A 70767-nucleotide genomic window follows, 5' to 3' on the forward strand; every position below is an offset into this window, starting at 1 on the left:
AGGGCTCAGGGACATTGGACAGTGGTGCCCCCAGGGTCAGAGGGAGAGACTCCCTCAGGACTGGGGGCCTGGGGTCAGAGATGCCAACTGGGGGTCATGCTCCCTGAAGGGGTTCACAGGGGCACACCCTAGAGGTCAGGGGTCAGAGATGCCAATGGGAGTTCATTGGGTGGAAGGGATCTGGGGTCAGAGGTTGGAGGTCAGAGCCCCCCTCCACCCCTAGAGCCAGCCTAATGCTCTGCCCCCTTGTCCTGGCAGAAGATGGACGACAGCTGCACCAGCCTGGCGGGGAAGAGCGTCTCCGACATGAGTAGCTTCAAGAGCCTGGCAGCTGCCCCCGACAACACCAACATGGCTGTCGCTGAGGTAACCTTCTCCCAGATCCCCGGCACCGCCTCTCCAGTGCCCTCTCCCTATGTGCTGGCTCTAGGACACAGACCCCCCCCACCGGGCAAATACCCCCTGGATGCTTTCCCCAGGTCACAGACCCCCCACCGGGTAAATATCCCCTGGGCACTGCCCCCAGGGCACAGACCCCCCCACCGGGTAAATATCCCCTGGGCACTGCCCCTGTGTGCCCTCACCAGGTCAATACTCCCTGAGCACTTCCCCCAGGTGTCCCCACCAGGTAAATACCCCTTGGGGACTGCCCCCTGGGTGCCCCTACCAGGTAAATACCCCCAGGCATTGTCCCTCACTGGGTAAATACCCCAGGACACCCAGGTAAATACCCCTTCCTGGGTAAATACCCCCTGGGTAAGTATCCGCCTGGGCTTCACTCCCTCCATGCCTCTTGGGGATGGCTCTGCCCACTGCCCCTGGCCATGCAAGCCCCTCTGGCACATCTGTGCTTCCCACCCCCCAGCTGCCATCCTCCCAGTGCATCTCCACTGCCTCCCAGTGCCCTGCTGGCATGCGAACTCTCCCCCCAGTGCCAGCCTCCCCGTCCTTTACCCAGCCCAACGGGATCCCCCTGTGACAATGCAGTTCTGGCGGAACCCAACTGAGAGTGCCAACTCAGGACAAATTGCTCAAATAGGGCAGTTACAGCCCAAGGCTGGGGTTTTTTCCACCTCTAAGGCAAACCAAACCAGCCAGACTAAGAGGACTTCAGTCTCACCCCACTGGCTAACTGCAAGTCTCGCAAGCAATCTCCTTAGACACTCCAGTGTCCCAGTATTACCACCAGTACCACTCGTTATGGGGACAAATGGTTATGAAAACCAATACCCCAGTAAAAGAAAAAGGTTCTCCTGATCCCAAAGGACCAAGCCCCAGACCCAGGTCAATATACAAATCAGATCTTACCCACAAATCACGCTGCTGCCAATCCTTTAGAATCTAAAATCTAAAGGTTTATTCATAAAAGGAAAAAGATAGAGATGAGAGTTAGAATTGGTTAAATGGAATCAATTACATACAGTAATGGCAAAGTTCTTGGTTCAGGCTTGCAGCAGCGATGGAATAAACTGCAGGTTCAAATCAAGTCTCTGGAATACATCCCCCGCTGGGATGGGTCCTCAGTCCTTTGTTCAAAGCTTCAGCTTGTAGCAAAGTTCCTCCAGAGGTAAGAAGCAGGATTGAAGACCAGATGGAGATCAGGCATCAGCCTTATATAGTCTTTTCCAGGTGTAAGAAAACCTCTTTGTTCTTACTGTGGAAAATTACAGCAACATGGAGTCTGGAGTCACATGGGCCAGTCCCTGCATACTTTGCTGAGGTACAAGGCGTATCTGCCTTCTCTCAATGGGTCCATTGTATAGCTGATGGTCCTTAATGGGCCATCAAGCAGGCTAGGCAGAGCTAATCTCAGCTTGTCTGGGATGTCACCCAGAAGCATAGCATAAGTTTGCCATACAGACAGTATAGAGCCAATATTCATAACTTCGACTACAAAACTGATACACACATATAGACAGCATAATCATAACCAGTAAACCATAACCTTGTCCTAGACACCCCATTTGACCCCCTTTATACAAGATTTGGGTGCCACTACAGGACCTTGGTTGCAACAATGATCTATATGGTCCCAGTTTATGTCAATAACGTCACACCCCCAACGCAAAATTGATGCAGGAAGGGATGACACAAACATCACTGACTGCATCCCAAGAGCTCCCCATCCTGGGTTCTGTCTCACTACAGCTAGTATTGGGTTAGAAGCCGTACCAGTGTATAACAGAAATGGTTTATCAAAATCATGTTCAACCACATGATTGAACCTCTTTACAAACTCAAGGTAACACTTAGTTAGAACAATAGTGGATTGGATCTGCTCTGGCAGCATGGTTCCTGTGTGTGCCATGTGATCTTGCCAAGAGCTAAAGAAAACTGCTACTTTATCCATACAAGCTTGGGCAAATGTTTGGAACCCAATTAACATCGAATAAATGCAGATATTAATGTTCTTCATAGTCCAGGAATCTTGGCATTTAGCCATGAAAGCAATATGGTAGTGTGCCTCAGTCTTCCTTTTCATACAGCACATTAGGTCTGGAATGTCTTTTCCCCTGTGAAAAGTTCCCATATTGTTTATATGCATTGCCTGTGAAACCCCAGTGTAACAAGGCCTTTTAACATAACGTGTGTTTTCATGTATTCCTTTTAACATGTTCAAGGAATTCTCCAAAAGATTAGGCACATTGTATATTTTTACAGTTTGTGGCAATAGCAACACATTAATTACAAAATTTAGCAATAACAACAAGTTCATTGCAAGTGTCCATCTACGGTCATGTTTGTCATGCCACCCCTTTGGCTCAATACCATTGGAGTTTGGGCATTTTAGGGTTAACCTGTGGCTTCCCTTTGCAAAATTCAGTTTTCTCTTTCCTCCTTGTCCTGCAGGATCAAACCCAGATTTCTCTTGCTTAACAGAATTCACTGGCTGATGGGGTGGGCCCTCTCTGCTAACAGCTATTAGCAAGTCCTTCCTTTCCCAGCCAGGCAAGTAATTTGCACTACCCCAGACCAGAGCCAGTCCACCAGTTTTCATATTCGTAACTGCTATCATCTCCAAGGCTGGACTCTGTCTTAAAGAGATACCACACAAATCCAAAGAGTCTGCGGGTGAGAGTTTGCTTCCTCTCCCCCGCATCCTCAAGCATTTAGCCATAAAACTGCTCTGCTCTGACACATCAGTAACCAAATCTGTCCTCAAACCCTGAAGCACAAACTGCTCATTTAAAGAATCAGAAAGGAGACATTCCTGTTCCAACACCATTGTCTCCCCAACAAGTTGGCCCCACACAGCCACTTGGTTATAGGGATGCCTCAATTCCTTAACAACTTTTACTTCCTCTGAGACCTTCTCAAAGCTACCCACACTGGATCTTTTACAAGGAAAGTTAATGGATCCCTTCACAACAGACAATTTTTTGCTGCTAGGAACTGAAACTTCCTTGATTAAATCACTCTCACACCCTTCAATTGCAGGGAACTGCTTGCACCGAGTACCATGAGGATTCCTTTCTCCAGGAGCTTTTCTAAGCAGCAATTCACCCCTCACAGAAATTCTGCCCTTACCCTCTTCACCTAGGGCTTGCTCTAAAGGCACACTTTCCTGAGCAACAACAGACTCTGTCTGGGTCTTACTTACATTCAGGATCACCTTTGGCCCATCAGGCAGATCTCTACACAATCCCCTTTCAGGCGAACCCATAGACTTCCCAGATAAAAGGTTAGAAATACTTCCCTTCTCTTTGCCACACACAAGCTTAGGAATTTTTTCCTTTTTGCTACAAGTTGTTAAACTGTCCGTAGGTAACACAACCAAATTACCTTTCTGCTCTCCTTGTGCCCTGGCTAGGGTATCACCCTGATCAGACAGAGTTGTTACCCCCTTCTCCAACCACACATGAGCAACAGGCAAAATACAAGCACCAGAATTGTTTGGTCTCTGGGATTTTGCTAAGCCACTAACTGGATGCAACCTAGTTACGGGGCCATTCTCCCCAGCAGATGCAAACTTAGGACCATTCCCTTCCTGGGCTTTAGTTGAATCCAGAACCAACTCTGAGACAACTAAATTACTCTCAACCATCACAGGCCGAAAGGCACCTTCTGTCTGCTCCACAGACAAAAAAGAGTTGGAGACGCATTTTCCTTTACTAGACATATAATTTGGGATTTCATTTCCCTTGTCCCAGCACACCGGGCTGTTCACAGACAACTGCTTGGAGACTGGGGTAGCTTCCTCCATAGGCAAGTCAATACCCCTGACAGACACAGGCACATTTCCTTCACTGTCACTATTCTTCGCACAGGAAACAGATAAGGATAGGGACACTCATCTTCCACTCTCCTTGCCTTCCCAAACTGCTGACTAGATAAAGCCATCAGCTCACAAGACTGCCTAGGCTCATCCAAAATCTCCTTGTTCTCCTCTCCCTTCGCTTGATCTAATTCCAGATTTACTTCTGAGACATTAGATAGACATTCAGAAACTTCATTCACAGCCAAACAGCTACTTTCCAAAGACAAACTTTTGGAGAAACCCTCCATAGGCACAACCTTAGGATCAATCCTCTCTTGTGCCTGGTTTGTATTAACTTGACTGACCATAGCTTTAATATCATTTCCAATCATAATATCCTTAGGGATTATGTCTTTTACTCCCACAACCATGGTGCCCTCCAATCCCTTCCATTTCAGGTGGATTTTAGCCAAAGGCACCCTGACAAAATACTTAGATAAGGCTACAACAGTTACATCTTCACCTGGCAAATAATCTTCCTTCCTGACAAGACTTGCTTTAACCAGAGTAATATCTGCTGCGGTGTCCCTCCATGCCATACACCTCACTCCATTGACTTCTGCACTGCTAATAAACTCTGCATTATTTCCCCCATATTTAGCTTTAATGTGAGTTTTAAGGTCAAATCCTTCAGAGACAACAGAAACAGCATTTGCACACAGGGCACCAATGCTGGGCTCTGTGTGGCTTGCCTGTGAGTTTACAACAACAGGGTTAGCATTGGCCGTGGCATTTGGGGTTGCTGGTTTTGGGCTGCCCTTCAGTGTCGGGCAGTCTGGTCTCATGTGGCCCAGCATACCACAGCGATAGCATGTAACCTGCTGGGGATGTGAGTTCCTACCCTCCGGGCCCCCTTGAACTCCTTTAGAAGAGTCAGGTTTAGCAAGACAGGGTGCTGGAGTCCTGAGCTGGCAGGGAAAACAGGAGCAGGGGTAGTCTTTGCACATCGGGTGGCGGCTCCCAAGGGGGTTTCTGTGATCCAACCCGTCACAGTGACGGGTTGGATCACAGAAACCCCCTTGGGAGCCGCCACCCGATGTGCAAAGACTACCCCTGCTCCTGTTTTCCCTGCCAGCTCAGGACTCCAGCACCCTGTCTTGCTGAACCTGACACTCCTGTCTGGCTCCAGACACAGACCCAGGGTCTGAATCACTTGTCCCAAAGCTGCAAGCTTACCCGAAAACAGCTCGCAGTAGTGCGCTTGTCTTTAGCACTCAGATGCTCAACTCCCAATGGGGTCTAAACCCAGATAAATCCGTTTTACCCTACATAAAGCTTATGCAGGGCAAACTCATAAATTGTTCGCCCTCTATAACACTGATAGAGAGATATGCACAGTTGTTTGCTCCCCCAGGTATTAATACATACTCTGAGTAAATCACTAAATAAAAAGTGATTTTATTAAATACAGACAGTAGGATTTAAGTGGTTCAAAGTAGTAACAGACAGAACAAAGTAAGTCACCAAGCAAAATAAAATAAAATGCGCAAATCTATGCCTAATCAAACTAAATACAGATAATCTCACCCTCAGAGATGTTTCAGTAAGTCTTTCTCAGACTGGACACCTTCCAGGCCTGGGCACAATTCTTTCCCCTGGTACAGCTCTTGTTGCAGCTCAGGTGGTAGCTAGGGGATTCTTCATGATGGCTTCCCTTGAGACCATCACTTGATGAGCTGGGATACCACAGAGAACACCCTCCTGCCAGAACAGGCACCCCTTCACTCCTGTCTTGCTAAATTAGACACCCCAGTCAGCTTCAGCACAGACAGAGGTTGGGCCACACCCATCTGCAGTTCACTGAAACTGAGATGCACTCAGCTCAGGGGCTTCTTAGTTAACAGAGACATTCCCAGCGCCCATTGTTCAGTCTTTCTGGGCAATTTGCAACTTGTGTAGTTTTAACTTCTTTTGATCTTCATTCTTACTTATTTTGCTTCTTTTTCTGTCCCTACTTCCCTTTCCCGAAATAAGCAAACAGAAAATAACAAACCAGTAACCACTTTGTCTGTTCTCCAGCCACCACACTTAAAACTCACTTAAAATCACTATCAGTATCTCAAAGCAATCAGCTGTGCACAGATCCTGCCGACTACGCCACTGTGACAATGCGGTTCTGGCGGAACCCAACTGAGAGTGCCAACTCAGGACAAATTGCTCAAATAGGGCAGTTACAGCCCAAGGCTGGGGTTTTTTCCACCTCTAAGGCAAACCAAACCAGCCAGACTAAGAGGACTTCAGTCTCACCCCACTGGCTAACTGCAAGTCTCGCAAGCAATCTCCTTAGACACTCCAGTGTCCCAGTATTACCACCAGTACCACTCGTTATGGGGACAAATGGTTATGAAAACCAATACCCCAGTAAAAGAAAAAGGTTCTCCTGATCCCAAAGGACCAAGCCCCAGACCCAGGTCAATATACAAATCAGATCTTACCCACAAATCACGCTGCTGCCAATCCTTTAGAATCTAAAATCTAAAGGTTTATTCATAAAAGGAAAAAGATAGAGATGAGAGTTAGAATTGGTTAAATGGAATCAATTACATACAGTAATGGCAAAGTTCTTGGTTCAGGCTTGCAGCAGCGATGGAATAAACTGCAGGTTCAAATCAAGTCTCTGGAATACATCCCCCGCTGGGATGGGTCCTCAGTCCTTTGTTCAAAGCTTCAGCTTGTAGCAAAGTTCCTCCAGAGGTAAGAAGCAGGATTGAAGACCAGATGGAGATCAGGCATCAGCCTTATATAGTCTTTTCCAGGTGTAAGAAAACCTCTTTGTTCTTACTGTGGAAAATTACAGCAACATGGAGTCTGGAGTCACATGGGCCAGTCCCTGCATACTTTGCTGAGGTACAAGGCGTATCTGCCTTCTCTCAATGGGTCCATTGTATAGCTGATGGTCCTTAATGGGCCATCAAGCAGGCTAGGCAGAGCTAATCTCAGCTTGTCTGGGATGTCACCCAGAAGCATAGCATAAGTTTGCCATACAGACAGTATAGAGCCAATATTCATAACTTCGACTACAAAACTGATACACACATATAGACAGCATAATCATAACCAGTAAACCATAACCTTGTCCTAGACACCCCATTTGACCCCCTTTATACAAGATTTGGGTGCCACTACAGGACCTTGGTTGCAACAATGATCTATATGGTCCCAGTTTATGTCAATAACGTCACACCCCCCTTGCTCCTCCACCTCCACCCCCTTCCCCTGCCCCACCAGCATTCAGGGCACCCACTGCCCGTGCTTCTCTCTCCCCCCCCCACCCTGCCAGGCACGTGATTGACAGCTGCTTCCTGCCATCCCTAGGGAGATGAGAAGCAAAAATGCAACAGCCACGTCCCCTTCCTCCTCCTTTTGTTTAAAAACCAAGAGCTAGTGGCAGCCGTGCAAGTAAGTGGCCAAAGGCTCCAGGTGCTGCCTTTGGGCTCCCGCGTCCTCCCCCTTGGCTTCTTCCCTTCCTACCCCCAGCTTTTGCTCCTTTCCCAAGGACAGGAGGGAAAGCAGCGTCTATGGCACCCGTTAGCCGCCCCCCATTCCCCACCGCCTGGAGTTGAGTCGGTAATGCCACCACTGGGCCTGGGTCCAATTCCCTCATTGGCCGCATTGCCTGCCCATTGGATCCACCTGTCACGGGCGGGGGGGACTCCCCCTTCCCAGGGGAGTGTGTATTGATTTTTTTTAATGGCGCAAAAAGCGAGAATTTCTCCCCGCGATGCACACAGCACGCAGTAGAGGACACCATGGGGAAGGGGGAGTGTTTCTTACTATTGGTGTTACGGGGCCAGTTACTGCTCACCGGGGTCCTGTCATGCTGGGCGTTGCCCAGACCCCAATTGAGGTCCGGGCCCTGTCGTGCCAGGTGCTGCCCGGACCCAGACCCAGATCCGGGCCCTGTCATGCCAGGCGCTGCCTGGATCCTGACCAAGATCTGGGTCCATCATGCCAGGCGCTGCCTGGACCCAGACCCAGATCAGGGCCCTGTTGGGCCAGGCGGTGCCCGGATCCCAACCGAGATCTGGGCTGTGATCCTCCCATAATGATCTCCACTTCAGGAGCTCAGGCCACCAGCATTGCAACCCTCATGAGCCCACATTCAGCAGCTATTGACCCATCCGCCAGTGGGGTCTCCTTAATGCTGATTCAATTTCCTCTCGCTAGGCAGCAGGGTTTGGGCAGGGAGTGACAATGTGGAGTTTCTCCTCCCCGCACCTCCAGGAGCTGAACTTTTAGCCTCCGGCAAATCTCTCAGAGATTTCCCAGCTCCGAGGTGGGAATAGTGGGATTCCCAGCCACAATTCCCCATGGGGGACTCTCTGAACACTGGGGGTGACTCCTTGCTTCCCACTAGTGGCCAGTCCGGTGATGGCAATGGGTGAATTTCTGACTGCCGCTGTCCAAATTGCCCTGCTCCTTCTATGCCAAGTGCCAGGTTTTTATATCTATTCTTTGACTGGAAGTCTCAAATCAACCCCATGTGGTATTCTTGGCAGAAAAACCCCGTGGGAAGAGGACACCCCATCCTGTTTTGCAGCTCCAGGAGAAAGTTCCCAGGGTTGGAGGCTAGATGTGTTCGACTGCCTGCATGTGACACAATTTCTCCCTGTGCTGAGCCCAACGACCCATTACTTAGCCATAAAGAATGGAAGGGTTTGGAAACCCTGCAATGACACACACCCCCCCCACTGGGGCCCATGATCCTTGAACCCTGGCTCTAACATTTTGGGCTTTCTTACCATTGGCATCGAAGTTTGGCACCATCGGCCATTTGAATTTTTTTATGTTTGAATAGGGGGTATGTTGTGTGCTTGTGCTTTGATACAGTTGTTTGTTTGTTTAGAGAAAAAGGTTGAAAGAATGGAGTGAGAGAACTTAAAGTTTAAAAAAAGAATCAACTTTTTTTTTCAAAATGGCCGACGGCGCCAAACTTCGACACAGGGGACAGAAGGCAGGATATAAGCCCTAAATGGGACGTGGAAACCTGTCAGAAATACATGGTGATGAATGCTATTGAGCGATATACTACTGACCACCCTCCCCTCCCCCCGCCTCTGAAAGCAGCTCTGGTCTTTTGGGTCCTGAGTCCCTGATCCTATCAATGGATCTGCCCCACGCAGGATTGGTGTTTTCTGCTCCGATTCTGGCCACACTTCCATCGGAGTGGGACTTTCAAAGCTGAGTCCATGCCAAAGTGCTCTGGTGAATCAGGGAGTTTTGAATTGAGCTGGTTAGAAATTGATTTTCTGTCTTGCAATTTTACTTTTTTGAGACTTTTTTTGGGGGGGAAAATCCAACACAATTTATTTTTGGGGAGGGGGGATATTTTGAACCTTCAAAATTTCAGAATTTCAGGGTCTTTTTGTGCGAAACCCAATTCTGAAATAGATTTTGCTTCCGCTGGAAGTCTCTTATCGCAAAGAATTCCAACATTTTGTTCAGCTCAATCTGAATTTTTCCATGGTTGATTTGACTTCTCTTTGACTATCGAGTAATGAAAAGTCATTTCACAATGGAAAAAACCCACTCAAACGTTGCACTCCCAAATCGGACGTTTTTCACCCTTTTGGAACTCCAATCCCCCCCTCGCCCCTTCCCCAAATTTTTGAACGAAATTTTGTCGGAATTCATGCCAAAAATTTTGGTGTGGCCCAAACGGTGTCTGCCAATGGGAAACTTTTTTGATGAGAATTTTCCTACCGCCTCTACTTGGGGGAGATCAACAAAGGCCTGTGAAATGAGGGGATGTGAGAGGGAAACCTTAGCCTGGTGCAAACCTTGCCCCCCCCATGAATCATAACCCCTGTAGCAACTGGTGGGACGGTGCCATAGCTGGCTGAGTGGCTGCCCGCTCACACCGGGTTTGTTCTCTTTCTGGCTGGGGTGGGAAATCGTGGGCCTGGCTTTCCCCAGCCAAGGCTGAAGGCATGAGGCCACAGCTGCAGGATACAGCGATTTTGATGGTGGATCTTAGCCAGCTGGGAGGGGCAACTAGCAACTCAACCCCCTTCTGCCATCCCCATCTCCAGCCCAAGCCCCCCGGGTCAGGTGCCATCTCTGCTCGGGGGTGGAGGGGATGGGGGTGAAAAAAGAGGATGCATTTTTTAAAGCTTTGGCACTAACCAATGAGTAGCCTTGTGCCTGGTGGTTAGAAGGGGAATGGCTGGGAGTTATGACTCCTGGGTTCCCTCCCCGGCTCTGGGAGGGGAGTGGGGTCTGGTGGGTTAGAGTGGGGGAAGCTGGGAGCCAGGACTCCTAGGTTCTCTCCCCGGCTCTGGGAGGGGAGTGGGGTCTGGTGGTTAGAATGGGGGGCCCAGAGCCTGATGCAGTGAGGGATAAAGAACCAAAGACCTGGTGCTGAAAATGCAGTGGGCAGCTCCCCTTCCCACCCCCATGCTTGCAGCATCTCTGCTGTCTTCTCCCCACCATTGGGAAGACCAGCTTTCCCTGCCCTACCACTGGATGCCCCTGGAGGCCATGCTGGTGCCAGCCGGGTGGTGTGAGCTGGGGTGCAGTGTTGCTGGCTTCTAAACCTGCTATTGTTTGTCACAAATCTGGCTGGTTCTGATCCCTGCCCTGGTGTGGCTGGCTGCGGGAATCCGCCACTCGCCTGGCTCTGGGGTTACCGGACTGCCCTTCTGTCTCATCCCCTAGGGCGACTGGGTTTGGCTGAAGAAGTTCCCGGGGGAAAAGCACACAGAGATCAAGCCGACCACCAAAACCAGCTTCTGCAAGGTGAGTGAGAACGGCAGTGAGCATGTCACTGTAATGGCAGCTCTGAGACACAGGGAGCATTCCCCTGCCTGGCCACTGGGTGTCACTGCTGCTCCGGGGGGCTGCGATAGACCCTGTGCATTCCCCTCCCTGGCCATTGGCTTTCCCTGTCTCCCCTGCCTCCAGCTCCGGGACCTCAGGCATGAGAACGTGAACCTGTTCCTGGGGTTCTTCTATGACTGCGGGGTGTTTGCCATTGTCTCGGAGCACTGCTCCCGCGGCAGCCTGGAGGACCTCATCGGCAATGAGGACATGAAGCTCGACTGGATGTTCAAGTCCTCCCTGCTCATCGACCTCATCAAGGTACAGCCAGGAGGAAGGGGGCGGGACAGGGCTGGGATCCTGCCTTGGGGTCTGGGGCAGGAGGCGGGAATCAGGCCTGGTGGGGGAGGATACCGGAGTATCCACTGGTGAGTGAATTTAAGGACATGGGGTATCAGCTAGGAGAGATGCTCAAACGGGGGTGGGGGAAATAGATCCACTTTCAGAGATCACCACCCAGAGGGGATCCTGTTCAGATGACAGATCTGCAGAGAGGCCTGGGAGATCCACTTTCAGGGATCACCAAGCTGGCCAGGATCCACTGATACGTGGCAGATCTGATGGGGTGGGCAGGGGAATCCAGTTGCATGAATTGCTGGCCAGGATCTGCTGTTCATTGGGCATGGGGGAGATTCACTTGCAAGATGGCTAGCCAGTGGGGATCCTGTGATGCCAAGTATCTGCTGGGAGCTCAGGGTTCCACTGCCGGAGATCAGCTGCCAAAGTGGATCCCGTCACACAGGGAAGGTCTGCTGGTAGGGTGGGGTCCAGCTGTGTTTGGAGGGGATCTATTTTCAGGTGACGCTGGCTGGAAGGTTTCAGGGAGATCCATTTGAAGAGTGAGCCTGCTTCCACTTCAGGAAGGGATCCCTCTCGCACACAGTGCGAAGCAGAGGGGATCTGCTGGGATCTTGCAGGATCCTGGCAGAGGGGATCCATTCACATTCAGCCCTGGCTTCAGGAAGGGATCCTGATGCCCAAAGCACCAGGTGGAGGAGATCTGCTGGGAGGTCCATGGGAATCCATTCACAGAAGGGGAAGGGGATATACTCCAGGGCTGGGAGGCTGGATAGGATCCACTTCCAGACTGTGCTTGTTGGAAGGGCTGGGGGATCGACTGGGCTAACCAACCACCGGCCAGAGAGGTCTACTCAGCGAGAGGACCAAAGGGATCCAGTGGATCGATCTTCTGGCTGGGGATCCACTGGTACAACACACTGACTGGGCAAGGATTCCAATGGATAGTTGAACTGATTGGAGTGGAGGAATCCACTGGATCAAAACTGGGTTAATCTGTGATCCACTGGCACAACACACTGGGAAAGATGTTAATTGGATAGATCAATTGGCATGGCCAGAGTGATCCACTGAATCATTCATGCAGCTGATTAGGGAAACCATTGGGATCTATTGGTTAGACACACTCAGGGAACCCAGTCAGTAGATCTAGTGATGACAAGGATCTACTGGATCAGCCAGGTGCTGGTCAGGGACCCACTGGGATACACTGGCCAAAAAAACTGGTCAGGGGATCCACTGGATAGATCAACTGGCTGGGGCAGATGGATTTATCGGACCAATCTGGGGGCTGATTGGGCATCCAGTTGACCTACTGGTTCAATGCATCGATCAGAGAGGAAACCCACTGGACTAATTAATCGATCGAGCTGGTGGATCCACTGGATCACTTAGGCACCAGAGCCCAGTCACCCACAAAGAACATAAGATCCATTCAATCCTGGGTCAGCCAGAGGGATCCACTCACTTGACCTGGCATCAGGACCAGAGATTCCCTGGGATCTACTGATACAAATAAACTGAGGAGCAAACTCCCTGGTTTGGTTGGAGGGATCCACTGGATCTCCCACATGGTCAATCAGGGCTGTCACTCAATCAGAACGGACCCCAGTGCTGTCGGCATCTCTGGGGACCAGCCAGGGGTGGGGAAAGTTGTACTCATCCCCGTCTCTCTCCCTCCTCCCCCCTGCAGGGGATGAAGTATCTCCATCACCGGGACGTGGTCCATGGACGGCTGAAATCACGGAAATGCGTGGTGGATGGGCGCTTTGTGCTGAAGGTGATGGACCACGGCTACAATGAGCTCCTGGAGGCCCAGAAGATCCCACATGACCCACCCAGGCCTGAAGGTGATGCCCCGGGGGAGTGTCTGGGCAGGGGAAGGGGACAGAGCTGGGGCCCATGTGGGTGGAGGGGGGCCAGGCTGGAGGGGTCGTCGTGTCCAGGGGAGGGGGGGCTATAGGCGACTGAGCCAGCCCTTTTTGTTGTTGTCCCCAGAGCGGTTCTGGACGGCGCCGGAGCTGCTGCGGGACCCGATGCTAGAGCGCAAGGGCACCTTCCGTGGGGATGTCTACAGTATCTCCATCATCATGCAGGAGGTGATCTGCCGCAGTGCCCCCTACTGCATGCTGGACATGCCGGCTGATGGTACGGGGGGAGGGACTGTGCCCCCGTCTCCTCCAGCTCCTGCCTCCCTGCTCTGCCGGTGCCCCTCCCTCCCAACCTGCAGTCCCCTGCCAGCATAGCCCTGCAATCCCCAGCTCTGCCAGTGCCCCTCACTCCTGACCCGCAACCCCTGCTAGCCCAGCCCTGCCCCCCAGCTCTGCCGGTTCCCCTCATTCCCGACCTGCATCCCCCTGCTATCCAAGCTCCGGGCTGCCCCCGAGCTCCAGGTGGGCAGTAGGTGGAGGCAGAGCAGGGCGGCAGGCGCCTGTGGTGACCATGGGTCTCCTCTCATGGGCAGAGATCATCCGGAAGGTGGAGAAGTCGCCCCTGCTGTGCCGTCCCTTGGTCTCGGTGGACCAGGCCCCGCTGGAGTGCATCCAGCTGATGAAGCAGTGCTGGAGCGAGCACCCTGAGCGGCGGCCGACCATTGACCAGATCTTTGACCAGGTAGCGGGGTGGGTGGCCTGGTCCCATGGGGGATGGGGCACAGGGGATGAGCCAGCCCAGTAGGTTAGGGGCAGAAAGGAGGGTACCGGAGCTGGCCTTGCCCACCAGAAGCAGAACTGATTGGGGCGGGGGGGAGCGTAGATACTTGAGCCAACAGGGAGCTAGGACACTGGAAACGGGTGACATTTGGGTGCCAGCAATGTTGGAGCCAGTACCCAGGGGAGCAGGGATGCTGGAACCAGAGTTGATAGGGAATGGGGATGCTGGAGCAGGTGCCCAGAGAGGGAGCAGAGATGCTTGAGCCAATGGGAGGTGCCGGAGCCAGCAGTGATGGGGGAGCAGGGGCACTGGTGCCAGGTGGGAGCCGTCCCTCTCATGTCTCCCCCCCCCCCCCGCAGTTCAAGAACATCAACAAAGGCCGGAAGACCAACATCATCGACTCCATGCTGCGCATGCTGGAGCAGTACTCCAGCAACCTGGAGGACCTGATCCGGGAGCGGACGGAGGAGCTGGAGATCGAGAAGCAGAAGACGGACAAGCTGCTCACCCAGATGTTGCCACCGTGAGTCCCAGCTTGGAGGGAAGGGAGCGTGGAGCCAGCCAGGCAGAGGGGTGGGGAACCCAGAGCCATACAGGACAGACTCATGAGGCCAATGCAGCCATGCTTGCAGGGCCTGTACACCAGCCAGCCCCCCAAGTCCTCCCAGAGGCTGGCCCGCACCCAACTGGACACTCCCTGAATCCCCAGGCTGGTGGTACCCAGAGAAACAATGCATGACACGGCCACCAGGTTCTACCTGAGACTGGGGGCTGGGTGCACAGGCTCTGGGGAGGTGGTGGGTGACCAGTGGGGGGGGGTCCATCCCAGCCCCACTGATGCCCCTTGGTGATGCAGGTCGGTGGCACAGGCACTGAAGATGGGGACTCCGGTGGAGCCTGAGTACTTCGAGGAGGTGACACTCTACTTCAGTGACATCGTGGGCTTCACCACCATCTCTGCCATGAGGGAGCCCATCGAGGTGGTGGACCTGCTCAATGACCTCTACACCCTCTTCGATGCCATCATCGGCTCCCACGATGTCTACAAGGTGCCCCCCCGGCCTGTGGGGCAGGGCCTGGCCTGAGGGGGAGGCAGGGAATTGACACCGGAAGATCTTGACATAGGGGAATGGGGGCCCGTGAGATGGGGGGGCAGTGGTTGGGGAGGCAGGGGCCCTGACTTGGGGGTGGCCAAGATGGGGGGGCAGTCTGAGGGAGGTGGAGGTTGTGGGGGAGCAGGGATCCAGAGTCCAGTCATAGAAGGGGAGATCAGGGGGCCCCAGCATGGGGGTGGTAATTGGAGGAACCAGGGATTGGGGGGCCCCCAAAATGGGGAGCAGTGGCTGGCAGCACAGGGGAGCAGGATCAGAGGGGCAAGGATGGGGGGCCCAACCAGGGGCAGGTGGAGGTTGGGAGTGGGTTTTGGGGAGCCCAATACTGGGGGGGGTGGGAGCAGAGATTTGGGGGACAGGGACAGGGGAGTTCGGGTGCTCCAGCGTGGAGTGCCCCACAGGGTGAGGACAGGGCTCCCCCTCTGACCTCACCCCCCAGCAGGTGGAGACCATCGGAGATGCCTACATGGTGGCCTCAGGGCTGCCCCATCGGAACGGGAACCGGCACGCGGGCGAAATTGCCAACATGTCGCTGGACATCCTGAGCGCCGTCGGCTCCTTCCGCATGCGCCACATGCCCGACGTGCCCGTCCGCATCCGCATCGGCCTGAACTCCGGTATGGCACGGGCAGGAGAGACACAGTGCCATGGCCATGCCCCCTCCCTGTGCCCCCTGAGCCTTGGCTTCGTCCCCTCCTCCATGGCCACACCCCATCCTCCATGGACCTGCCCTATCTGCGTGCCTCCTCCCCAAGCCATGGCCACACCCCCTCTGTCTGCCTCCACCACTTCATGATGGCTGTGCCCCTTATTTCTCTGCCCCCCCCGTGCCCCAGCTTGCCCCCATCTGTAGTTGTAGCATAATGGGGCCCTTCATTCCCACCCAGGAACCCCTCCCTACCCCCACCCATGGAGAGGTTCTGGTGTTAGCAGTGGGATCCCAGTACTTCCTCCGGGGTTTACTTGACTGAGTGGTGGTGGGGAATCAGGGCTGCAGAGCTGCGGTGCCCCCCACAACCTCCCTGTTGGATTGGGACTGGCTGGGCCCCCCTAGAGCAATGGGGTTCAGAGATAACTCCCCACTGAGATGCAGGGGGCATCTCCCCTCATCAGAGCAATGGGTTCAGGCTCTCTGCAATCTCAGGCAGCATCGCTGGGTCAGTCACGCCCAGGCCAGCACCCTGTAGCCTGTCCATCCGTCCATCCCACCGTAACCCATCTCCCGGCCTGTCTCCCCCAGGGCCCTGCGTGCCTGGTGTGGTAGGGCTCACCATGCCCCGGTACTGCCTCTTCGGGGACACCGTCAACACCGCCTCCCGCATGGAGTCCACCGGCCTGCGTGAGTCCCCCCCTCGTCCTCTGGCAGGGCCCGGGGCAGTGCTAGGGAGGGTGGGAGAGAATCTCCTGGGGTGGCATCCAAGGGTGTTTGTACGAGGGGGGCAGGGGATGTGTGGACAGAGCAGAGGGTGGGGATTTTGTTTGGGGATCAGGGATGCTCACCACACATGTCCCGGGTGCTTCCCCCAGCTTACCGGATCCACGTGAACATCCGCACGGTCACCATCCTGCATTCACTGAAGGAGGGATTCAAACTGGATGTTCGGGGCAAGACGGAGCTCAAGGTAACGGTGCCCCTCATTCCTGATCTGCAGCCCCTGCTAGCCCAGCCCTGGGCTCCCCCCAGCTCTGCCGGTGCCCCTCACTCCTGACCCGCAGCCCAACCCTGCCCTCCACCAGCTCTGCCAATGCCCCACACTCCCAACCCACAATCCCTGCTAGCCCAGCCCTGTGCCCCCCAGCTCTGTCAGTACCCCACACTCCCGACTCACAGCCCCTGCCACTCCAGCTCTGGGTTCGCAGTCTCTCTCTCTTTGCTTTGCCGTAGGGCAAAGGCATAGAAGACACATACTGGCTGGTGGGACGAGATGGATTCAACAAACCCATCCCCACGCCCCCCGACCTGCAGCCGGGGTAAGAGCCTCATGGGCCTGGAGCCCCCTCTGACCTCCACGGGGGGATGGGAAGGGCAGGATGGGGTGGGTGGCCACCATCCATGCCCAGACCTGAGGCCACCCTGAGAGGGGACCTGAGGGAGAGGAGTGGGGCAGCCAGAGTCTTGAGGGAGATGGGAGGGGATGGCTGGAAAGAAATGAAGTGAGAGGGGGCTGGGAGCCAGGACTCCTGGGTTCTCTCCCTGGCTCTGGGAGGGGAGTGGGGGCTGGTGGGTTAGAATGGGGGGGGGCTGGGACCCAGGACTCCTGGGTTCTCTCCCCGGCTCTGGGAGGGGAGTGGTGGCTAGTAGTTAGAGCAGGGGGGGCTGGGAGCCAGGACTCACTCTGCCCCCCTCCTTCAGGGCAAGTAACCATGGTATCAGCCTGGATGAGATCCCCGCAGACCATCGGAAGAAGCTGGAGAAAGCCCGGCAGAACAAGTAGTGAGGGAGGCCAGCGAATGGGAGGCCGGGCTGGGCGGAGGTAAGGCCAGGGCTGGGGAACAGGGGAGCTGCAATAAGGCTCTGAACTGCCCCGCCCATGGATAAAGTCACCCCCAGAAGCACCTCGGCAAGGCCAAGCCATGCTGGGAGCCAGAGGCACCTGCCATGCGCCTCCTGGCCCCACCTCCGGGAAGATGGGGCTACCCTGGGCTCCTCCCCCTTAGACACTCCATCTGTGGCAGCCGGCAGCTCTTAGCATCTCCTCTTTCCCCAGAAGCAAATCCCTAACCCCCGACCCCCATCTCAGCCAGGTCTGGAAACCACAGGCCTATGCAAATGAGCACTGCACTCATTTACATATTGATTAATATTCACCAGATTATTTACATAACACCACCATATTGTTCCCCTTCACGTTCCCTCCGAATTCCCCCACCCCGCCCTTATCACAGAGCCCCCACCGGGAGTGTGGTTCTGTTCCCCCATCCCATGGATCATAGAGACGGGGTTAGAATGCCTGAGACGGTAGCACGGCTCTCTCCATGAGCTGCTCTGCTTTATGGTTGTGGGTGGCCTACAGGTTGCCCCCACCGAGGTCACCCCAATGCTCTATTCCAGTTAGAGTCCTCCTACTCTCCTTAACCATAGAGACGGGGCCCAGAGCAGCCACCTGCATAGAGCTACTCTGCCCACCCTACTGCCCCTTGCCCTGGCCCAAGCTCTATGGCTGTGGGCGGGCCCAATGGTTACCCTAGGGCTCTATTGCATTTAGAGTCCTCCAGCTCTCCCTTGCCATATAGATGTGGCCTAGAGTGCCTCCCCAATAATAGCAGGATGGGGGGGGGAAGCTGGGGGAGACCAAGTGGCTCTGATGTGACTAATTCTTCCTCCCCTCCCCCCCCATCCAGATCCATGGCCAACACCACCTGACACTTCCTGGCCAGTCCCTGTGGGCCCTTCTGCCATGGGACAGACTCAAATTGCTCCCCCTCTTGCCCCCATCATGTCCTGTGGAAGGAAGATGGGCTGGACTGGGTGCTCAACTCGTGCCGGTCACCAGAAATGAACTCATCTTTTCATGCGCTGGTCCCACCTCCCTAGGTGCATTGTGGGACTGTGGCCCCGACCTAGGAATTGCTGTTCGCTTTGTAGCTGAAGATCCAGGTGCATTATGAGACTTCGGCCAACCTGGGATCTGCCGTTCACCTTCAACCAAAGACCCCAGGTGCATCATGGGACATCAGCCGACCTGGGAATTCATGTTCATTCCTGTAATGGGCAGCGTCCCCTGGGACCTGCTGTTCTCCTCCCTTTCTTCAGGGGTTCAGACTGTACCACTGTGAGGAGATGGGGATGGGTGGGTGATTTGTTCAGACCCTAATTGCTTTCTGCAGAGAACCCCGGACAGACAAGATGGGGGAATGGAGCGATGCCCCCATGGGGTTACTGCAGTTTGCCGGCTGAGTGCTGGGGGATTAGCTCCCTCTAGGGGTAGTGAGGGGAGCTCCCTCCCCACTAACAGATGTTTGGGGGGGCTGGAGGTCCTGGGTTCAGTTCCCACCCAGGGCTGTGTGGGCTGCATACACGTATCCAGCACTGTAATATTTGGTCTCCCATCTGGCCCCAGGGCGCAGGGAATGGGGCAGGGGCCTGTCCCCTCTAGGGGGCGCTGGCTCCCATCTGGCCCCAAGTCAGGGACTGGCTGGCTCAGGGGGACAGGGAATGGGGCAGGAGCCTCTCCCCTCTAGGGGGCGCCAGCTCCCATCCAGCCCCAGAACAGGGACTGGTTGGCTCAAGATGGGCGAAGGCAATTAAGTCAAGTGGGCTGGGAGTGAATGCGTTTGGAGCCAGGGCTGGATCCACCCGGTAACACTGAAATCTACCGTCTCCTCATGGATTGAGTTTTGGTCACCAGCTTGGGTCCGGGCAGCGCTCCTCCCCCTGCAGGGGGTTAACACCACAGACCTTGCTCTGGGACATGCCCATCGGACCCAGCCAGGATTGTCTCCTCATGCACCACGCAAACGGTGCCCAAGAGGAAAGTGGGGGATCACGGCAGAGCGGCTCCCCTGGGGGACGTGGTCCCAGCTCCAACTGGACTTTTCTTTACCCACCTGGCTTTTCACGGGTTAAAAAATAAAATAAAAATCTCACGCACACGCAGTACATATGCATCATCATAGAATTGAATCACAGAAGATCAGGGTTGGAAGAGACCTCAGGCGGTATCTAGTCCAATCCCCTGCTCAAAGCAGGACCAACACCAACTGAATCATCCCAGCCAGGGCTTTGTCAAGCCGGGCTTTAAAAACCTCTAAGGATGGAGATTCCACCACCTCCTTAGGGAACCCATTCCAGTGCTTCACCACCCTCCTAGGGAAATAGTTTTTCCTAATATCCAACCTCGACCTCCCCCACTGCAACTTGAGACCATTGCTCCTTGTTCTGTCATCTGCCACCACTGAGAACAGCCGAGCTCCATCCTCTTTGGAACCCCCCTTCAGTAGTTGAAGGCTGCTATCAAATCCCCCCTCATTCTTCTCTTCTGCAGACTAAAGAAGCCCAATTCCCTCAGCCTCTCCTCGTAAGTCATGTGCCCCAGCCCCCTGATCATTTTTGTTGCCCTCTGCTGGACTCTCTCCAATTTGTCCACATCCCCTCTGTAGTGGGGGGATCAAAACTGGACACAATACTCCAGGTGTGGCCTCACCCGTGCCAAATAGAGGGGACTAATTACTTCCCTTGATCTTCTGGCAATGCTCCTACTAATACAGCCCAATATGCCATTGGCCTTCTTGGCAAAAGGGTGGCCGCCAATTAGCAAAGGGCACACTGCTGACTCATATCCAGCTTCTCCTCCATGGTAATCCCCAGATGCAGAAAAGGACCATACCATTGATCTTAAAGGTGCTGGTGTGAATTTAAAGGGGACAAACTGTTGGGACAAGTTACTGAGTGTCGTGGGGGGAATACTCCATCCTGGGCAAGTTTTCAGTCAAGATTGGGTGTGTTTTTTGTTTTTAAAGAGCTTTTGGGGCAGGTCTTTGGCCTGTGTTCTCCTGGAGGTCAAACTACCTGAGCAAAATGACCCAGCTGGCTTTGGAATCTATGAACAAATATTTTTTTGCTCTTTTTTTGCTTCTTTGGGATGGGTAAAGAGGGCCTTCAAGGTTTGTTTTCTTATTCATATATATATATATATATATAAAATCTGGGTGCCAGGGGATGAGCTCCCTCTAGGGGCTCCGATAGGAACAATATTCCGCTCACTCCCTGCTAACACAGCTGCTTTGTGGGGCTGGAGGTCCTGCATTTGGTTCCTGCCCCTGGCCATGGGGGCTACAGGCATGTGGGCCCTCCGCAGTTGTTTTTTGCTTGGAATCGCAAGTCTTCGGCGTTCTTAGCTGTGCCGAATCTTTAGCCGGGATGACTTTTCTCCCCGCTGTTTGTTGGTTGCTTGAGTGAAATAGCCGGCCACCACAGTAATGCCCTCGCAGTTGTTATGAAATGGTTGGAAATGCCAACACCTTGTGACCAGGTTTCCCCTCGGCAGGGTCATAACCTGCCCAGATCGTTAGTCAGCCACAATGTTGTGTGAAAAACTGGCCCCAAAATAATCGTAATATGCCCGACATTGAGGTCCAAGGATCCAGTGACCTGTCTGGAAAATTATAGCAATGCCAGCCCAGGTGCGCTTGGTTAATATTTGTCTGTGGACAAAAAATATAGTCATAAAGGGCTAGAGGCTGACTGGCTAGATTCTTCCACATGGGATTTTGTCATTGCTCGACAGACTTGGTCAATATTGATCTGCAGACAAACACCCCCACCCCCAACAAACAAACTCCCCTCTGTAAAACTCATACAGAGGTGGAGACCAAGCGGCCATAGTACTCGGTCAATATTTACTTGCAGTGGGAACTATTTCTTAAAAGGGTGGCTGCCAATCAGCCATAGGTAATGGTCAATATTTGTTTGCAGACAGCAAAAACTCTTAAAGGGATGGCCTTTTCACCAGCTGTCCGACCTGTGTTTCAGGTGGTCCTTGATAGACTTGGTGAATCTGCAGACAAAATAAAATCTTAAAGGGATGGCCTCTGATGGGCCATAGTATCAGAACTAGTGGTGCCTCATGTACCTGGTCAGGATGTGTCTGTGGGGGAAAAAATATTTCTTAAAGGGATGGTCATTTTTTAATCTGTAGAGTTGTTTTTCCTTAAAGGGGTGGCCTGAGTCTAGCCACATTTGTCTATGCTACATTATTCATGATGGTTCGATTTCCTTGGAAGATACACCGCTACCTTAATATAACGTGACCCAATATTACACGAATTCGGATATAACGTGGTAAAGCAGTGCTCCCGGGGGGGCGGGGCTGCACGCTCCGGTGGATCAAAGCAAGTTCAATATAACGCGGTTTCACCTATAACACCCTAAGATTTTTTGGCTCCCAATGACAGCGTTATATCGAGGTAGAGGTGTATTTGTCTGCAGACCAAACATTTTTTTCCTTGAGGAGAGGGGGAGCTGTGAGCGGACATCTCTTAAAAGGATGGCCTCTCTGTAGACCAAAAAATAAGTTTCTTAAAAGGATGGCATGTGATCATCCATCTCTTAAAGGGGTGGCCTGTGAGAGGTCATCGTTCTCTAACCTGTATTTCTGATGACACTCAATGAGCTTGGTAAATATTTGTCTGTAGACCAAAAAACATGTTCTTAAAGGGATGGTCCATGATCAGCTGTGTCTTAAAGGCCCGGGATGCTCATAGCTGTGAGGGAGGAGCCGGCCACCCAGTCTGGGAATCTGATTGTCTATCATTTTTCATAGACTTGTGTACAAATTGTACTTTTTTTTTTTGCAATAACTTTTGGGTGTATCTTGTGGGGGAGGGAAGCGGCCGGGATGGCGGGGGAAAGGCAGGGGAATATCAATCTATCTATCTATCTATATAATGTGTCATGGGAGGAGATGAACAAGACACCTCACGACAGGAGTCATTAAAAACTGTATGTGACCATGTAAATAAAGGGTCAGGCTAGAGACTTCAAGGCGTGTCCTTCCCTGGGGTGATCTGTTCTTGCCACTTGGGGCTGACCCCGAGTCTGACCCAGGTTAGAACTTGGCCCTGCCCCAGGCTAATCTTAGCTCCCCCTGCGGAGGAGCTTGGGGATATCATCTCCTTTTGATGAGGGGTAAACTGAGGCACAGTGAGCACAGGAGACCTATCCCTGTTGCTTATGGACAATAGAACTCAGGAGTCCTGGCTCCCCACCCACCCTGCTCTAACCCACCAGCCCCCACTCCCCTCCCAGAGCCGGGGAGAGAACCCAGGAGTCCTGGCTCCCAGTCCCCCGTGTTGTACCCCACTAGACAGAATCAGCCATTCAGAGTGGAGCCAGGCTGTGGTTTATTGCTCCCAGGACAGGATCTCGGGGACAGAGTTGCCAGCAGCCGCAGGGGGCCCGTCCCTGGGGCTCGCCGGTCGGGCTCAGATGGATGTGCTGTTCTCAATTTGGTGGGGATCCAGGTAGCGGTAGGGGATGGGCAGGGATTTGTTCCTCTCTTGGATCTCCTGGGAGATCTGGGCCAGGCGCCCCTGGAAGGCTGCAATCTGCCGCTTGGGCTCCTCCTCCGTGAAGTGCTCATCGGAGTATGTGCCCAGGGATCTCTGCAAGGGATTGGTAGAGCGGTGAGGTACAGCACAGAAGGGCTCCCTCACCTTGTGCTGAGATGCAGCCACCTCTGGGGCGGGGCAGCCGGTTACACAAGGATCCCTCATGTGCCCTAGAGCACAGGGCAGGTGTTTAACAGAACTGTAGCAAAACTGGGAAGGGTTCAGGCCAGGGAGGGAAGGAGAATCCTGCAGCCGGTTGAAACAACAGGGCATCGCCCAAAGTGCAACTGGCCCAGGACACCCCGGTTCATCCCCTGGCTCAGGTGAAATGTCAGTGGGTCCTTTATTGCTACCACAAAGGAGGGGACGGAGAAATCAGCGGAACGGCTCATTGAAAAGACACCCGCAGCCCATTGCCCCCTAGCGCCGCCCTGGGGCCACCCCTGCCTGCCAGGGGAGATCACCTCCTGCTGAACCCCCTGCCCCACTCCCTGCCACACAGCGCCCCCTAGTGTCACCCTGGGGCCAGCCCTGCCTGCCAGGGGAGAGTGCCCCCTGCTGAGCTCCCTTCCTCGCTCCCTGCCCCACAGTGCCCCCTAGTGCCACCCTGGGGCCAGCCCTGCCTACTAGGGGAGAGTGCCCCCTGCTGAGCCTGTGCCCTGCTCCCTGCCCCACAGTGACCCCTAGTGCCCATGTTCTCACCGAGTCTCCCGGCTCGCAGCAGAGGACCCAAAGGGTGAAGATGATGTGGCTGGTGCTGTTGACCTCCGGGATGGTGTCCAGGTAGCTCTCCAGGGAGGTGGTGCCCTTGGCCTGGGGTGGGGGGTTCCTCATGGAGGACGGGAAGTTGGGCATCCAGGCACCAAGGTCATACTGCGGCCCAGAGAGACCCCCCACAGTCAGAGCAGCCAGGGACCCCCTACCAGCTCAGCTAGGGACCCCACCCCCCAGCCCAGCCCAGGGGACACCAGCACAGGGAAGGTCTGGCTCAGCCAAGGGATCTGGGCGTCACAAGGAACATAGAACATAGAATATCAGGGTTGGAAGGGACCTCAGGAGGTCATCTAGTCCAACCCCCTGCTCAAAGCAGGACCAATCCCCAGACAGATTTTTGCCCCAGACCCCTAAATGGCCCCCTCAAGGATTGAACTCACAACCCTGGGTTTAGCAGGCCAATGCTCAAACCAGGGCTTGGTCACAGTCTCACCCATGTGCAATGGTTAGGAAAGTCAAAGTGGGGGTCGGGGGTGCTGGGACAGGATCCAGAAGTGTCCAGGGTCTCACTGGGGTTGGGTGCTGGGTGGGGGATTGGCTGCTAGAGCAGGGTTGTCATAACTATAAAGGGAAGGGTAACAGCCATCCTGTGTACAATACTATAAAATCCCTCCTGGCCAGAGACTCCAAAATCCTTTTACCTGTAAAGGGTTAAGAAGCTCAGGTAACCTGGCTGACACCTGACCCAAAGGTCCAATAAGGGAACAAGAAACTTTCAAATCTTGGTGGGGGAAGGCTTTTGTTTGTGCTCTTTGTTTTGGGGGTGGTTTGCTCTTGGGACTGAGAGGGACCAGACATCAATCCAGGTGCTCCAAATCTTTCTGAACAAGTCTCTCATATTTCCAACTTGTAAGTAAACAGCCAGGCAAGGCGTGTTAGTTTTTATCTTTGTTTTTTCAACTTGTAAATGTACTTTTTTGCTAGAGTGTTTATCTCTGTTTGCTGTAACTTTGAACCTAAGGCTCGAGGGGATTCCTCTGGACTCTTTAACTTTGATTACCCTGTAAAGTTATTTTCCATCCTGATTTTACAGAGATGATTTTTACCTTTTTCTTTAATTAAAAGCCTTCTTTTTAAGAACCTGATTGAATTTTCCTTGTTTTTAGATCCAAGGGGGTTGGATCTTGATCCACCAGGAGTTGGTGGAAGGAAGGAGGGGGGATGGTTAATTTCTCCTTGTTTTAAGATCCAATGGGTTTGGATCTGTATTCACCAGGGAATTGGTGAAGAGTCTCTCAAGGCTACCCAGGGAAGGGAATTAGCACTTCGGGAGTGGTGGCAGCGGACCAGATCTAAGCTGGTAGCTAAGCTTAGAAGTTTCATGCAGGCCCCCACATTTGTACCCTAAAGTTCAGAGTGGGGAAGCAGCCTTGACAAGGGTCCTGGGGATTGAGGTGTCAGTGGGGTGGGAGACAGGGTGGGTGTGTCAGTGGCTGGACCCCAGGGACCCATGTTGGGTGCAGGGAGGGGGTGTCAGTGGCTGGACCCCAGGGTGCTGTGGGGGGCAGGGTGGGGGTGTCAGTGGCTGGACCCCAGGGCCCCGTGGGGGGCTGGGAATGGGGCCCTGAGCACCCAGGCTGGCCTCTCCCTACCTGTCCGTTGTTGACGGCGGCGTGCCGGGCCGAGCAGCAGTAGATCCACATGGTCAGGTACTTGATGAGCTCGGGGATGCTCTGCAGGGACGAGGGGAAGCCTGCGGGATGGAGAGTGCACATCACTGTCCTGGCCCAGCCCTGCACTGCCTCCCTCCGCTGCTCTGGGCCTCAGCTTGGCCATGTGCCATCTTCCCCCCCTTGCCCATTCCCACAGTGGGGCCATTCCCAGTTACCCTATGGCCCCATCCAACCACCGTGACCCAGGCCACCCTGTTCCTGCAGGGTCGGACACCTTGCTCCCCGTCCGGGGGTTATGACCCCTGCCTGCAGGGCCAGTTGATATGAGCTGGGATCTGGCCCCATTGACTCCAATGGAGAGACGCCCATTGACACCAGCTGGGATCTGGCCCCATTGACTCCAATGGCGAGACGCCCATTGACATCAGTCGGAATTTGGCCCCTTGACTCCAATGGGGAGATGCCCATTAACACTAGCCAGGATCTAGCTGACAGTCGTTCAGCCTCCTGAATCATGCAGTCCAGAGATGCCCCCCAGTGGCCCCCGTATGGAGCCCGGTGACCAGTGGCTACAGAGCTCTGGGTTCACATGGTCCCTACCAGATGCCTCGTTCCCCAGGAAGCCTTCACGAAAGATCTCGTCTGCCCAGGCCTGCAGCTCGCAGTCGGCCAGGACGTGGGCATCACTGTGGTAATGGTGTCTGACGATACCGGAGACGAAGCTGGAAAGAGCAGAGATGTGTCAGCCTGGATGGGTCGATGCCGGCCTCATCGCTTCCTAGTGCACCAGCGTCATTCAGTCAGTGACTGCAAACAGCCCAATGCCACCATGCACCCTTGCCGGTACCTAGTGTCCCCTCCACTTCGCCCTTTCCTAGCTGTGGGAGCATGGCCTGGTGGCTAAGCCGCTGGCCTGAACTCCAGGTGATCCTGGATCTCGTTTACGGCAGAGTTGAACTTTTCATTTCAAATTGGACTTGCTCTTGTGGAAGTTAATACGTTAAACAAGAGTCGCCACTGGCACAAAACGTCTTGGCTTGATTGAAACCAAGTGTTTCCATTCACCCCCAATGTGATCTTTCCCCAGAAATTGGGTTGGAGCAAAATTGCTAAAAATTTGACTTTTCCTCTCAATTTTTGTGTATTTACAAATTTTCATTCATTTTTCCAATGCCAACCAATCTACCACACAAAGTAAATAACGGGGGTTAGGTTAAAGGCAGGGGAGGGGATGTGACATATCTATCTTCAGGGTCTACATTGATCATAGACCTCTAATAAGTCAGCCCAAATTGCTTTGAATTTTTCGGGCATTCCCTTTCTCCGGAATGCCAGCCATTCGTTGGCTGAGTGATCAGCCAGATCACCAAGCCAGGCATCAATGTTTGATGGGGGTTGACTTTTCCATTTTGGTAGGATTAATTTTTTAGTGCCCAAAGCTGCCTGTTGGGATCATGCTGCCTTGTTACCAGGGAACCTCCAGGTATTAAGAATAGAATCTGTAACACACTGTACCTCAAAATAGCTCCCTGTAAAACCCATATGCATCATTCATATATAGTTGTCATATTTCATACAAAGCATGCCATGTACGATATCATATGAAAGGTCATGATTTGCTGAAACCCCTTGTTCTTTCCAAATATGTATATTGTTAGTGTGTATGAAGTTATGAGATTTTGCTGTATGGTTGTTATTGAAATATGCTTTAAATTTGCTAGTGACATACAAAGAACTTCTCCCCACCCCACCCAGGAGGGTGTTCAATGATCATTAATAAACAGGGGAGTTGTAATTAAGGGATTTACACTTCAATGAGGGCTGCCCAAGCATCACACAATGGGGACTGCTCCACTCTCTGACTCAGTTGCACAAGACCACCAGGGGGATTGCTCAACCCAGTGACTCAGCAAAGCCCATCAGGGCATGTCCAGGCCAGTGTCTTCTAGGCACATGGACTGAGGATATAAAATAAGGGACACTGGCATCATTCCTTGGCCTTTTTCATCCCTCACCTACGCTGGAAGCAACAAGAATGCTGGGAAGACGAAAACTTTAACTGAGGAGACTGGTCCCAGGCTTCAGGGAGAAGCCTGTGTATTAAGAACTGTAACATCCAGTGGGATGAGAAAATTGTTTGATCTAAATGCTGCCTAGGTAATAAGGTTTAAGATTCAGACAGTGCGCTTACCTTTTATTTTCTTTGGTAACTATCTCTAACCTCTTATGCCTACCACGTATAATCACTAAAAAAAGCTATCTTTCTGTAGTTAATAAACCTGTTTTATATTTTACCTAAAACAATTTGGTTTGGTTGAAGCGCTCAGGAAATCTCCGCTCAGGTACAAAGACTGGTGCATGTCCTCTCCGCATTGAGGGAGGGGCGGACTGGGTAATAAACTGAAACTGGCCAGGCTTCTGACCAGGGCAAGATGGTATCATTCTGGTGTGCAAGGCTGGAGAGAATTGGCTGGTGCCCTTCTCTGTGTGATTCATGAGTGGCTCAAGGATCATTCATGCAATCTAGCTGTGTGTGTGTGGGGGGGCGGTGTCTTTGAAAAAGTGCCTTTTAGGGAATCCCAGTTTTTTTTAACTCAGAATTCTTTACGTGGCAGGAAAGCCGTGTTCTAAGCAACTCTGAGCTGGTGGGAATTTTCCACATGCCATCTGCTTCATCGCCACCCTCTGCCCCGGCTCCTCCTCCTGACCTTTCAATGGCCGACCAGATCTTCAGCCCATCATCCCTGTAGTAGTAATTGGGGATGCAGTCAACCCCGCGCTCTTGGATGTCATCAGGGAAGCAGAGGGAGGTGTAGGTCAGGCAGGACATGCCCTTGGCCATCAGCACCTTGGTCCCCTCGAGCCCCGAGCCCATGGCCTGGGAAGGGACCAGAGACAGAGCCTTCAACCTCTGAGCCACTGGACCAGGAGGTGGGTTAGAATGAAATACCGCCACGATCTATTTCAGCACAACACAACGACGGACAATACACCCCATAACAAATGTGCCTCTCCGATGTTTCGCTTTGAAACCTCCAAGGACAGAGATATTACACCCTCCCTTGCCTGCCTGCCCTTTAGAGAGAGAAAGTTTTTCCTAATATTTAACCTAAATCTCCCTTGTTGCAGATTAAGCCCATTACTTGATTTAGCCCGTTAGAATCATAGAATCATAGAAGATTAGGGTTGGAAGAGACCTCAGGTGGTCATCTAGTGCAAGCCCCCGCTCAAAGCAGGATCAACCCCAACTAAATCATCCCAGCCAGGGCTTTGTCAAGCCTGACCTTAAAAACCTCTAAGGATGGAGATTTCACCACTACCCTAGGGAACCCATTCCAGTGCTTCACCACCCTCCTAGTGTAATAGTGTTTCCTAATATCCACCCTACACCTCCCCCACTGCAACTCGAGACCATTACTCCTTGTTCTGTCCTCTGCCACCACTGAGAACAGTCTAGATCCATCCTCTTTGGAACCCCCCTTCAGGTAGTTGAAGGCAGCTATCAAATCCCCCCTCACTCTTCTCTTCTGCAGACTAAGTAACCCCATTACTTCTTGTCCTGCCTTCAGCAAGACCAGAGAACAATTGATCACCATCCTCAACAGGGGAGTGGGGGCTAGTGGTTAGAGAAGAAGGAGCTGGGAGCCAGGACTCCTGGATTCTCTCCCTGGCTCTGGGAGGGGAGTGGGGGCTGGTGGGTTAGAGCAGGGGGGGCTGGGAGCCAGGACTTCTGGGTTATCTCCCCAGCTCTGGGAGGGGAGCGGGGTCCAATGCCCCTGACTATGGCATCCTCTCACCTTTTCAATGATCCCTCCACGTCTGAGTAGCAGGGTCCTGGCCAGGACATTGATGTGCAGCGTGTAGCGGGTGTGGGGCAGCAGCAGCTGGGGGGCAAGAGACACAGGAGTGGGTGAGGATAAGCAGGCAGCCACCCCCCACCCCAACTCCTGCACGTATCCGGGGAGGGGCAAGGACCCGGCCCCGGCCCCTCCAAGAACCCTTCTCCCCGTCATCCAGGAGGTGGGGGATGTGCTGGACCGCGATGGGTAGAATGCAGCCGGCAGGGGCAAGCCCAGCCTGGCACGCCGAGCACACACAGCCCACCGGGCACATGCAGGTGCGGCTGGGCACAGCTGGATGCTGGCAGTGGGGCCCCTCTGGCACACTTCCCCTTCTGGGCTCTTCTCTCCCACACATCTGGGCACAGCTGGCCCCCGGCCCCTCTCTCACCTTGAAGAGCGGGTGGCACATGGGCAGCTGGCGCAGGGTGGCCAGGGCGAAGGCCTCGTCAATCAGGTGGGTGAGCAGCAGGTGGCTGACGGCCTCATGCACCAGGAACTCAGCGTAGCGCACCCAGGTCTTGGCCAGGATCCAGTCCCACTCGGAATCGCTGGGCAGGAAGATGGGGCTGTCGGGGCCTGGGCATTGGCTGAGCTGTGCGGGGGTGGGAGAGAGACACAGGAGGATTGGGGGGCCGGGTTGGTGCAGGCCGGGGGTGTGAATCCTGCTGCTTCCCCAGGGGAGCCCAGGGGCTGGGACCCGGCTGCCAGGATGAGGGGACATGACGGTACAGCAAATCCAGTGTTAGGAAGAGGAGACACACAGCTGGGGTGTGTGTACACACACGCAGGCACACACAGAAGTGTGTGGGGGCATTAGGGAGCTAGGACTCTTGGGTTCTCTCCCCAGCTCTGGGAGAGCAGTGGAATCTAGTGGTTATAGCAGGGCAGGGCTGGGAGCCAGAAATCCTCGGTTCTCTCCCTGGATCTGGAAGGGGAGTGGGGGATAGTGAGTTAGAGCAGGGAGGCTGGGAGCCACGACTCCTGGGTTCTCTCCTGGGCTGGTCCCTTAGATGGCAATGCCCAGCCCTGGGACTGTGTAGGGGTCAAGGCTGTGTGGGGGCGCCAGGGGCTGTTACCTGGATGGCCACGGGGATGAGCTCCCCGGAGGGCTGTAGGTGCAGCAGGCAGAGGGGCGCGGCGATGTACTGCTGGTAGCCGTTGATCGTGTTGGCTGGGACGCCCTCCAGGATTTTATAGTCAGCGAGGAAGATGTTCCCCTTCTGCAAGGCACAGGGAGAGGAGAGCAGAGTGCGTATCCGGGGGTGCAGAGCGGGGACCCCGGGGCATAGGGGAAAGCTGGGATGCTAGTGCTGTGAGCGTCCACACAGCAGTGCCCTCTCCCAGCGTTGTGACCTTCCACACAGCAGTGCCTCTCCCAGCGCTGTGAGCCTCCCACAGAAGTGCCCTGGGACTAGCCCCTGGAGCCGAGTGGCCAGTGTGAGCGCAGCCACTGGCTCTGGAGTAGGGCCAGCTGGACACCTCTGACCTGTGGCTGCTCATGCCGAGAGTGACGCTGGGGAGGGAGCCAAGAGCTCAGACGTGGCGGAGTCCCCCCAGGGGTGTCCCTGGCACCCCACTTACCTCCAGCTCGTCCTGCAGGCTGGTGCTCTCCCCCAGGGAGGAGGCCACCATTGCCGGTGTGACAGGGAAGTTGCAGGGGAGCTCTGTGCAGCGCCGGATCACCATCGGGTGGACCCCGTTCAGGAACTGGTACCCGAAGAACGTGTCCTCTCGGCAGTGCTCCCGCACGTACTCTGGGGGGACACAGGCAGGGCACCCACATGGTTAATGTGCTCTGTCGGGGCTCAGGGGAGCCGGGTTTGAGTCCTACCCTAGGTGCCTGGGGCAGCTTTCAGCGTCTCTCGGGGCCATGGCCTCCCCCTACTGGAGAACGGAGCTAACGGTCCAGCATGAGGGGGGGTCCAATCTCAGTGGGGGTCTGGGCAGCCCCCAGCACAAGGGGGTCCCTGAGCATGATCAGGGGGGTGTCTATACAGTGCCCGGCACAAGGGGGTCCCTGGGTGCGGTCAGGCGGGGGGTGTCTGGGCAGTACCCAGCACAAGCAGCACTGGGGTATCTAGCTGCTTGTGTCACACCCGTCCCAATCACCCTGCTCTGTGCGTGGGGGCTCCCGTGGGCCCAGGTGAGTGGGATTTGGGGGTGGGTCGGGGGGGTCACCCACCTGTGATCGGGGTCTTGTTGAAGCAGAAAACCTTGTTGATGTCGTCCAGCTTCGCCCAGGAGTTGGTGCAGCTCAGGAAACCCTTCAGCCGCAGCTCCGCCTGCCTGGGGGGGGGGAGGGGCAGAGCAAATGTGTGGGAACAGGCCGGGGGTTCGGGCCTGTCCCCGGGAATGGGGTGGAGATGGATGGGGCGCGGGGCAGGGTTAGTGTACAGGGTTGTGTACAGCGTTAGGGTTGTGTACAAGGTTACGGTTACTGTACATGGTTGTGTACAGGGTTACGGTTACTGTAGAGGGTTGGGGTTAGTTTCTAAGGGCAGGCCTGGGGCAGGCGCTGGGAACAGGTCTGGCCATGGGGAAGCAGCACTCACGCGTTCCCCCCGCGCAGCAGGAAGTTGGTGCTCTTGGTGAAGGAGTACATGGTGTTACAGTCCAGCTCAATGACGTTCTCCACCGCCAGGCACCGGGGCAGTCCGGCAGCGTACTCCTTCCATCTGGGCAGGGAGAGACCGGGAGGGATGTTAGCCCTGGCCTGCCACTGCCCTGCCAATCCCCCAGCCACAGTCCCAGGCTGACCTGTCCTGCAGTTCCTATCACCCCCTCCATCCCCGGGACCCTGTGACATTATGAGTGTAATATAATATCTCATTGAAAGATGACAGGGCCAGAAAGAGTTAATTAACTCACAAACTGACCTGACCTATGGCCAAACTTTAGAGACTGGTTAGGAAGATATGTAAATGAACAGAGCTTTGAAATGCAGCCGGCGTTGTTAGAGCTAGAAGGGGAGGTGTTTGCACAGGTCTTGGGATTTAAGCAACCACGTCTTGTCGATTGGTGTGGCTTTGATTCAAAGATCAAAAAAGGAATATTAACATTTAGGAAGACACTTGAATGAAATCCTATTATTGTCTCTTTGAAAGTGGTGGTTGTGGAAGAAACGAACTCCACTCTCAGGTTGGAAGCAACAAAATCAGAGACAGTTTTATTCAGGACATGCAATTGCAAGGGAAGAATACAGCTGACAGAGACCATCTCTGCCTCAGTTTCTCCAAAGTACAAGCAAAATCACACAAGCATTTATACCTCTTTGTGACGTGCATGAATTAAAAACATCTGCATTTTCTTTAGGCTATTTGCTATCTAGTCCAGTATTTTCTCACTTTCTCTTCTCAAACATCATTATCTCAAGGCTGGGTCACACTGACTATTCTGCTGTTTCCCACTCGCTTCTGACATGAGCCCTGCTTCTACAGGTCTCGCGATATTAGGCTAAGACTTGACAGAACAATTACTCTGTCTCTTATATGGCTACACTTAAACCCTCTCTTTCTTTCCCTGCTTCCACATGGTACCCTGTATCTGAACTGTTTAATGGATAGATTACCCTGTGCTAATTGCCATGATGTTTGGGAGAAGGGAAGTTAAGCCTATTGTTTTCTCAGGCCAAAAGGCTGCTGGAAATGTATAAAAACCCTGGGACATGATCCTGCTTCATCTCAGATCTGCTTTGGGGTTCAAGAGGGGGAAACCTTAAGCCATAAGGATTGAGATCCCCAGTCACTGACTGGAGCCACCCTGAATATGGACATTGGACTATAAACTATGGGGGGACGGATAGCTCAGTGGTTTGAGCATTGGCCTGCTAAATCCAGGGTTATGAGTTCAATCCTTGAGGGGACCATTTAGGGCAAAAATCTGTTTGGGGATTGGTCCTGCTCTGAGCAGCAGGTTGTACTAGCTACCTCCTGAGGTCCCTTCTAACCCTTATCTTCTATTCCTATTTCTAAAAGGACTCTTGGCAACTACAAAATCATCTCTGCTATGTACCTGAACTTCAAGAATTGAATTCAAGTCTGTATGTATGTTGATCTTTTAACCAATACTCTCTCACTTTTCTTTTTAAATAAATTTTAGTTTAGTTAACAAGAATTGACTATAGCATGTATTTTGGGTAAGATCTAAGTTATAATTGGACCTGGGTGTGTGGCTGATCCTTTGGGATTGGAAGAACCTTTTTTTTATATGATGAAATAAGATTTTCAGTAATCATCACCATATCTGACATGTGTGTCTGGATGGAGGCCTGAGGCTGGGTACTTTAAGGGAACTGCATTGTTTGGACTTCTGAGTAACCAGTGAGGTAATACAGAGGCTGTTTTGGGCTGGCTTGGTAAACCTAAGTATTGGAATATCCACCAACTTTTGGGGTTTGTCTGCCCCGTTCTATTTTCAGTTCACCCTAATTGAGTGACCTCAGCTGGCTCCCAGGGGCAGCATCGTCAGAACCCCACACAGGAGTGAGCCCCGGGGAGCTCCCCCAACCCCCTTCGGCATCTCACTCACCCATAGCACTCGCGTCGGTGCTTCAGCTCAGCCTGCCGCTGCTCCAGAAGCAATGGGGAATCGGCATCATCACAAACCGTCTGGCCTGGGGGAGAGAGAGAACATGAGAGAGAGAGAGAGACAGGGGTGTATATGGGGATAGATAGATAGATAGATAGATAGATGGGTATGGGGATGGATAGACAGCGGGGCATGGATGGGGATAGATAGATGGGGATGGGGATGGAATGATAGAGGGGTGTGTATGGGTATGGATAGAAAGAGGGGTGTGAATGGGGATGGATAGACAGAGGGGTGTGGACGGGGATAGATAGATAGATAGATAGATAGATAGATAGATAGATAGGGATGGGGATGGGGATGGGGATGGGGATGGATAGAAAGAGGGGTGGATGGGGATGGATAGACAGAGGGGTGTGAATGGGGATGGATAGACAGAGGGGTGTGGACGGGGATAGATAGATAGATAGATGGGGATGGGGATGGATAGACAGAAGGGTGCATGGGGATGGAATGATAGAGGGGTGTGTATGGGTATGGATAGAAAGAGGGGTGTATGGGGATGGACAGATAGAAGGGTGTGTACGGGGATAGCTATCTATGACCCCAAGTGACACCAGGTCATCCCCCATGTGCCTTCTCCCAGCCCGCAGGCCCCTACCTTTGCCCTCCCGCAGCTCCAGGGTGCGGTAGCCCTCAATCCACTGGTAGCAGGGGAAGCGGTAGCACTGGCCGTGTGGGGAGACGACCTCCACGAAGCTGCAGTACCAGTTGTCGGTGGGGTAGAAGGAGTAGGGCTCCTTGTGGAGCCGCACTAGGACGATGTCCCCCAGCCAGCGCCGGCTGCACAGCTTGAACTCCTCCACCTGCAGCGGTGGAGGGGGCAAACCGGAGGATGAGGGTGTGACTCAGGGATTAATCCAGCAACTCAGAGGTTAACCGTCAGCATCTGTTTCCTCCCCCCATCAAAATAAAACACATGTTGGCCTCCTGTGCTCCCATTGTGTGGAAGTCTCCAAGGAAACACAGATCTGTCAGGTCACTGTTGCAACTACTGTTCTACTCAGCACCTGCCTTTCATTAGCCTGGAGGTAGAGGCCAAGGTTTACCGGTTTGGCTACAGCTTGAGGTACCTCAACATAGCCGAGCAGTGTATAGGAGAAGGGCACAATCCCTTTAAAGCCTTTGTGAGCCCTCTAGCGGTGCCCACCATGTTTTAGAAGCTGACACAAATGGGTCAGAGCAGCCCTGTGCATCTAAGCTTGGCCTCAGTTAAAGTAGAGGCCGATGTCCTGCTGTCAGCTAATTTTTGCAGCCACGTCCCCAGCTGCTGCCGTTTGGCACTGACACCCAGGGGAGGAGATCCTCTGCTGGGGGTAAACAAATCCGGGTTGCCTCATTGTGCCGGCAGATCCACGGACACCAACGGAGATTACGGCCCCCCATTCGATCGGGCGTTGCACAGACGCCAATGGATATCAGGGTCCTGGCCGGCCCGGGTTAGGGTCAGGATTAGGGTTGGGGACACACAGAGACAGCCCTTGCTCCTGGCCTACTCAGACATAGCTTGGGAGGAGTCCAATGGCCCAGGGAGGAGACCCCTCCTGTTTCTACCCCAAGCGAGCCTTCTCTGTCACAACCCGAACTCAGAAGGGGTCCTGGCCACTGGACTGTGGCCCCGCCCCCTGCTTGACCTCTCCCCCCTGAGGCCCCACCCCCCACTTGCTCCTCTCTGCCCCCCACTCTCTCCTCTCCACCCATCCCCCCACTCTCTCCTCTCCACCCGTCCCCCACCATTTGCTGCCCACACCTCTCTGCCCCCTCCCCCACACCCACTCCTCTTCACCACTCCCCCACACCTACTCCTTTCTGCACCTCCCCCCAGCCACTGCTCACTCCTCTCCACCCCTCCACACCTCACTGACTTCTCTCTGCCCCTCCCCCCAGGACTGGGGGGCAGGGCGGGGGGTGGGGCCTCGGGGCACAATGGGGGCAGGGCCACAGTCTGGGCGCCAGGGCCCCTGAACGGTTAATCCAGCCCTGGGGCAGACGTTGGTGAGACAGACCCGAAGCAGAGCTCTGTGTCAGCTTGAAAGTGCCTCTCTGTCTCCAGCTAAAGTTGGGCCGATAAAAGATACGACCTGCCCTCCTACTGTGGGCCGGACACGGCTACCCCAGCGTGGCAAACCACACAGGCCGGCCTTGTACGTGGGACCGACAAGGTGGATATCCGTGTCTTGAAGGTAAAAAGACAACAGGATCCTCTGGATTGATTTTGCTCGGATTTGTATTCGGTATTCAAACGATTTTCCGGACTCTCGGACACAACAGGCAACTTCTTGTTAACCTTCGGCCAGGCTGAAGAAGGGGAAACTAGAGGTGTCAACACGCGAGGGTCGAAAGGTTTCAGTCCTCGCGCAGGGGCAGATCGGCGCGGTGTGGAAAGGCGGCAGTTTGAGATCGGCACACCGAAGCGGTGCCTCCGTCCTGGATTGGAACGGCTTGGCCTCGTTGTTCCGAATCAGACTGGGGAAGGGTGGGCGTTTCCTCCCAGAGGGGAAGCTGGTGGTTTTAGCGCTGGAGGTCCTGGGTTCGAGACCAGCCGGCGTTGTTACCAGATTCGCCCGTCACTTTGGGGTACGCTCATTGATTAGGGTTACTCTTCTGTGAGGTGTGGGGTGTGTGTGTGTGTGTCTGTAATTCTATCAATGTACTGCTTGTGTCACTTGTGTTTTCATAAGGAGCTCTACTTCTCCCTTCTGCAAGTCCCCTCCCAATGGAGCTATCCTGCAGGACCTAGGTTCCCTAGAACCTAGGTTTCTCCAGCCCTAGAACCAGATGAACACACTCTCACACACACACACACACACACACACACATACACACACACAGCAAGTCTGAGCGGATTGGGTCAATCAGCACTGTCAAGCTGACCCCTTATATGTCTCTGGACTCACTGGGCTGGATGAAGCAGCACTTCCAAGCTGCCACCCTCGTGTGTCCCAGGTTCAGCACGTCCCTATCCCCACTCTCACATCACAATTGTACTGGTAGTAACCCACCCGATGAGCAAACCCTGGAGTATTTTTGTCACTATAGGGATCTTTAGCTTAAGTAAGAGGAGCGTCAATGGGGGAAGCCAAAACCACAAAAGAGTAAAGTTCAGAGAGAGAGGGAGGGAAGCAGCCAGCTTAACCATAAAAGTTATTTATTGAATAACCCAAGGAGAGCCTAAACCAACGTAACAGTTACATTATTAAAGGTTGCAAAAGTAAAATTATACTTGATCAAACAAGTCAGGGTTAGAAAGTTATACCTGAGGTAGAAAAGAAAACAGAGAGAGAGAGAGAGAGAGAGATAGTTGGGATCTCACTGCTCCATGAAGCTTGGACTGGTCGAGGTTCCAGGTGATGGTGGTAGCTCAGGGTCCTGAGGGCAGGAGACAGGCAAAGTCCCCAGCCCGAACAGTCAGGAGAAGATGAAATCCTGGTGGAACTGATGCAGAGTTTGGATCCAGGCATCAGAACACTTACTGGAGTGTGGGTTTTTTTGTAGGGAAACAACAAAGGTTCAAGGGAGAACACTAGATTTGTTTATGGGTAAACTGATGACTCAAGGGTTTTCTTTAGGCTAGACAATAGGAGCTGATCACTCTTGGCTATGGGTGGTGTTCCTTCCAGGGAGCTCACAATGCAATTAGGCAGCTTCAGTATTTTGGATACCAATCAAGGATTCATTACTAGAATTGGTCTGATAACTGCTGAGCTGGGTGTGGACAGTCGTAGTTTCATTAACATCTGGAGCAGACATCCCCCAGACATCCTGACACGGTTCCCCCGGGGAGAGGCAGGCAGCCGAACCTGTTCTTCAGTCAGCGCAGCCTCCATGCCCCAGCCGGTGTCAATGGGCGTTTCTCCATTGGAGTCAATGGGGCCAGATCCTCAGCTGGTGTAAATCAGCATAGCTCAGTTGACTCCCATGGCCGTTTTTAAACAGGCTGCTTTTCCAATGGTCCCCACTAGGGGGAGCTGTTCCCACTGTTCTTCGCTGTTGGGGAATTAATGATCTCTGGGACAGTACTAGGGTTTACCATGCAGGAACCTAACCCCCCTCCATGTGGGTGGATCATCCCATCCAGGCCCACTATAGTGCTGAGCTGCCCATTCCAGCCTCTAGCCGCGGAGGGAATCTCCCTCCGGGAGCAATCGCGGGACGTGATCGATGCATGAGACACCTCTGTGGGAAATCGGCAACTTTGGGTCTGTCTTCAGGAGAACAAGGCTGAGCTGAGGGAAACTACAAGTGGCTGGGAACCAGGACTCCTGGGTTCTATCCCCAGCTCTGGGAGGGGAGTGGAGCCCAAAGGGACCAAGAGAGGGAGCTGGAGCCAGGACTCCTGGATTCTGTCCAACAAACTCACTGTGTTACAATAGGCATATTTCCTGCCTCTTAGGGTGACTGAGGTTCCCTGTCTTCGAATCAGGTTCTGTAATTTGTACCTGCGCCAGGCCAGGCATGTGACCTGTAATTAATATTCCATTTTTTTCCTCACCTTATTTTTCTTGTTTATTTGCTTTGTGGGTTTGTCAGTTCAGGGAGTGACTCACACTCTGTGTTGGTGCGGGGGGTGGGGGTGGGGGTCTGGGCAGCACCTGGTACAACAGGGCCCTGATCTTGGTCAGGGGGGTCTGTGCAGCGCTTGGCACACTGTGGTCCTGTTGTAATAAATATAAAGACCAGGTGGCCTGTCTCTCTTATCCTGCTGGAGATGGGTTGGTTTTTAGAAGTCAGCCTATGAATCCGCAAAGAAATATTGGAACTGCTTCAGTGGATCAGACCTATGGGCCCATCTACCCTGGCCTCCTGCCTCCTCCTTGAACTCCCGGATCATACCATGCGTCCATCTACCTTGGCATCCTGCCTGCTCCTTGCTTCCCGGATGAGACCATGGGCCCATCTATCCTGGCATCCTGCCTGCCCCTTACTGCCCTCGATCAGCCCCACGGGCCTATCTAACCCAGTGTCCGGTCTCCCACAATGTCCAATCCCAGCTGCTTGAAAGCAAGAAACCCCATCAAGGACCAAGTTGCAATATCCTGCCCATAAATGCTGTTTGTCCCTCATCCCCGGGACTTAGGGAGTGGAGGGAGAGCAGGGATCTGAGGGCGAACAACCCCGGCCCATGTTTATTGCAGCAGGTGGAAAGCCTGATGCTGTTATGGTTGTTCATAGAAGTATTTAATCCTCTTGCAAAGCCACCTCCTGGATCCTGGACGGGGGTGGGGCAACGTAAAGTCCTTTCATCCGATCAAGTTTTGTCCCTTTTGCTGACTGTCCTGGTTTTTTTTTGGCCATTATTATGGTTGTTACATTGGGGCAGTAGCGGTTCCGGTTATGGACCGGCAGCCCGTTACGCTAGGGGCTGTACCTCTTGAGAGAACAGCGCTGAATTAATGCCCGGTCGAGGGCAGTGGGGGATTCTCTGTCACTGGTAAATTTGCAATCACCTGGTTCGCTGTAAGTTCCACTAGTTAATTACACTCCCTGTTAACAAAAACTGTGTCTTATTTGCCCAGTTTCAGCGTCCCGATACTGGCTTTTCTTAGACCTGTCTCTGATAGAGGAAAGGACCCTTTGTGGACACATTTCTGCTACTTACGTTGTGGGACCAAGTCACCCCTCGTCCTTCTCTTTGTGAAGCTACACAGGTCAAGCTCTTGGCTTCTGTCCCTCTAAGGCAGGTTTTCCAGGCCCTTGATCATTCTTGTAGCTCTTCTCTGACTTCTCTCCAATTTATCCACATCCCTCTTGAACTGGGGGGAGACCCCAGAACTGGACTCAGGACCCCAGCAGCGGCCTCCCCAGGGCCAAATCCCCCCCCAAAGCTGAGATTCTCACATGACTCCCCCCACAAAGCTGAGATTCTCACATGACTCCAGGCGCTTTATATTTTCTGTGTGTTGTTGTTTTTTTCTTTTTGAGTCATCTATAATATTTATCTGCACCCATCACCACCTCACACTCTGTAATTTATTTAGCCTAACCACACCTTCTAAGGCAGGGCTATGCTATTATCTCCATTGTACAGATGGGGAAACTGAGGCAGAGACGGTCTAAGTAACTTGTTCAGGGTCACGCAGGAAGGCTGTGGCAGGACAGGGCACTGAACCCTCATCAACCACAATCCAGCCGATTGCTATAACCGCTGGACCAGGAGTAGTCAATAAGCCAATCACAGGCCAAATCTGGACCGCCGGATGCTTTTGAACAGACCTCAAAATCTTTTTATTTTCTCCTTATCATTATTGGGGTTTTTATTATTAATTTCTCTGGAGGCTGGACCTTAACTAGACCTTGGCCAAGAAATTTGGACCTTGACAAAAAATTGACTACCTCTCGCCTGGACCATTCTGCCTAGTACAACTGTGTAAATACAGGATTTTTCCCTTTGGGGAATTCTGACGAACAAAAATAAAACAATGCCATTTTTGAGTGAAAGCAAAAAATGAAATCTTCAGGGAATCAAACAGGCAGGGGGAAAATAATGGCGGGACAAAGGGCCTGAAGCGAAAAGTGTTGTTTCGATTTGGGGCATTTGAAAGAAGTTTTTTTTTCAACTTTCTTAAAAATAAAATTCAAGGAAAAATCATTTTGAACTAAAAACAAAAGAAAAGACCTGAGGGGGAGGATGTTTTTTAGGGTTCCCCTCCTAACCAAAACAATTTGGTAAAACGGACACAAATTTGCAAAAAAAAAAAAAAGGTTTCAGGGACATGGAATCTTCATTTTTCATTAAAAAAAAACAACAAAAAAAGTTTCCATCAAAAAATGTCACGTACCAAAAGCAGTTTGGAAGCTTTTCTCCACACTACTGAGGGCTAAAAGTTTATATTGTAAAACTAAAGCTGTGATTCTTCCTAGCATGATCCTTCGAATCTAGGAGCTGGAGCTTTAAGAAAAACATAAAGTATCTCCAGACACTTTCACCTGCTCCACGTTCATGGGTTTAGGCTTTTCTATGCACCCATGAGGGCTAGAGACTGAATGTTTTTTTTTAAACAAAAAAGGGAGTGTCTTCCATCATGATCCCATGACTCCAGAAGCTAGGGATTGATGATCAAACACCCTGCCATATCGACGGGGTGGATCTGTCCACAGAGCATGGCCCCGTTCTACTAGTACTCACCGCCCCGGGGTTGAAGTCCTTCCCGCAGTTGTCGAGGGGCTTCTTGTCGCTCTCCTCATGGGTCCCCACCAGAGTGATGGAGATGGAGCTGAATGTCCCAGCTAGCAGGAAGTTCCCAGTGGCAACGCGGACTTTATAGATGCCCATCTTAGTTGGGGAGGCACGGAGGAGCGTATCTGGTGGGATTCCTTGTCCTGCTGTCTGTCTGTTCTGGAGATCCGGCGTTGTTGTCTCCTGCTCCTGGACAGGCTGTAGTTTTTATATTCGCTGCTCGCCCTCGGTGACGCAACTGTGGGTTCTTTGATGGCTCAGTCACTCCCCAGCCCTAGGGGAGGACAAGGGCAAGGCAAATGGAGGCTGGCTCAGCTAATTTGCACCTCCAGCAACCTGCCTGCTGAGTTCCCCTCCTGCCAGACAGGACTCTCTCTCCGGGGATGGCATCAGGGTGGGAACAAAAATCAGGGGAAGCCAGGATACCACAGCAAGAGGTGCCTTCAGCTCCCGTCTCTCCCCAGGGGTTGAGCCATGTGTCTTCCAGGCTCAGTGCTCTCCGGATAGGAATCAGTTCTCCAGTCCAGGTCCCCGTTGCCTTCCCAGAACCAGGGCCGGCTTTAGGCCGATTCAGCCGATTCGGCTGAATTGGGCCCCGTGCCAAGAGGACCCCGCGCTGCAGCTTTCCACCCCGCCCCCAGATCACTTCCCCCTTCTCCCCTCCCCTGCTCGCTCCGCCCCCTGCTCCTCCCCGCCCCTGCTTCCTGCGAATCAGAGGTTCGCGGGAAGTCTGAAAAGAAGCAGGGGTGGGCAGGCAGCACTAGATAACCCGGGATGGTGGGGGGCGCGAGGAGGGCTCCGGGGAGGCACGGCCTAGTCCGGCCCCGGTTCTGGCTGAGTGCGCCGGCCCAACCTGCGGCGTGGCTCCAGTCCCCCGGCCCGGGCCGGCCCCCGCGGCGCGGCTTCGGGTCCGGCCCCCGGCCCTGCCCCGCCCCCGCAGCGGAGCTCCGGCCTGGCCCCCGCGGCGCGGCTCGGCTCCGGCCGCCAAGGGGCTCTGGGCCGGACCCAAGCCCGGCGAACAGGAATCGGGCCCCACTCTTGCTAAAGCCGGCCCTGCCCAGAACCTCCAATTGGTATGGGTCGGTTTCAGCCTTTCCTGCTCCTGAAAAAAGGGTAGGCTGATTGCCAGCGATGAGTGGCCATTACAGACAGTGTCTGCCCCAGTGAGCGGGGGCTGGATGATGACTGGCAGTAGCCACTGAGGCGAGGTGGGGATAGAGGGTTGGGGGTTCCCCGGGGAGGGGAGACACAGAGTGTGGGGTTACTGCTGGGACAAAACCCTGAGGTAACGGGCACTGGGGTCCAGGGGGGACATGGGGCCAACGGCGGGCGAGACACCTGCCTGCAGAGGGCGCTCTGAGCTGAAGTTGAGCTAATTCCCAGGATCACCAGCAGGAGGTGTTGCGCAGTGAGTCATCGGTTCGCTACACTGACCAATTTTTGCCACCCCAGACTCAGGCACTGACTTTCTTCTTTCTGGGTGGGTGCTCAGCACCTGCTCCGCCCCAAGGCCCCGCCCCTACTCCGCTCCTTTCCCCAAGGCCCCACCCTCACTCTGCCTCTTCCCGCCCCATCTTGACTTTTCCCGCCTCCTTTCTCACCTCTTCCCACTTCTTCCTGCCCCACCCCCACCCCCACTCTGCCTCTTACCACCCCTCCCCGCCTCTTCCTCCCCCTCCCCCACCTCTTCTCACCCTCCCCCACCCCAGGCCATGCCCCCACTCCACCCTTTCCCCCAATCTCCCATCCCCTCTCTGCCTCTTCCCACCCCACCCCGCTTCTTCCTGCCCCCTCCCACACCTCTTCCTGCTCCCACAGGGCTGCTCATGGTGAGTGGGAGACACTGGGAGGGGGAGGAGCTGATCGGTGGGGCCCACCAGTGTAGGGAAGCGCTGGTCGGAGGGGAAAGACGGATTTAAGTGAAGACGCTTGCAGGGTGAAGCGGACACAAGGTGGTGTCCGCCGCCATGACTGTGGCATGTAGCCCAGGCCTGATACCCTGGACAAACCCAACGGCATTAAGCTCATTGTTACAGAGTTAAGCAAAACCCTGCTAAATGAGGGTTAACCTCTTGTGTGTGGGGGGTGTGGTATTAAAAAGGTCCACTGGACACAGGTTGCAGTGGCAGAGGATGGGGCGTCTTTAGTTAGGTGGGGCGGGGTGCTCAGAGGCTCATCCCTCCCACCAGCAGGAGTTGCTCCACTAAAAGAGAATCTCTCACCCACCTGGTCTTTCCAGCATCCTGGGACCGATAAGGCTACAGCCAACCTGCATACGCCTCCATGATCAGCCTTCCTAGAACCACCCCGACTCAAACCCAGGCAGGACCAGTCATGCCCAGTTGCACTTCCTCCATCCTTGGTTGAGTTTCATAGACTCATAGACTTTAAGGTCAGAAGGGACCATTATGATCATCTGGTCTGACCCCCTGCATGCTGCAGGCCATAAAACCGTCCCTACCCCTTCCCTGGACTCTGCTGTTGAAGTCCCCAATCCTGTTTTTAGTGACTTCAATCGGCAGAGACCCTCCTGCTAGTGATCCCTGCCCCATGCTGCGGAGGAAGGCGAAAAACCTCCAGAAGCTCAGCCAATCTACCCTGGAGGAAAATTCCTTCCCAACCCCAAATATGGCGATCAGTAGAACCCCGAGCATGTAGGCAAGATTCTCCAGCCAGACCCTCATTGGCCATTGATACTATTTACCAGCGATGGCACACTGTTCATTTGACCAAAATCATGTTATCCCATTAAACCATTCCCTCCATAAACTTATCTAGCTTAATCTTAAAACCAGACCGGTCCTTCGCCCCCACCGTTTCCCTCGGAAGGCTGTTCCAATATTTCACCCCTCTGATGGTCAGAAACCTTCGTCTAATTTCAAGCCTAAACTTCCCCACGGCCAGTTTATATCCATTCGTTCTCGTGTCCACATTAGTACTGAGCTGAAATAATTCCTCTCCCTCCCTGGTATTTATCCCTCTAATATATTTAAAGAGAGCAATCATATCCCCCCTCAGCCTGCATTTGGTTAGGCTAAACAACCCGAGCTCCTCGAGTCTCCTTTCATACGACAGGTTTTCCATTCCTCTGATCATCCTAGTGGCCCTTCTCTGTACCCGTTCAAGTTTGAGTTCATCTTTTTTAAACATTGGAGACCAGAACTGCACACAGTACTCCAAATGAGGTCTCACCAGTGCCTTGTACAACGGAAGCAGCACCTCCTTATCCCTACTAGATATACCTCGCCTAATGCATCCCAAGACCGCATTGGCTTTTTTCACCGCCACGTCACATTGTCGACTCATAGTCATCCTGCGGTCTACAAGGACCCCTAGGTCCTTCTCCTCTTCCGTTACTTCTAACCAATGCGTCCCCATCTTGTAACTAAAATTGTTATTAGTCATCCCCAAATGCATCACCTTACACTTTTCACTATTAAATTTCATCCTATTTCTGATACTCCAATTCACAAGCTCATTCAAGTCTCCCTGCAGAATATCCCTATCCTCCTCCGAATTTACAACGCCTCCCACCTTCGTATCATTCGCAAACTTTATCAGCCCACTCCTGCAATCGGTTCCGAGGTCAGTTATAAATAGATTAAATAAAATGGGTCCCAAAACCGAACCTTGAGGCACTCCACTAGTAACCTCCCTCCAACCTGACAGTTCACCCTTTAATACGACCCGCTGCATTCTCCCCATTAACCAATTCCTTATCCACCTCTGGATTTTCATATCGATCCCCATGTTTTTCAGTTTAACCAATAATTCCTCATGGGGTACAGTATCAAACGCTTTACTGAAATCTAGGTATATTAGGTCCACCGCATTTCCCTTATCTAATAAATCCGTTACTTTCTCAAAGAAGGAGATCAGATTCGTTTGGGCACGATCTGCCCTTCGTAAAACCATGTTGTAATTTATCGCAATTGCCATTAACCTCCAGGTCCTCAACTAGTTTCTCTTTCAGAATTTTCTCTAACACCTTGCACACTACAGATGTTAAACTAACAGGCCTGTAGTTACCCGGATCACTTTTTTTCCCTTTCTTGAAAATAGGAACCACATTAGCTATTCTCCAGTCTAACGGGACCACCCCTGAGTTTACAGATTCATTAAATATTATCGCTAATGGGCCTGCTATTTCCCGCGCCAATTCCTTCAATATTCTCGGATGAAGATCGTCCGGTCCTCCCGACTTAGCCCCATTAAGGCGTTCAAGTTTTGTTTCTACCTCGGATTCGGTAATCCCCCATCCTGAATGCCCCTCTGTAGTGGTGCTAGTATCCCTAATACCTTCATTGGCCTCATTAAACACGGATGCAAAATATTCATTGAGATATTGCGCCATGCCTAGATTGTCTTTAATCTCCTCTCCGGCAATAGTCTTCAGTGGTCCCACTTCTTCTTTCTTTGCTTTCTTCTTATTTATGTGGCTGTAAAACCTCTTACTATTGCTTTTAATTCCCCTCGCTAGGTCCAACTCTACACGGCCTTTGGCCTTTCTCACTCTATCTCTACATTCTCTGACTTCACTTAGGTACATTTCCTTACTGATCCCTCCCCTCTTCCACTCTTTGTACGCTTTCTGTTTTTTTCCTAATCGCCCCTTTGAGTCGGTCGCTCATCCAGCTCGGTCTAAATCTCTTGCTTAGTAATCTTTTTCCCTTTTTTGGAATACAGGCCTCCGACAGCTCATGCATCTTTAACTTGAAGTAATCCCAGGCTTCTTCTGCCTTTAGATCCATTGATACGTTTGCCCAATCCACTTCCCTTACCAGTCCCCTTAATTTGTTAAAATTGGCCTTTTTAAAATTATAAACCCTAGCCTTTGACTTAATTCTGTTACTCCTTCCATGTAGTTTAAACCGAATTAGCTCATGATCACTGGAGCCCAAATTGCCCCCTACTACCACTTCCTCGACGAGGTCCTCACTACTTACCAGAATCAAATCTAAAATGGCCTCCCCCCTTGTTGGTTCAGCTACCACTTGATGGAGGAATTGATCAGCAAGCACATCTAGGAACATCTGAGCCCTATTATTGCTACTAGCGTTTGTTCCCCAATCTATATCCGGGAAGTTAAAGTCCCCCATAATTACACAGTTTCTATTAGTAATTACTTCTCTAAACACATTAAATAGTTCCTTATCCATATCCTGGGTCGATCCCAGTGGTCTATAGCACACCCCAAGCACTATCCCCGGAGAGGCTCTAGTAGTCCTTTTACCCAGTGTGAGTATTGCCCAGACGGACTCTGTGTTATCTAATTCATCAACTATTATTTCTTTACAGCTTATTTCACTATTGACATACAATGCCACCCCCCCACCTTTACCTTTGTTCCGGTCTTTCCTAAACAGCGCATACCCCTCCATACCTGTGTTCCAGTCGTGACTGCCATTCCACCACGTTTCCGTTATTCCTACGATATCTGGTTTCAGCTCTTGGACCAAGAGCTCCAATTCCTCCATGCAAAACCGGTCCCCTGGCCTCCACCTCTCTCTCTCTCTTTGTCATAGCTGGATGGCTTCTTGCAGAGGTTGGGCCCTTCCCTGCCATCAGTTGCTACGTTACAAAATATCCAGGCAGTGAGAGGGCAGTCCCCCCTATCCTTTAGGGAAGGGGGGGTCTCTGCAATAATCAAACACCCTTGTCCCACCACCTGGTCAATTGTGCAACACATAGTGGGAAACTGAGACACGCACACACTAGTCATACAAAAACATTTAAAAAAAACCCCCCGCTTTGTCACCCTAGTTCCAACTGGATTCTCTTGAGACCAACAGACTTCTGGGTAAAAGCTTGAGTCTTAAACTCACTCAGTGCCTTGCTCCTCAAATGGACAGGACCCCCAGGTTCCACAGAGGGACCCCATGAGTGGGGAACTGATAGGCCCCATAAAATTAAGTGCTTGTTCTGAGCTGAAGGTCTGATGAGTTTGTAACCGTAAAGACACCCTTAGGGTGGAGTGATCCCTGGTGCGGCTTGTTAGCAGGCGTGTAGGTGCCTGTGTTGTTTGTAATAGGTTTCCTCTGTCACACTTTCACCTAAAGAAGAAAGCAGCTCGCCTCGAAAGAGCCGGGTGGTAACATATGTGCGGCAAACTCTCCATTGTCAGTCTCCAAAGAGAAAGCAAGTAGGGCTGTCAGGCTAATTGTCTTTGCTGGGAAATGGGATCATCGTATTCAGTAAATCACAGCCTTTCCAATGATACCTCACATGACCTGTCTCACATAAGATACATTATCATAGAATATCAGGGTTGGAAGGTCATCTAGTCCACCCCCCTGCTTAAAGCAGGACCAATCTCCACCTAACTCCCCAAATGGCCCTCTTAAGGATTGAACTCATAACCCTGGGGTTAGCAAGCCAATGCTCAAACCACTGTGCAGTGTGCAGACAATGTCCCGATTTTATAGTGACTGTCCCGATTTTTGGGTCTTTTTCTTATATAGGCTCCTATTACCCCCCACCCCCGTCCCGATTTTTCACAGTTGCTGTCTGGTCACCCTAGCAGACACCCTAGTGAGAAGCGAGTCAGAGGCAGGTCTCCACCCAAGAGAGGCAACAGTTGGGGAGATGAAAGCCGAGCCTGGGTGCCCTTGCTGGATCATCGAGGGGAAGGCCAGGGGCAGTTGCCCTGAACCAGGAGACATGGTGGTTGTAGTGGGATCTGCAACCATGTGAATGGCAGCAGTGCAAAGAAAAGCTGAGAGACAAATATCTCAACAGTCTTTTCAGGGAAAGGGAAGAGCCAAAAAGAGAGGCCAGGGCAGGGCGGGGGGAGTGAATTACCAACAGTTGAAGAAAAATCAGCTGGTTGAGCTCTGCAGAGAAAGAGAGATTAGCCCCGAAGACAGAACTCAATCACAGCTGGTTTGTTTGCTGTGTGCTAATTAACAGTCAAGCACTTCCAGCTTGTTTTCTTTCCAGACCACGCCCATCACAGAGCCTGACTGCCAGTGTCTGGGAGCAAGAGAAAGCAAAACAGGGCCAGTGCCAGCATGAGAGAGAAGGAGCGCCAGCGGCCCCTCCAGTGATAACACACATTCTAAATCTTCCATTCTTTGGTCTCAAAATCCTGCCCAACAAACAACATCTCCTGCAAACACGGGTCTCGATGCCAGGAGGGCTGGTTACGCCGTGTTCAATCTTAATCAGCGCGCGTCTGAGGTGGTTAGCGCGTAACCCAGTAAAAAGAACAGGAGTACTAGTGGCACCTTAGAGACTAACAAATTTATTAGAGCATAAGCTTTCGTGGGCTACAGCCCACTTCTTCGGATGCATATAGAGTGGAATAAATATTGAGGAGATATATATACACACATACAGAGAGCATAAACAGGTGGGAGTTGTCTTACCAACTCTGAGAGGCCAATTAAGTAAGAGAAAAAAAAAACTTTTGAAGTGATAATCAAGATAGCCCAGTACAGACAGTTTGATAAGAAGTGTGAGAATACTTACAAGGGGAGATAGATTCAATGTTTGTAATGGCTCAGCCATTCCCAGTCCTTATTCAATTCTGAGTTGATTGTGTCTAGTTTGCATATCAATTCCAGCTCAGCAGTCTCTTGTTGGAGTCTGTTTTTGAAGTTTTTCTGTTGTAAGATAGCCACCCGCAGGTCTGTCATAGAATGACCAGACAGGTTAAAGTGTTCTCCCACTGGTTTTTGAGTATTATGATTCCTGATGTCAGATTTGTGTCCATTAATTCTTTTGCATAGAGACTGTCCGGTTTGGCCAATGTACATGGCAGAGGGGCATTGCTGCCACATGATGGCATATATCACATTGGTAGATGTGCAGGTGAACGAGCCCCTGATGGTATGGCTGATGTGATTAGGCCCTATGATGATGTCACTTGAATAGATATGTGGACAGAGTTGGCATCGGGCTTTTTTACAAGGATAGGTTCCTGGGTCAGTGGTTTTGTTCAGTGATGTGTGGTTGCTGGTGAGTATTTGCTTTAGGTTGGGGGTTTGTCTGTAAGCGAGGACAGGTATGTCTCCCAAGATCTGTGAGAGTAAAGGATCATCTTTCAGGATAGGTTGTAGATCTCTGATGATGCGCTGGAGAGGTTTTAGTTGGGGGCTGAAGGTGACAGCTAGTGGTGTTCTGTTATTTTCTTTGTTGGGCCTGTCTTGTAGGAGGTGACTTCTGGGTACTCGTCTGGCTCTGTCAATCTGTTTTTTCACTTCAGCAGGTGGGTATTGTAGTTTTAAGAATGCTTGATAGAGATCTTGTAGGTGCTTGTCTCTATCTGAGGGATTGGAGCAAATGCGGTTATATCTTAGAGCTTGGCTGTAGACAATGGATCGTGTGGTGTGTCCTGGATGGAAGCTGGAGGCATGTAGGTAAGTGTAGCGGTCAGTAGGTTTCCGGTATAGGGTGGTATTTATGTGACCATCGCTTATTAGCACAGTAGTGTCCAGGAAATGGACCGCTTGTGTGGATTGATCTAGGCTGAGGTTGATGGTGGAATGGAAATTATTGAAATCATGGTGAAATTCCTCAAGGGCTTCTTTTCCATGGGTCCAGATGATGAAGATGTTATCAATGTAGTGCAAGTAGAGTAGGGGCATTAGGGGACGAGAGCTAAGGAAGCGTTGTTCTAAGTCAGCCATAAAAATGTTGGCATATTGTGGGGCCATGCGGGTACCCATAGCAGTGCCGCTGACTTGAAGGTATATATTGTCCCCAAATGTGAAATAGTTGTGGGTGAGGACAAAGTCACAAAGTTCAGCTGTCTAGCAGCCTCTTGGTCATATTCCAATTTATTCATGATGATGACAGCACCTCCTTTGTCAGCCTTTTTGATTATGATGTCAGGGTTGTTTCTGAGGCTGTAGATGGCGTTGTGTTCAGCATGGCTGAGGTTATGGGGCAAGTGATGTTGCTTTTCCTCAATTTCAGCCTTTGCACGTTGACAGAAGCAATCTATGTGGAAATCCAGTCTGTTGTTTCAACTGTCCGGAGGAGTCCACGCAGAATCCTTTTTTTTGTAGTGCTGGTAGGGGGGATTCTGTGGGTTAGTATGCTGTTCAGAGGTATGTTGGAAATATTCTTTGAGTCGGAGACGTCGAAAGTTCGATTCTAGGTCACCACAGAACTGTATCATATTCATGGGTCTGGAGGGACAAAAGGAGAGGCCCTGAGATAGGACAGACTCTTCTGCTGGGCTAAGAGTATAGCTGGAAAGATTAACAATATTGCTGGGTGGGTTAAGGGAACTACTGTTGTGGCTGCTTGTGGCATGTAGCAGTTGGTAAGACAACTCCCACCTGTTCATGCTCTCTGTATGTGTGTATATATATCTCCTCAATATTTATTCCACTCTATATGCATCCGAAGAAGTGGGCTGTAGTCCACAAAAGCTTATGCTCTAATAAATTTGTTAGTCTCTAAGGTGCCACTAGTACTCCTGTTCTTTTTGCGGATACAGACTAACACGGCTGCTACTCTGAAGCGTAACCCAGTGGAGCTCACTTTTTGCCATTGGTGCGGAGTCTGTACAAAATTGCCATACAAGTCTCAGCAAATTCAACACCCAGTCGACCTGTGGAACTCTTTGCCAGAGGATGTCGTGAAGGCCAAGACTACGAGTGAAACAGTGTTCGGCCTCATTCTTGGGGAATTTACTTTCTTTTTTTAACTTTCTTTTTATTGGTTTGTATATCAAATAGAAACACATAATGAAGCGAGACATCTAGAAATACACGCACAAGATGGAAATAGCATCTAAATAACCAAATTCAATGGTCATTATTTGTAAAATCTGGGGGGGACAAAACACAAACAAACAAAACCCACCTCTGCCCCCAAAGCACGCGGAGCATCAATTATTAAAGTGACTATATAGATAAATAAGTGAGACCATAGCCTATGCATATCAGGGAGTAATATATACTAAACTCCAAAGGTATGCAATAGTTTCAGCATCATATTTTTCCAAGCGTGCCTATTAGAGTCATTTTTTCCCATGAACTCAGGTGTACAGAGCTCACGAAGCTGGTCTGTGTATGAGGGTGGAATTGCAGATTTCCATTTTCTCAAGCTAACTCTTAGCCACTAAAACATTTCTTAATGGGAATTGGTCATATCAAGCCATCTGGCACCCCTCCAATACACAAGCGTGGAGAAGGAAAGATGGCATCATAGAATCATAGAAGATTAGGGTTGGAAGAGACCTCAGGAGGTATCTAGTTCAATCTCCTGCTCAAAGCAGGATCAACACCAACTAAATCATCCCAGCCAAGGCTTTGTCAAGCCAGGCCTTAAAAACCTCTAAGAAAGGAGATTCCACCACCTCCCTAGGGAACCCATTCCATCCCTTATGAGTTGTTGAGAGCGCACTGAATATGGCATCCCAGGCACACACACATTTTTGGACAGGTACAGAAGAGGTGTGAAACGTTGGCATGTGGTTGTTTACATCTGCAACTACTTTCACTGATGTGTTGCCAATCTGGCCTTAAACAACGTTCTGGAGTCCAGTTGTGCCTGTTTAATATCTCGTTCTGGAAGGAACTGAAGGATAAAGACAGATCTGATACAACCTGTGTCTCAGAAGATGTTGGTGTCAATTCTAATTGCGGTTTCTCTGGTACAGGTACCGCTTGCTAGGGTGATTCTTCCAATTTAGATGTCTGTTGTGTATCTGTGGTTGGCTTCGTACAGTCAGGTCTTAGGTGCCTTCTATTACATCTGTACTTTTCGCTGGCAGGTGTTGCAATGTGATATAACGGTGTCCCCAGACCTGTCACCCTGGCCAGTTATGTTGTTTCCATGGAGGCTGGATCTCGGTGTTGGGATGATAGCTGGTCACTGTCTTTCCTGTTGTTGCTTTAATATGGCATGGTCCCTCCAAGGTATTTTGGTTTGTAGCAGTGATCATGAAGATGGAAGAGTGGTTTTCAACATCGTCTCCGTCAGCCACTGGGCGGAACAGTATTCCACATCTCTTGAAGACAAGTTCTGCATAAGCTTAAAAGCTTGTCTCTTCCACTGACAAAAGTTGGTGCAATAAAATATATTATCTCAGCCACCTTGTCTCTCTCATATCCTGAGACCCACATGGCTACAACAATGCTGCAAAGAACGATGGTGTGTGTCTCAGTTTCTCTCTCCTTGGTGCAGCCATTTGGTGACACATTGATTTGATAGTCTGCCTGGATCTCTCCATGAGATTGTGGCTATCCAGGGCCACTGCAGTGAACGACTTTAACTCCTCAAGATCTTGAGAAGTTTCCCATTTCCCTTCTTGCATCAGGGATGCCAGGTCTCTCAGTTTAGCAATAGCAGAATGGACTGACTTGTCTGGTAGAACTTCCAGAACTTTGGAAAAGAAGCCATAAGAACCTAAGTCGCAAAACTGGGTGACCGGGCAACAAAATGGCAGATAAAATTCAATGCTGATAAATGCAAAATAATGCACATTGGAAACCGTAATCCCAACTATACAAATAAAAGGATGGGGTCTAAATTAGCTGTTGCCACTCACAAAAGAGATCTTGGAGTCATTGTGGATAGTTCTCTGAAAACCTCCACTCAATGTGCAGCGGCAGTCAAAAAAATGAACAGAATGCTGGGAATCATTAAGAAAGGGATAGATAATAAGACAGAAAATATCCTATTGCTTCTCTATAAATCCATGGTATGCCCACATCTTGAATACTGCATGCAGATGTGGTCGCCCCATCTCAAAAAAGATATATTGGAACTGGAAAAGGTTCAGAAAAGGGCAACAAAAATGATGAGGGGTATGGAATGGCTTCCATATGAGGAAAGATTAATAAGACTGGGACTTTTCAGCTTGGAAAAGAGACGACTAAGGGGGGATATGCTAGAGGTCTATAAAATCATGACTGGTGTGGAGAAAGTAAATAAGGAAGTGTTATTTACTCCTTCTCATAATACAAGAACTAGGAGTCACCAAATGAAATTAATAGACAGCAGATTTAAAACAAAGAAAATGAACTATTTCTTCACAGAATGCACAGTCAACCTGTGGAACTCCTTGCCAGGAGATGTTGTGAAGGCCAAGACTATGGGTACGTCTACACTTACCGGAGGGTCCGGCGGCTGGCAATCGATGTTCTGGGATCGATTTATCGCGTCTGGTTAAGACGCGATAAATCAATCGCGGATCGATCCCGGAAGTGCTCGCCGTCGACGCTGGTACTCCAGCTCGGCGAGAGGAGTACGCGTCATCGACGGGGGAGCCTCCCTGCCGCGTCTGGACCCGCGGTAAGTTCGGACTAAGGTACTTCGAATTCAGCTACGTTATTAACAGGGTTCAAAAAAGAACTAGATAAGTTCATGGAGGATAGGTCCATCAATGGCTATTAGCCAGGGTGAGCAGGGATGGTGTCCCTAGCCTCTGTTTGCCAGATGCTGGGAATGGGCGACAGGGGATGGATCACTTGATGATTACCTGTTCTGTTCATTCCTTCAGGTCAGATCCGGTCAGGATCTGGCCCCAAGTACCCACCTGGGGAACACAAACAGAGGCGTTTCAGTGTAGGAGATTTTAACAGGATCCCATGGCTGGAAGTCGAAGCTAGACAAAGCCAAACTGGAAAGAAGGAGCCAACTTTTAACAGAGCAGGTGATTAACCATTGGGAAAACTCCCCCAGACCTCGGGGGTGGGGGTGGGGGATTCTCCAACATTGTGTTCATGAGAAAGGCCAAATTTGAAACAAATCTTTATTCCCGACAGCGCTGGCTATTGTCTCTGCAATGCGAGGAAAGACAAAGGGGAACAGGGAACATCAGATGCTGAGGCTGGGGGTTCATATGATGCCCGCAAATTGGGCCCGGTCTGTTACTGAAGAGGTGATATTAACAAGGGGCTGAGAAATTCCATCCCTCCCCCCGTTAGCCACAATCATTAATAGAAAGAGCACTTGATGGTTACCTGTTCTGTTCATTTCCTCAGAAGCACCTGGCATTGACCACAGTCAGAAGATACTGGGCTAAAGGGATCTTTGGTCTGATCCAGTGTGGCCATTCTTATGTTCTTATGTATTACAGAGAGAACGGGTTGAAATTGGACCATGTCCGGAGGAGAGCAACAAAAAGGATCAGCAGTTTTGAAAAGCTGGTCTACGAGGAAAGGTTACAAATGGGCATGTTTAGTCTTCAAATATGATAAGAGCTGTTATAAAGATGAATTGTTCCCTGTGTCCACAGAAGACAGGATGAGAAGTAAGGGGCTTAATCTGCAGTGAGGGAGATTTAGGTTAGCTATTGGGAAAAACTTTCTAACTCTAATGATAGTTAAGCTATGGAATAAGTGGTTGGTCCTGCTTTGAGCAGGGGGTTGGACTAGATGATCTCCTGAGGTCTCTTCCAACCCTAATCTTCTATGATTCTAGGTATCCAAGAAAGGTTGTGGAATCAGCATCACTGGAGGGTTTTAAGAAGAGGTTGGACAAATACCGGTCAGAGATGGTCTAGGTTAACTTGGTCCTGTCAGTCCGACATGTCTACGATTAATGGCATCCTGTGAGCTACTCAGCATGGGCTATGTTTTTTTTTCCCCCCGATTAACACTTTGTGGAGAGGTGAGCACCACAAATTTTGGCTCCTCTTCAGCCGTCATCCCAGAGGAGAATGAGGAGGAACTTGCAGCTGATATGAACATGTCAAGTCATGCCGGAATATGTCAAGGTGTCATTTTTGTTCCTCACTTGGATGTTTGTTTTACTACAGAATCTGGAAATACTCAGGACTGAACTAAAGGAGAAAGGTGCATGTGATACTTCAACCATCTTTAAGAGACTAGATTATCACCGAGGTCCCTTTTGGCCTGGGAAATCTCTGAATGCCCCCCCCGCCTCATTTTTACAAACGCGTGGGGAAACTAAACTTCTGTCCCATAGCGTTGTAGGGTGGCCCAAGGGCCCTACAGTCAGCTGACCTGTTTTCTATTCCCAGCTCTGGCCTACCGGCTGATCTCAGGTGACTCCCTTCCGCCGTTGCATGACTCAGTTTCCCCACCTATAAAATGAGGTTAAGGATACTGGCCTCCATTGAGATCTCTGGGTGAAACCTGCCAGGGATTTTCCTGCAAACCCCATGATGCCAGGGGCCACCTAGAAAGGAAAGCTAATCCCAGCCCAGCCCAAGGAGTTTACAATGCGTGAGATGGAGGCGGGCAAGCAGTGAGATCTAACTCATTGGAGTGGGCTAAACAGCATGACACCTGCTGCTGAGGGTCTGCCAGGTGCCGAGAATCCACTCCAGCCCTTGGTAAATTGTCCCAGCGGTTAATTGCTCTCACCACTAGTTCCAGTCTCAGTTTGCCTAGTTTCTGGATCGCGTTCTACTTTGTCGGCTGGACTGAGGAGCCCATGATCCAGTATTTGTTCCCCATGTCGGTATCTATAGACTGGGATCAAGTAACACCTTAACCTCCCTTTTGTTAAGCTAAATTGATCTAAATAGTCTCTCACTCCAAGGCCGGTTTTCTAACCCTTTCATCATTCTCTGAATTCCCCTGCACTCTTATTTGTATCCACGCCTCCCTCGCAGCCAGTGCTGGGTTTACAATGGCACCAGTGGCTCCATGGAGCTGAGCCCATGCTCAGAAGGGGCCCTGGCCTACTCTGTGCCCTGTGCCCAGCCTGCTCTGTGTCCTGCTCTGTGCCCTGAGACCCCCTCTGGCTTCCCCCACCCAACCCCCTGCTCCTCTCTGCCCCCTGGCCTCACCCACCGGCTTCTCTCTGCCTCCTGGCCGGACCCCAGTGCACCTCTGGCTCCATGCAGTCTTTGCTTCCCACCACCTGTGGGGCCCCACCTGCCTCCCCGGAACTGAGCCGCCTGGGACTGGTGCAGAAGCCTGGCCAGTCTCGGACAGTTGTCGGGGGGACAGTGTGGGGAGCTTGGCTGGGTCCCTCCAGGCAAGTGGGCCCTGAGGAAGCCCAGATGAGACAGGCCCTGGCCTGGCTGATCGCACCACTCCCGAGTGGCCAGAGTGATTCCCCACCAGGACCAGCCCTGGCTGCGGCTGGCGGCTCCGCCCGGCAGACACAGTCACCTCCCACAGGGCCGGTGAGTATGGCCAGGAGGCAGGGCTTGGGGAAGTGGGTCTCTAGAGGGTCTGGGGGGGTTCTGGGCTGTGAGAGGGTGGAGAAGAGGTGTGTGTTAGGGCACTAGGGAGTGGGGGTTCTGTGTGGGTGCTGGGAAGTTGTGGAGGGCGCTGTGCATTTGTGGCAGGGACTGGGGAGGTGCTGGACATAGCGGGTCTGGGGGGGCTCTGGCCCTAGGGAATCGGGTGGGTGTTCTGGTTTGCCCCACACTACAAGAAGGATGTGGAAACATTGGAAATAGTCCAGCAGAGGGCAACAAAACAGATTAGGGGGCTGGAGCACATGAGTTATGAGGAGAGGCTGAGGGAACTGGGATTGTTTAGTCTGCAGAAGAGAAGAATAAGGCGGGATTTGATAGCTGCTTTCAACTACCTGAAAGGGGGTTCCAAAGAGGATGGATCTAGACTGTTCTCAGTGGTACCAGATGATAGAACAAGGAGTAATGGTCTCAAGTTGCAGTGGGGGAGGTTTAGGTTGGATATTAGGAAAAACTTTTTCACTAGGAGGGTGGTGAAACACTGGAGTGGGTTACCTAGGGAGGTGGTGGAATCTCCTTCCTTAGAGGTTTTTAAGGTCAGGCTTGACAAAGCCTTGGCTGGGATGATTTAGTTGGAAATTGGTCCTGCTTTGACCAGGGGGTTGGACTAGATGACCTCCTGAGGTTCCTTCCAACCCTGATCTTCTATGATTCTATGATTCTATGGGTGGAGGGAGGAGGAGGGGGGGGCGTGTGGCACGACATGGGCCCACCCCCAAGGGGAAGGGGCACGCTGGCAGCACAGAGCCAGGAGGGCCATTGTGCTTCTGGCAACTGCCGGTTTGTAAATAGCGCCCTTGCAGTGGGCTGGGTGGAGCAGGGCCAACCCTGCCACACCCCATTGCCCCTGGCTGGCCCCTCGCTTTGGGGTCCAACCCCCCCTCCATTGCCCCCTTTGGGGCCCACAAATATGTTTGGCACTGGGCACACACAAGGTTAATCCAGCCCTGCTCGGCATCCTCCTACCCAGCTGCCCAGACCTGTTCCCCGCCTGATGCACTGTGCTGTGGCTATGTTGATGTCTTGCCTGCAAGCTATTCCAGCCAGGAAGTGCTTGCCTGAATCACGTTGCAAAAGGTCCCAGCCTCATCAGAACGCTCATTAACTTGTGATTTATAGCCAGGATGAACGTTGCCACCAGATCAAAGAGCATACAGGTCAGGCCACCTGGTTCACACTGATTCCATGACAAGGAGTCCGCTAGAGTGGAGGATCCTTTTGTTGCCAGTATATGACTCATGGGCTTGCACGAAGGCGTGGTTAAAGGTGGTTTGGGTTCTTTGGAACGTGACATATGATGAGGGAAAAAATTCAACCAGCACGTTAAGGCTACGTGAGCTTTTGGACTTCAAATATTTCCTGAAGCAGGGAGTTCCATAAGTGAGTTATCCATCACCGGAAATGTATTTCCTTTTATATTGGATGTCAACTCATTGCACTATTGATATCGTTCCCGTAGTGCCTAGAGGTCCCAGCTGAGACCACGGCCCCTAGGTGCTACACAGACCCCGATCCAGATCAGGGCCCCTCCCCCATTGTGCCATGCCACTTTGGTTTCATGTTATGAAAAAGGGGTAAATAGCAACTGTCATAACTATAAAGGGAAGGGTAACAGCCCTCCTGTGTACAATACTATAAAATCCCTCCTGGCCAGAGACTCCAAAATCCTTTTACCTGTAAAGGGTTAAGAAGCTCAGATAACCTGGCTGACACCTGACCCAAAGGACCAATAAGGGGACAAGATACATTCAAATCTTGGTGGGGGGAAGGCTTTTGTTTGTGCTCTTTGTTTTGGGGATTGTTCGCTCTTGGGACTAAGAGGGACCAGACATCAATCCATGCGCTCCAAATCTTTCTGAACAAGTCTCTCATATTTCAAACTTGTAAGTAATAGCCAGGCAAGGTGTGTTAGGTTTATCTTTGTTTTCTCAACTTGTAAATGTACCTTTTGCTAGAGTGTTTATCTCTGTTTGCTGTAACTTTGAACTTAAGGCTAGAGGGGGTTCCTCTGGGCTCTTTGAATCTGATTACCCTGTAAAGTTATTTTCCATCCTGATTTTACAGAGATGATTTTTACCTTTCTTTCTTTAATTAAAAGCCTTCTTTTTAAGAACCTGGTTGATTTTTCCTTGTTTTAAGATCCAAGGGGTTGGATCTGGACTCACCAGGATTGGTGGGGGGAAAGGGAAGCGCGGGGGGGGGGGAATGATTAATTCCTCCTTGTTTTAAGATCCAAGGGGTTTTGGATCGGTGTTCACCAGGGAATTGGTGGAGGAATCTCTCAAGGCTACCCAAGGAAGGGAGTTAGCACTTGGGAGTGGTGGCAGCAAAACCAGAACTAAGCTGGTAGTTAAGCTTAGAAGTTTACATGCAGGTCCCCATATCTGTACTCTAAAGTTCAGAGTGGGGAAGGAACCTTGACAGCAACATACTAGCCCTAAGCACATCTCTAGCCCTAAGCCCCTATTCACCCTAAACTTAACTCCAAGTATTAAAAATAACCCCTACCCCACAATGTAACCCTATAACTCATCCTAACCCTAAAAATAAGCACTACCCATAATTGTAACTCTATATCCCATCCCTAACCCTAAAACTACCCCCTACCCATAACTGTAACCCTATACCCGATCCCTAACCCTAAAATTAACCGCCAACCATAACTGTACCCCTATACCCCATCCCTAACCCTAAAACTAACCCTTAACTATAACTGTAGCCCTATATCCCATCTCTAACCCTAAAAGTAACCGTCAACCATAACTGTAACCCTATACCCCATCCCTAACCCTAAAACTAATGCCTATCCATAACTATAACTCTATATCCCATCTCTAACCCTAAAACTACCCCCTACCCATAACTGTAACCCTATACCCGATCCCTAACCCTAAAATTAACCGCCAACCATAACTGTAACCCTATACCCCAACTTTAACCCTAAAACTAACCTCTACCCATAACTGTAACCCTATACCACATTCCTAACCCTAAATCTAACCCCGACTCATAACTGTAACCCTATACCCCATCCATAACCCTAAAACTAACACCCAACCATAATTGTAACCCTATATCCCAACCCTAACTCTAAATCTAACCCCTACCCATAACTGTAATCCTATACCCCATCCCTTACCGTAAAACTAACCCCTAACTGTAACTGTAATCCTATACCCCATTCCATCATTCCACTACCCTATGTGTAAGTGTAATGCTATACCCCATCCTTAACCCTAAAACTAACCCCAACCCAAAGCAGTAACCCTGTACCCCATCCCTAACACTAAAACTAACCCCTAACCATAACTGTAACTCTATACCCCACTCCCAACCATTCAATGAACCCCTACCCATAAGTGTAATTGTATACTCCACCCCTAAACCTAAAACTAACCCCTAATCATAGCTCTAACCCTATACCCCACCCCAACTCTAAAACTAACCCCCAACCATAACTGTAACCCTATACCCCACCCCTAACTTTAAATCTAACCACTACCCATAATTGTAATCCTATACCCCATCCCTAACCCTAAAACTAACCCCTACCCGTAACTTTAACCCTATATCCCATCCATAACCCTAAAACTAACCCCATACCCATAAATGTAACCCTATACCCCACCCCTAACCCTAAAACTAACCCCTAACCATAACTGTAACCCTGTACCCCATTCCATAGCCCTAAAACTAACCCCTACCCATAACTGTAACCCTATACTCCCTCTCTAATCCATGAAACGTTATTTGAGGGCTGCAGAAATTACGTGACAGGGAGATATGGTTTATCTTATGAAAGAGAGGATCATTGTGTTGTGTAACAACAAGAAAATCCCGGTAACTAAAGAGCTTTTAAGGTTCATGGCGAAAGTCAGAACAAGAACCAACGGGTGGCAGTTTAAACCAAACAAATTCCAATTTGAAATATGACACTTTAGAGATTATCTAAATTCCTGGAGGATAGGTCTGTCCATCGCCGTTAGCCGAGATTGTCCGGGATGCAACCTGATCATGTTCTGGGTTGCACTAGCCTCTGATTGCCAGACACTGGGACTGGACCACTCAATAATTGCCCTGTTGTGTTCATTTGTCACAATAAAAATCCCTCCCTGGGGTCACCTGGGTAAGCACCAGCATTGTATATTGCTAATGCTTTTATATGCATTGGAAAGGATTTTGGGAAGGGTTGAATGAGTGTGTGTGGAGTGGAAGATTTTTTTGCAGGTTACAAGAGGCCGAAGGGGGAGGAAGGGATAAAGGAAAGTGTTGACGATTTAGCTAGGCCCAAAAATAAGAAATGAAACTGCAGCCCAAGGCCAGTGCACACAAACTGGTTCTTTGCTGCCAAATAGCCTGAAGCCTGTATTTTAACCCTGGCCAGCCATAAAAAAGAAAAACTAAGCCAGACAGAATTGAAGGGGGTGCAAAACTAGTAAGATTGCAAAGGTCAGCGAGTTGGAACACAACAGTCTTGCGACCCTGAAACCGGTGTGTTTTGGATAAGCTAAGGGAGACATAGAAGGCTGGTTCGGACTGGTACCAAGAGCATGAGGAATGAGGGTCCCTGGACGAAAACACCCCTGGAAGAACCCAGGGCTTAAAACCCTCCTGAGAGCTGAAGCAAGTTGGAGATTTACAGTGGACCCTAGACGACCTGTGCACAGGGCAGAACTCTCGTGTACCCTTCCCCCTGTTGGAGAATAACACAGTTCTCACTCTTTGGTTGGGTACAGCAAAGTCAGATACTTTATTCTCTCTCTCTATCAATTTAGCTAGAGGGAGAGAGTGCACTAGGACACAGGGTCTCCCCCTCCTAGGCAGGTCTCTCTACAGGTAAACAATTACAGCAAGCATTTATACCTTTTGTTACAGACAATAATAAGCAACAGCTGCATTTTTTTTATACATTGATATCTTGTTTTTCTCACTTATGTAGACTCTTAGTCTACATTCCATATTGTCTGCACATTATCTACACAAGGTCGCAACAACTTCTCACACAGTTCTTTCCCACTGAACTTTCCCACTCACCTCACACAATCCTCGCTTCTACAGATCTCGCGTTATGAGGGTTACAGTTAGCCTGACTCTTGCTAACAAACTGTCATGCATTGCAATCCCCTTCCTGTCAGTTCTTTCTCTGCTTCCACACTCTCTTCTTCTTATGTTATACCCATGCTTGGCCAGCCTTGGGTTGTGCGTGTGTAAGCATGAAAGTGGGTTAGGGCTCAGGCACTAACGCTTTCTTCCTCCCTCTGAGTGATGTGGGGCACACCCAGCACTTACCGCTGTTATTTGGTTAATAAAGCTTTAAACTTAGTCACTTGGTGTGCTCCTTCATCACCTGCCCTAAAAATCCTGCGGCCTCAGTGTAATCACCTAAAGCCCCAGGCAAATTAGTAACATAATTTGTTACTGTCACACATTCCCTCTGGGGCATCTGGCATTGGCCACCGTTGGAAGACAGGACACTGGTCTAGATGGACCTTTGGTCTGACCCAGTCTGGCCATTTTTATGCACTATTCTTATTTGAAAGAGCCCCTTCAAGGGCAGAGGTGGCTTAAGTCAACTTGGGCGTCTCTTTCTAGAACAGCATTTTTCAAAGTTCTTGCTGCAACCCAGTGCTGGGTCGCGGCATGTCAGGCGCTGGGTCGCTCTGCTCAGCACCGCCGACTGGGCCGTTAAAAGTCCTGTCGGTGGTGCCACTCAGCTAGTCTGTACCTGCTCAGATACTGCGTTGCGCCCTGGAAGCAGCCACCAGTGGGTCCAGCTTCTAGGTGGGGGCTCCAGGGGCTCTGCACACTGCCCCAGCCCAGAACTCTGACTCCCTCCTTCACCCCAACCCTCTGCCCCATCCCTGAGCCCCCCAAACCTGGAACCCCTTCCTGCACCTCAAACCCCTCATCCCTAGCCCCATCCCAGAGCCTGCACCCCCATCCCAGAGTCCTGATCCCCTCCTGCACCCCAACCCCCTTCCCAAGCCCTGAGCCCCCCAAACCAGAACCCCTTCCCGCACCTCAAACCCCTCATCCCCAGCCCCATCCCAGAGCCTGCACCCCCATCCCAGAGCCCTGACCCCCTCCTGCATCCCAACCCCCTGCCTCAGCCCTGAGCCCCCCAAACCTGGAACCCCTTCCCACACCTCAAACCCCTCATCCCCAACCCCATCCCAGAGCCTGCACCCCCATCCCAGAGTCCTGATCCCCTCCTGCATCCCAACCCCCTTCCCAAGCCCTGAGCCCCCCAAACCAGAACCCCTTCCGGCACCCCAAGCCCCACAACCCCATCCAAGAGCCTGCACCTGCAGCCCAGGGCACTGATCCCTTCCCACTCCCCACCCCCGCCACAGCCCTGAGCCTCTTGCCAAACCCAGAACCCCCTCCTGCAACCCAAACCCCTCATCTCCAGCCCCGTCCCAGAGCCTGCACCCCCAGCTCAGAGCCCTGGCCATCTCCTGCACCCCAAACCCCTCATCCCCAGCCCCACCCGGAGCGAGTGAAGTTTTCAAACTGTGGGGTGCTTCCCCCTTGGAGGGCGGGGGGCATGCAACCAGGTCCTTTTCTGGGGAGCAGGAGCTGGCAGAGATGTCATACCTCTGTGGGCGGGAGTGGTAGCATCAGGTGGTATGTGCTGGAGGAGATCCGGGGTGGGGCGGAGTGGGGGGAGGGAGCAGTGGACCATCCTCTTCCCTATTTACCACTCCCCAAATTTTTGCTGTTCTCTGCACACCGTATTGGGGCTGGTTTTATGCTTCCTTCCAGCTCACAGATTAAAATCATTAAGTAATGTAAGGCTAAGAACTGAGCCTTGTGGGACCCGCCCAGCAGCGCCCTCACTCGATGATGGTTCCCTGTTGACAATTTTGAATCCATTGAACATGCCCCGTCTTACTTTCTAGTTTGTTCATCGGGACGTTGGGCGGTACCACCCCAAATGGTGCGTAGAAGTCCAGGTCGATTACATCAACTCCCTGACCTTTATCAAAAGAACACAAGAACGGCCAGACTGGGTCAGCCCAAAGGTCCATCTAGCCCAGTGTCCTGTCTTCTGCTGCCAGGTGCCCAGAGGGAATGAACAGAACAGGTGATCACCAAGTGATCCATCCCCTGTTGCTCACTCCCAGCTTCTGGCAAACAGAACGTTTAATCTCATTATAAAATAAAAAGGTATCAAGTTAGTTTGATGGGATCTAGTTTCCATAAACCTTCGTTGATTGACATTACGGATATTACTTATATCAGCCACTCCATTATCTTGCCTGGGAGCAGCATCAGGCAGACGGGTCTATAATTACCCGACTTGTGGTTTTTGTACGGTTTGCCACACCTTAACTCAGACTCATACACATCGCGATCTTCTAGTCTGATATCCTGCATGTTGCAGGCTTCAGAGCTGCACCCACTCATGCTCCACCATTCACTCTAGCTTCAACCTGCAACTGCCGCCTGCCCCATGCTGCAGAGGAAGGCAACCCCCTCACCCTCCCGGTCTCTATCAATCTAACCCGGGAGAAAATTCCTTCCCGAACCCAAAGCTGGTGATCAGTTAGACTCTGAGAGTGTGGGCAAGACCCATCAGCCAGACACTGGGGAAAGAATTCTCTGTAGTAACTCAGAGCCCTCCCCATGTAGTGTCCCAGCTTTCAATTCTCATATCAATCCCCATCTTCTCCAATTGAACTAATAATTTCCCATATGGAACTGTATCAAATGCCTCACTGAAACCCAGGGAAATTAGATCTACTGCATTTCCTTTGCCCAAAAAATCAGTTATCATCTCAATGAAAGAGGTCAGTTTGGTCTGGCATGAGCCGCTTTTGGTAAAACCATCTTGTATTTTATCCCAACTACCGTTAACCTCTGTGTCCATAACTGCTTTCTTTCCTCAAACTTTGTTCCAAGTCCTGGTGTACAATTGAGGTCAAACTAACAGGCCAGTAGTTTCCCATATCATTTCCCCTGCCTCCTTAAAAATAGGTAATACATTAACAATTCCCTAGTCATAGGGTACGAGGCCAACATTCACGGATTCATTAAAAAGGCTTGTGTCATGGAGTGTGGGGGAGTCAGGTCCCTGCACCCCCCACTTCCTGTGATTCACTGTGACTCTCAGGAAGCCAATAAAACAGAAGGTTTATTAGACGATGGGAACACAGTCCAAAACAGAGCTTGTAGGTTCAGACAACAGGACCCCCTCAGTCAGTCCATGTTGGGGGGAAGGGAGCTTAGACCCCATCTGGGCCTCCCTCCATTTCCCCAGACAGCTCCAAAATGAAACCCCCTCCAGCAGTCTCACCCAGCCTCCTCCTCCTCCAGCCTTTGTCCAGTTTCCCAGGCAAAGGTGTCACCTGGCCCCAACCCCCGTCCTGGGCTCAGGTATCATCCCACAAGTGAAGTCACACCCTGATATCCCCATCACCAATGCAGACAGTCCCAGGAAAACTCCCACGCAAGATTCCCAGGTCAATCCACCCCACTCCCTACTCCGTCACAGCTTGCTGTCAGGTTTGCAATTTCACGTGCCAGTGCATTTAATATTCTTGGATGTAGAAGAGGGAGGAGGTCTAGGAGACCGGAACATCTTTATGCTATAACACACTGCTGCATTCGAGCAGCAAATGGGTTGATCCTGGCTTTGGGCCCACATTTCAACGGGGTCCTGACATGACCCGAGAGCAGCGGAGGGCATGCAGGGTGTGACGAAGTAGCATTTTCCCTCATTATGTTGTATGTGAACCTAGGTGAGTCTTACTGTTTGGCATGACTGCTGTGCATGCCTCCGTTTCCCTGAGTATTACGCCTATGCCTAGGTGGTGGGAATAAGGGTGCATGACTTTTGCTGAGGCCCTCGGGGGCAAGTGAGGCTGCTCCAGCTGCTTATGGTCTTTGTCTCGCTTCCCGTGTCACTCGGTTGCATCCCCTCCTGGTGCCAAAGGAAATCGGACATAGCCTATGTGCAGGCAGCTGGAGCAGCCTCACCTCCTCCCGAGGGCCTCAGCAAAATTCAAGCACCCTGTCCCAATTCTTCCCACCCCATCCCCACCTCTTCCTGCCACCGCGGGGCAGAAAGAGGCGGGGAGGGGGCAGAGAGCGGTGGGAAGAGGTGGGGGGGGCAGAGTGGGGGCAGGAAAAGGCAGGGGTGGGAAGAGGAGGGAAGATGCAAGGAAGGGTCCGAGTGGGGGCAGGAAGAGGCGGGGCGGGGGAAGAGTCAGGGCAGGATGGGGTGGGGCCTCGAGGGAAGGGGTGGTTGGGGGCGGGGTCCGGGGCAGAGGGGGTGCTAGGGCCAGCCCAAATCTCCTGCAATCAGTCTCAAACTGGCAACACTCCTCGCCTGTGTATTCCTTCTCCGCACTCCTTCCTTTGATTGTAGGCACCTGTGGGAAATGATTCATGGCTTGTAGGCCAAAATCGGCGTCCGTAGCAACTCTGCCTGCCTAGCAGCTTCTCCGGATCCACCCGTCCGTAAGCTCCTGGCTTGGGCATGTTTTAATAAAGACAGAGCACCATTTATTTCAGCACCTCAGGACCGATGGCTCCCTGACGGGAGATTAAAGCCAAGGCATAAATTGTTATGAATGGGGCAATTGGCATGAAATTGCCTTAATAGCTCTCAGCTCAAGCCACCGATCAGCTGTTTAGCGAGTGGCAGGAGGTGCTCGGGGAAGGGGGCGGGAAGAATCAGAGCTAGAGCGGGGCTTAGGAAGAGTTGGCGGAGTGGGGGCGGGGCCTCAGAGCGGAGCACCCACGGGGTGAAATAAAAGTCAGTGCCTATGCCCCACATTCAAGTTGCTTCTCGTCCCAAGAGATCTGTTCCTTACCCCAGGTCAACTGGTCCCCCTAGATCTCACCTGTAGCTGATCCTCGAATAAACTTTCTAAAGGTTCATTAACTAGGACAAAGGGATCGGAGAGTTATTTACAGGCGAAAGCCAGAAAACAGCTACAAACCAATGAGCTACCACTGAAATCATAGAATCATAGAAGATTAGGGTTGAGAGACCTCAGGAGGTCATCCCAAGCCCCTGCTCAAAGCAGGACCAACCCCAACTAAATCATCCCAGCCAGGGCTTTATCAAGCCGGGTCTTAAAACCTTTAAGGATGGAGATTCTACCATCTCCCTAGGTAACCCACTCCAGTGCTTCACCACCCTCCTAGTGAAATAGTGTTTCTTAATACACAACTTAGACCTCCCCCACTGCAACTTGAGACCATTACTCCTTGTTCTGTCATTTGCCACCACTGAGAACAGCCGAGCTCAACCCTCTTTGGAACCCCCCTTCAGGTAGTTGAAGGCTGCTATCAAATCTCCCCCCCCCCATTCTTCTCTTCTGCAGACTAAACAAGCCCAGTTCCCTCAGCCTTTCCTCTTAAGTCATGTGCCCCACCCCCCTAATCATTTTTGTTGCCCTCCGCTGGACTGTCTCAAATTTGTCCACATCCCTTCTGTAGTGGGGGCCCCAAAACTGGATGCAAAACTCCAGATGTGGCTGAATAAAGGAATAATCACTTCTCTCAATCTGCTGGCAATGCTCCTACTAATGCAGCCCAATATGCCGTTGGCCTTCTTGGCAATGAGGGCACACTGCTGACTCATATCCAGCTTCTCATCCACTTTAATCCCCAGTGTAGATAAATCTCTGATAATTTTCATATGACTTTACATTGTGCCTCTTCATATAACCTTGTGGTGGGTCTACCCATGTGTGACCTCTGTTTTCATGGGACTTTGTATCAAAGCCTCATTTAGAAACTTTGCCCTTGGTATAATATTATAGCTCCTAAGGATAGAATAAGATAGAAGAAAAATTTCTTTTTGCTAGCAGTAGAACAAGAGCTCTCCCCCCCCCCGACTCTTAATCAATTGCCCTGTTGAATGAATGAGGTGTGGATGAGCAAGGCATGGAAGGCAGCACCTCCAAACAGCCTCAACTGTTGGAGAGGGGCTGGGAGCCAGACCCAAGGACAATAAAACGTGTCAAGTGGGCTCATTAAAGACAAGCAGACATACCGACGGCCTCGGGGGTTAGAAGCAAGCACCTTCTTTTGGAAACACCCTCTTTGCAGCATTGGAACAACACTCAAAAGAAAGCAGCACAAAGGACCAATGGACACAGACACAGAGTTTGAATCTGGTATAGATTTGCATAAGAGGAAAGCTGCTATAAAAGTGAGGTGTCTTGCAAAGGACCCCGGGTCTTGTCTTGTCAACATGGGAGCATCGAGCCGGATTGGCAGAAGCCTGGCTCCACCCCCTCCCCCATCTAACTCACCTGGCCAGTGAAGTTAAGGGGAGCAACTAATTGGTAACAACAAGACGGAGTGTGTGTGTGTGTGTGTGAGTGTAAGTGTAATATATTATATGCATATAATACAGTGTTAATGAATACATGTATTACTAATAAATGTGGCATTTTGCCTTATTCCCCCTGAAAAGATCCTGTGCAGTACTTTAAGTACAACACCAGGTCCTTTTCTGCAGAACTGCTGCTTAGCCAGTCGGTCCCCAGACTCCCCAGCCTGTAGCAGTCAATGGGATTCTTCCGTCCTAAGTGCAGGACTCTGCACTTGTCCTTGTTAAACCTCCTCAGATTTCTTTTGGCCCAATCCTCCAATTTGTCTAGGTCACTCTGGACCCAATCCCTACCCTCCAGCGAATCTACCTCTCCCCCCAGTTTAGTGTCATCTGTGAACTTGTTGAGGGTGCAATACATTCCATCATCTAGAGAGCATTGATAAAGATGTTGAAATCCACAGAGTCACAGAATTGTACTCAGGCGGCCAACCTTCCAGGGTTGTCTCCAGGAATTAAAGATAAACCTTTAATTAAAGATGATGTCACGCGAGGAATCTGTCCAAGCAACATTGACAACCCTACGTTGTAGTGATCCATCAGTTCGAAGCATCTGTCAGGGCAGCCCTGGGAGGCAGCTCTGGGGATCTCTGACCCTTCAGAGCTCAAACAGCCGAACAGATGCCGTTTCAGCTCGTCAGGGGGTTTTGTTCCTTTCCCCCAGCATTCAAGATTAGGGGATGAGTTGCCTCTTCCCAGGCACTGGAGTGGGGGAAGCAATCAACACAGTCTTTGCAGGGCCGTCCTGAGGCATACGCAGCATACGTGGCTGCGTAGGGCACCGGAAAATGTGGGGCAGCCCCCTCGCTGGCTGCGGCACGGACTCCTCTCCTCTCTGGCCTGTCCCCCGTGCTGGGCCGGCGGGCTTCTCCCTGACCCGACCCCCTGGCCTTGCCCTCCGCCCCCTCACTCCTCAGCCGGCCAGCTGCTCACAGGGCCAGGAGTGAAAGTTTGCATGTGAGTGAGAGGGGGAAGGTGGGCCAGGCTTGAAACAGAGCAGGGGGGATACCCTGAGTCTGGGAAGAGAGTGGGGGAGCTGAGCTCGGGGGGTAGAACCGGGCACGTGACTTTGGGAAGTTGGGGGGGGGGCAGAAGCTGGGAAGGGAAAAGAGCAAGGGGAGGGTTCTTTGTCACGCTAGGGCCTCCTGGGGAGCAGGCTGTTGGCCCCGGGGGAGAGCAGCTGTTATGAGCAGCTCCACACCGTACCTGCCCCTCTCTCCCTCTTCTGCCCATGTGCCCTGCCCCGCCAGCAACTCAACTGTTCGCGGTGGAAGTGCTGGGAGGGAGGGGGGAGAAGCAGGACGCGGCGGTGCGCCCAGGGGAGGATGTGGAGGCAGAGCGGAGGCAGAGGTGAGCTGGGGCAGAATGGGGCAGGGAGCTGCCAGTGGGTGCTAAGCACCCACCAATTTTTCCCCTTTGGTGCTCCAGCCCCGGACCACCCATGGAGTCAGCACCTATGTTCAGAGGTATCTCACTGCCAAGTCCCTATCCTAGGAGGGGAGGGGAGGGGGAAAGCTGCAGGGTGATCTCCCACCTCCCTGCAGCCCGTGGCCTGTTTTCACCACTGCCAGGCTGGAGCCTCCACATTTATTTATTGACAACATTTGCAGAATTTTCAAATATTTTGCACAGAATTTAATTTTTTGGTGTGGAATTCCCTCAGGAATATGGGGTGCTGGGCACTTGCGGGAGGTCTGTAGTGGAGATCTCTGGGTGAGGGGCCACTGGGCATAGGGGTTGCTGGGCACAATGGGGGTACTGGGCAGGGGGGCAGTGTGGCGGGGCATGCTGGCAGCCCAGGGCTGGGGTTAGGGGCACAGGTGGGAGGGAAGTGCAGGGGTTAGGGGTGAAGGTGGCACTATTAAACTGTTTTTAATAAAGTGCACGTGGCAAGTTTTCCAATACCATAAGTTTATGTTTGTGTAGCTAAGAGCAAGTCAGGCATAGGGGCATCGGTTTAATAATACTGCATAGGGTCCCATAAATCCTAAAGACAGTCCCGTTTGTCAGTTCTTAGCTCGTGCCTGGAGCCTGGGTGAGAGCTGGCACCTGGTCTGCCAGCATCACGGCATCTGTTTTAAAGCATGCCCTGAATATGTCCAGCATCTTCTTGTCTGCTCTATGCCCTTCTACTTTTTACTGGCCATAAGGGTGAGCGATTGGGGCCGCAAGGAGCGAGCAGGGGGCGGGGTCTTGGGGGAAGAGGTGGCACAGGGGCGGGGCATTAGGGGCAAGGGAAGGCACAGGGGACAGGGCCTCGGCTCAGGTGTCGGTGGCCCCCCACTTTTAGGTAGCTTCCACCGCTCCTGTCTGAAAGGGTCCCCAAGAGGTCACTGAGTCGAGCCCCCTGCATTGATGCAGGACGGAGTAACCTTATAACTAGAGCCAAGTGACATTTTCCATCTGAAACTTTTATTTAGGTGAAAAATGCAGATTCAGTGACACCAAAATGCATCATGGATTCATGTCAATTTGGCCAAATTGTTCATTTAAAAACTATATCTTTTTCAAATCCCCAATAATTTGAAATGGCCAGTTTTGACTTTTTTTAAACAAAGGTTTCCAATTTTCCACTTGAAACGACTTGTTTCAAAATTGACTATCATTTTATTTCTTAAAATTCTTTTTTTAAAAAGGCACACAAATTACATGAAATGTTTCAAATGAAAACATGAAACGTTTTGGTGTTTTGCTTTGAAAAGATTCATTTCAAAATTCCCTTTCATGGGATGAAATAAAACCCCTATTTTTTAAAAAAGGTTGCGATCAAAATGAAATGTTTAATTTTGGTGAAACAAAACATTTTATTCATCCCCAAATGGATTTGGTTTTGAGCTTTTGATTCACAGAAAATTTGGAAAATTGTTTCATGCCAAACCAGATTTTTTCCTGATATTCCAGAATTGCCAAAGAACTGAAAAAATTTGTTTCCCCCACTTCCCAGTTCTTCAGATAATAGACAAATGCAAAGAGAGAGCTTGTTTGCAATCAGCAAAAAATAAAATCTTATTCACAAGTCAAGAGTGTTCCTTTTGTATTTGCACTACAAACTTCAGCTTGCCATGAGAAAAAAGGACACATATTCCTCCCCTGTGGTC

General features: G+C 51.5%; 2 protein-coding genes across 2 annotated transcripts; one reads left to right on the forward strand and one right to left on the reverse strand.

Moving 5' to 3' along the window:
• Positions 1 to 261: 261 nt before the first annotated feature.
• LOC101948863 (retinal guanylyl cyclase 1) lies at positions 262 to 17573 on the forward strand. The gene is made up of 14 exons (XM_065570408.1): positions 262 to 366; positions 7574 to 7657; positions 10916 to 10996; positions 11162 to 11338; positions 13068 to 13224; positions 13373 to 13522; positions 13839 to 13987; positions 14386 to 14549; positions 14883 to 15075; positions 15581 to 15755; positions 16379 to 16477; positions 16666 to 16760; positions 17024 to 17109; positions 17492 to 17573. Exons 1-14 carry the CDS (start codon positions 262 to 264, stop codon positions 17571 to 17573), a joined length of 1797 nt encoding a protein of 598 aa, XP_065426480.1.
• A 5389-nt stretch (positions 17574 to 22962) lies between these two features.
• Positions 22963 to 41370, reverse strand: LOC101947851 (hydroperoxide isomerase ALOXE3-like). Its single transcript, XM_065570367.1, has 14 exons — positions 41130 to 41370; positions 34605 to 34809; positions 33944 to 34028; positions 31969 to 32091; positions 31599 to 31702; positions 30998 to 31170; positions 30493 to 30636; positions 29805 to 30008; positions 29372 to 29458; positions 28283 to 28452; positions 26175 to 26296; positions 25554 to 25654; positions 23890 to 24060; positions 22963 to 23241 (listed from the first exon to the last, which is right to left on the reverse strand). Exons 1-14 carry the CDS (start codon positions 41274 to 41276, stop codon positions 23062 to 23064), a joined length of 2016 nt encoding a protein of 671 aa, XP_065426439.1. The 5' UTR covers positions 41277 to 41370; the 3' UTR covers positions 22963 to 23061.
• Between the last annotated feature and the right edge of the window lie 29397 nt (positions 41371 to 70767).

This window comes from Chrysemys picta, chromosome 16 (assembly GCF_011386835.1).
Source record: "Chrysemys picta bellii isolate R12L10 chromosome 16, ASM1138683v2, whole genome shotgun sequence".
Classification (NCBI taxonomy): Eukaryota; Metazoa; Chordata; order Testudines; family Emydidae; genus Chrysemys; species Chrysemys picta.

Coding starts and splice junctions, on each gene's coding strand:
- LOC101948863 (XM_065570408.1), top strand. CDS start 262: ATGGACGACAGCTGCACCAGCCTGGCGGGGAAGAGCGTCTCCGACATG. Junction 10,997..11,161: donor CCAAAACCAGCTTCTGCAAG/GTGAGTGAGAAC, acceptor CCCTGCCTCCAG/CTCCGGGACCTCAGGCATGA. Junction 15,076..15,580: donor GCTCCCACGATGTCTACAAG/GTGCCCCCCCGG, acceptor ACCCCCCAGCAG/GTGGAGACCATCGGAGATGC.
- LOC101947851 (XM_065570367.1), bottom strand. CDS start 41,276: ATGGGCATCTATAAAGTCCGCGTTGCCACTGGGAACTTCCTGCTAGCT. Junction 30,009..30,492: donor TCATCCCCGTGGCCATCCAG/GTAACAGCCCCT, acceptor ACCCCCGCACAG/CTCAGCCAATGCCCAGGCCC. Junction 25,655..26,174: donor CCTGGGGAACGAGGCATCTG/GTAGGGACCATG, acceptor TCCATCCCGCAG/GCTTCCCCTCGTCCCTGCAG.